At 43.2% G+C, this 72,089-nt stretch overlaps 1 protein-coding gene across 1 annotated transcript; it reads left to right on the top strand.

Moving 5' to 3' along the window:
- The first annotated feature begins 35,251 nt into the window (after positions 1–35,251).
- On the top strand, positions 35,252–62,282 carry RAB38 (RAB38, member RAS oncogene family). The gene is made up of 3 exons (XM_084617217.1): positions 35,252–35,512; positions 48,880–49,160; positions 60,440–62,282. Exons 1-3 carry the CDS (start codon positions 35,308–35,310, stop codon positions 60,590–60,592), a joined length of 639 nt encoding a protein of 212 aa, XP_084473343.1. The 5' UTR covers positions 35,252–35,307; the 3' UTR covers positions 60,593–62,282.
- Positions 62,283–72,089: the final 9,807 nt, after the last annotated feature.

Genomic DNA, 72,089 nt, shown 5'->3' with positions numbered 1-72,089 from the left:
CTCCTCCACCACCCCTCCCGGGCTACCTTGGCAGTTATCCCCCTATTTGTGTGATGAATGAATAAAGAATGCATGAGTGTGAAGCAACAATGACTTTATTGCCTCTGCAAGCGGTGATCAAAGGGAGGAGGGGAGGGTGGTTAGCTTACAGGGAAGTAGAGTGAACCAAGGGGCAGAAGGTTTCATCAAGGAGAAACAACCAGAACTTTCACACCGTAGCCTGGCCATTCATGAAAATGGTTTTCAAAGCTTCTCTGATGAGTACCATGCCCTCCTGTGCTCTTCTAACCGCCCTGGTGTCTGGCTGCGCGTAACCAGCAGCCAGACGATTTTCCTCCAGCTCCCACCGCACCATAAATGTCTCCCCCTTACTCTCACAGATATTGTGGAGCACACAGCAAGCAGTAATAACAGTGGGAATATTGGTTTCGCTGAGGTCTAAGCGAGTCAGTAAACTGCGCCAGCGTGCTTTTAAATGTCCAAATGCACATCCTACCACCATTCTGCACTTGCTCAGCCTGTAGTTGAACAGCTCCTGACTTCTGTCCAGGCTGCCTGTGTATGGCTTCATGAGCCATGGCATTAAGGGGTAGGCTGGGTCCCCAAGGATACATATAGGCATTTCAATGTCCCCAACACTTATTTTCTGGTCTGGGAATAAAGTCCCTTCCTGCAGCTTTTGAAACAGACCAGAGTTCCTGAAGATGCGAACGTCATGTACCTCTCCCGACCATCCCACGTGGATGTTGGTGAAACGTCCCTTGTGATCCACCAGTGCTTGCAGCACTATTGAAAAGTACCCCTTGCGGTTTATGTACTCGCTGGCTTGGTGCTTTGGTGCTCAGATAGGGAGATGGGTTCCGTCTATGGCCCCACCACAGTTAGGGAATCCCATTGCAGCAAAGCCATCCACTATGACCTGCACATTTCCCGGGGTCACTACCCTTGATATCAGCAGATCTTTGATTGCATTGGCTACTTGCATCAGAGCAGCCCCCACAGTAGATTTGCCCACTCCAAATTGATTCCCGACTGACCGGTAGCTATCTGGCGTTGCAAGCTTCCACAAGGCTATTGCCACTCACTTCTCAACTGTAAGCGCTGCTCTCATCTTGGTATTCTTGCGCCTCAGGGCAGGGGAAAGCAAGTCACAAAGTTCCATGAAAGTGCCCTTACGCATGCAAAAGTTTCGCAGCCACTAGGAATCATCCTAGACCTGCAACACTATGCGGTCCCACCAGTCTGTGCTTATTTCCCGAGCCCAGAATTGGCATTCCACCACATGAACCTGCCCCATTCACACCATGATGCCCAAATTACCAGGGCCTTTGCTTTGAGAGAAGTCTGTGTCCATGTCCTCATCACTCTCGTCACCGTGCTGATGTCACCTACTGGCCCGGTTTTGCTTTGCCAGGTTCTGGTGCTGCATATACTGCTGGATAATGCATATGGTGTTTAATGTGCTCCTAATTCCCAAAGTGATCTGAGTGGACTCCAGTCTTGCCATGGTATGGTGGCTGCACAGAAAAAAGGCACGGAATGATTGTCTGCCGTTGCTTTGACAAAGGGAGGGGTGAATGATGACATGGCTTACAGGGTTGTCTTACAGGGAATTAAAATCTACAAAGGGAGTGACTTTGCAAGAAACAGAATGGCCCCCTCAAGGATAGAATTCAAAACCTCAAGGATAGAACTCAAAACTGGGTTTAGCAGGCCGTTGATTTCACAGAGGGAGGGAGGAAAAAATGAATACAAAACAAATCTGGTCTATTTCTTGTTTTGATTCACTTCATCTATCTTTATACATCTTGCTGGCAGCAGACTGTGCAGTATGACCACTAGCCATCGTCATCTCCTGGGTGCTCGGCAGAAGATGGTGCAGTATGACTGCTGGCCATCGTCTTCTGCTGGCTGCAGATTGAAAGACAGTGCACTGCTGGTAGGATTGAATCATGATGAGACAAAACTTAAAAGGGAAATGACCTGGCTGAGTCACTCCCATGTTTGCCCAGGTGTCCCTGACCTCATCGAGGTCAGTTAAAAGAGCACCCTGGACTACATTGACGATGGCTACCAGTCAAACTGCACTGTCTGCTGCCAAAAGGCCATAAACTGTTGTTGTGTAGCAATGTAGTACCACATCTGCCAGCACCCAGGCGACTATAGTGACGGTTAGCTGAGCGGGCTCCATGCTTGCTGTGGTATGGCGTCTGCACAGAAAACTCAAGAAAAAAGGCACAAAATGATTGTCTGCCCTTGCTTTCATGGAGGGAGGGAGGGAAGGGGGGGCCTGATGATATGTATCCAGAACCACCCACGACAATGTTTTAGCCCCATCAGCACTGGGATTTCTACCCAGAATTCAAATGGGCGGCGGAGACTGCGGGAACTGTGGGATAGCTACCCACAGTGCACCGCTCCGGAAGTCGATGGTTGCCTCAGTACTGTGGACACACTCCGCCAACTACATGCACTTAGAGCACGTGTGTGGGGACACACACAATCGACTGTATAAAAACACTTTCTACAAAACCGACTTCTATAAATTCAACCTAATTTCGCAGTGTAGACATACCCTCATCAGACTTCATTTAACAGATGCCATGGAGTTGAAGGCCAGAAGGGACTATGAGATCATGCAGTCTGACAACCTGTATAGCACAGGCTCTGAATTGTTACCCAGATTTTCCTATATTGACTTTAGTTAAACTAAAGCATTTCATTTCTAAGAAAATGAAACCTCATTTTCTTCTGGACCTTGTTGCTGCTAATTAGTAACAATTGCCATGGTGGCTGTTTTTATAATGGGGATACTAGTCCCATTATTATTGATTTATTATTTATTTGTATTTTAAACACTCCTCGGACAAATATGCCCTGATTGTTTTGGAGGAACCAATTTGAGGCTATTACCTTTGCCTGCACAAAGAAGCCAAAGACTGAAAGAGCAGGAGGACAGTCACCCTTTTCCCTACTAAGGCTACCTCAATCTGTGTTTCTCAAATGTGGCCACCGAGAACTTTTTGTGCAGCCATAGCTTCCTGGGCAGTGATTGGGGCGGGAGGGGGTGCAGCATGGTCCCTCTCCCAGGGCTGTCAGCAGGGGTTGGACCCTGTCCCCCTCTGGAACCACAGATGCCGGAGAGGCAGGCAGCTGGTGTGAGTCCCCCTCCTTCCCTGGAGTGGTGGCCCAAGCAACAGAAGGCTGTCATTCAAACATTTTGATTTTTAGTGTGGCTACAATAAGCAATGTGGCCTTGTCCTTCCCTCCTCCCCCACCCCACCCGGGCTACCTTGTCCGTTATCTCATATATATTTTTTTTAATTAATAAAGAAAGAATGCATGGTTTCAAAACAATAGTTACTTTATTTTGAAGGGGGAAGGGTGGTTGGCTTACATAGAATTAAAATCAACAAAGGGGGCGGGGGTTTACACCAAGGAGAAACACACACAACTGTCACACTGAAGCCTGGCCAGTCATGAAACTGGTTTTCAATGCCTCTCTGTTGCGCAGCGCACCTTGCTGCGCTCTTCTAATCGCCCTGGTGTCTGGCTGCTCAAAATCGGATGCCAGGCAATTTGCCTCAACCTCCCACCCCACCATAAATGTCTCCCCCTTACTCTCACAGATATTATGGAGCACACAGCAAGCAGTAGTAACAATGGGAATGTTGGTAGTCAGCAAACAGCACCAGCGAGCTTTTAAACATCCAAAGGCACATTCTACCACCATTCTGCACTTGCTCAGCCTATAGCTGAACTGCTCCTTACTACTGTCCAGGCTTCATGAGCCATGGGAGCAAGGGGTAGGTGTGACCATGTGGTGCTGCTGGCTGGGAGAGCAGACTGAGGCAGAAGCCTCCTGCTCTCATGATATTCCAGGCAGGACTGAATCTCCATGAGATGAAACTTGAAGAAGAGAATGACCTGGAGTCTCTGGCTCTCACTTGGAGCTCTAAGAGGAGGATAGCCCTGTCTGTCCAGGTGCCTCTGATCAACCTCACCGAGGTCTGCCAGGAGCACCCAGGAGATGTATAACGGCTATCAGTCCTACTGCACCATCTGTCATGAAGGCAAGGAGCTGTTGCTGTGTAGCAATGCAGTACCATGTCTGCCAGCAGCACCCAGGAGACGTATGGTGATGGTGAGCTGAGCGGGTAACCCAGGAAAAAAGGCGCGAACGATTGTCTGCCCGTTGCTTTCACGGAGGGAGGGAGGAAGCAGGGGCCTGACGACATGTACCCAAAACCACCGGCAACAATGTTTTTGCCCCATCAGGCATTGGGAGCTTAACCCAGAATTCCAATGGACAGCGGAGACTGTGGGAACTGTGGGATAGCTACCCACAGTGCACTGCTCTGTAAGTTGATGCTAGCCACCGTAGTGAGAACACACTCCACCGACTTAATGCACTTAGTGTGGACATATGGAAGCAACTGTATAAAATCGGTTTCTAAAAATCGACTTCTATAAAATTGACCGAATTTCGTAGTGTAGACAAGGCCTAAGAAATCAAAAGAAACAACAAAAAAGACAAGAACATGCAAAGCACCTTATTTTTTTCTATTCTGTTTAGGTCCACTAAAGAATAGAGACAACTGTGTATTATGTTATTATTGAGTCTGCAAAAAACCCTCCATAAATAAATTACAATGATTTGGACATGGATATGTGCAAATTTGTTTCTTTTTCCTTAAGTTAATTAAGTATTTTAGGAAAAATGGTCAGAGCGGCCAACAGCAACAGTTGGTGGCCGCACTCTGAGGCCACCAAAAATGTTGTTGTGAGACCCCTCTAGAGCTAGCAGTGTGATTTCCCTGCTCATGTACACAACCTCATGCTAGCTCTTGTTCAGCTAGCACCAGTATAAATAGCACAGGCACCCAAACCGTGGCCCCGCCCCCCTCATATCTGCCTTTCTCCCTGATCCCCCACCCCAGGATTGCCCCTTTACCCCCAAGCCACTGTCCTCATGCTGCCCCTTCTCCACCGAGGCCCTGCCCTCGCACCGCCCCTTTCCTCCAAGACCCCTCTCCCCACTCGCTCCTCTCCGCTCCCTTCCCCCATGTCGCTCACCCTTCCAGCCAGTAAAAAGTGATGGAGCCATGACCCCCTGGAACTCTTGTTCCAGTGCCCTGCCAGTAGGTCTGTACTTGGCATGGCTCAGCCATGCCTCTACTGCTGCTAGCCTTGCTCCCACGGCTTCACCGCTATTTATCCTCACCCTAGCTTGATGAGAGCTGGTGGTAGGATGTGTATGCGAGCAGAGAAAATCAATCCCCAGCTTGTAGTGTTGACATAGCCTTGGCAGGGAGGAGTGTAACTGCCCTCCTTCTCATTCTGTCCTTGGCTTCTCTGTGCAAGCAAAGGTGTAGGTGTTTTGTGTGTGGACAGCGCTTCACAAAGAACTGGATGGAACCATCACATTTTGCTCTAAATGTGCCCAAAGACCCAGATATGATTTGGGCCCCATTGTGCCAGGTGCTGTACATTCTGAGACACCATCACGGTGTACTGGGACCTATGGTGAGATCACAAAACTGTCTTTGCACAGGACAGCGAGTGGACAAGTGCCACTAACGTAGACAGTGTGTACAATTTTCAACGCCTCCTAAGTGACTTAGGAGCTTGAGTCCCAACTTCAAAAGTGACCTATGCATGTCAGGGCCTAAGTCTTACTGAAAGTCAATGGGACTTAGGCTCCTAAATCACTCAGACGCTTTTGGAAATTTTCTCCTGGATTTAAACTGGTGACGGAAGAGAGAGCTCTGTATTGGTTTTCTTTAAACTGCTTTTGATTACCTGGATTACAGTAAGCGACTGCACACAATGATGAAAAAGGAATTGGAGGCTTTGTACCATAATAATAATAATACATCATCTCTATTTTACTGGCTGTTCTGAGTAGCAAAATTTTAACTAAAAAGACTCACACCCTTTTTGGGTGTGGCCCAAGGAATCTTGGGTGATCAGGAGAAACGCCAGGGAATTCAATTCCAGCAGGCTTAGCATTCATTGCTGGTTGCCATGGTTTCTATAGATGACTGTGCTCTGGGAAAAGAAAATAATCACCGCATGTTATGGCAGCTGGGAAGTTATTAGCCATGTAAGGAATTAGGTTGGAGGTTTTTCCTCCCCAGAATGGGCAAATCCAGTACATTGACAGAACAGTGTCTTGTACTCAATTGATTCTGAGTGGGCATGTGGGCAGGAAGAATGTTTGCCCAGAGCTTTCCAGGTAGGTCAGGCTGAAATGGGTACATGCATGTGTACAGGACACAGAAACCTCCCCTGCACTAATGGAAAAGACATTCACATCAACATCTACCAGTTCTTCTTTCCTAATCATTTCATTCAGGTCAATTGGCTTGATCTTGCAGATGCAGTTTAGCATGAGACACACATTCTAAATTAATCTCTCCTTCACAGCAGGATAACTTAACCCTGTGCTAACCAGCTAGCTGTAGCTGTTAGCACCTCAAGATGTATATGCATATGTTTATATTTTCAGAAAACTACCCAGGACAATATATGCCAATCCCTCAGTTAACTCATTAAGTACTTTCTTACTGAGGCTGCTTTTAAAGGATTGACCAGAAAAGCCCTCACTGATGTCATGTTGGAGATGTGATAAGTAATAAATTCAAGCAATATCATGAGTGAAAAAGCAAGCGAGGAAGTGGTCCTTGCACCTGTGAGAATGTCGTTAACTAGATTTTTTTTAACCCGTCGTGGATTCTTGCTAATGCCCAACGATTCTGATACTCTGCATGTAATAAGAGAAAGTCTTCCAAAGGATCCAGTTATCCCTATTAAAATGTTAGTTAATAAAAAATGGATGGGTAGTTCGTGTCACCAAAGGAATTGCACATGGATTTCCGTCTAAATCTTCTATAATAATATGGCTGCTGAGGTTGTGTCTTTGTAAATTAATTACAATTCTTCCTCCTTTTCCCAAGCCCTGTATTAACCTTGAGATTATATGCACATGTTTAAATTTCAAGCAGGATAATAACTGCAGGAAACTGCATCCAGTAGTGTGTGTGTGTGTGGGGGGAACAATTACAATAAATTGGCTAGAAGGCTAAATCAGAAATATTAAACTCAGACAGAGGATAAAATACAAGAAATGTGACACTTGTTTTCATAGAACATATTTATTTATTTGGTGTGCACTCACCTTGGGGAAAGAAGCAGGAAAAGATGATTAATTCCTTGTAGCTGCTATAGGCTGACTTTTCAGGCTTATCATTAGCAGGGTGGTTTTTTTTTTTATTTAATAAGGAAACTGAACACACACATACAAAACCTCCAGTGGAATCAGTACAAAAAAAGAAGATCTTTAACAGGCAACCTTCTATCTTAAGAGATCACCTCAAACTATCCCCAAATGTGCTGAGTACATACATTTCTGCTCGCTTTGTATTCAGCAACCAATTGTATGTTTGGGCCCTTGAGAGGTCACTTAAGACACGTTTCACATTCACTTTCAATTTAGCTTATCTCCCTGTCTAATCCCCACTGCCCACCCCCAGAAAAGGAAAAATCATGGAACTAACATGACATTTGCCAGCCTTCATCCATAAATATGTTATATCTACAGCTGTTTGAAAAAACTTTGAGGGAACCAATTTCCATCCAAGAATGTAGTTCTGTCCTAATTGAAAGGCTTTGCAAACTAGTATTAAGCTAATCAAAAGTACATTTTGGAGAAAACATGGGAAAAGAAGTTCAGATAATGTCAAAACATTTCACCATTTTTTGGAATGAAACATTTCTATTTTTTTTGTCTTGAAATTTTCATTTAGAATGTTTTCTTGTTTTGTATGACGTAGTCTAGACTATCAGTCAAAATCAAATCTAAATATTTTCAAGTTTGTCGAACCAAACGGTTTCAGCTGAGCCACTTTTATTTTCTTGTTTGGAATTTTCTTTTGCAGAGCATTCTGACATTTCCAGGCTTCATTCTGATTTGGAATGAAGTCAGAGTTCAAAATCTAAATATTCTATGTGCAATGGAGTTTCCATTCGCCGCACAGTTCGAGTTATGTTCCAGCATCTGCCCTGCATCCGACTTGTCGTGACACCCTCTTCAGGGACTCCGGAGCCATAAGCCATTGTGTTTCCTCTCTTCCTCAACAAGAGAGAGATTTGTTGGCCCTTAAACTGTGTGACAGCTCCCTGCCACATCAGTCTGTCTGCCTAACCAGCAAACTCTTTGAGACTCTGCCAATCCAAACCTTGCCTTGCGGGTAACATTCAGTGACCCCCAATTCCCAAGTTCCTCAGACATGTCTCTCTATCGAGAACAGTACTTTCTCTGGACACTCACAAAAATTATGAAGTCTGCTGTCACAAAGAGACAGTACACACACTAGCCTATTAGGCCAACTGAGGACACACAACCTTAATACACAGCACTGAGATGGTTCACAGTAAAACTAAGACTACATTTATTAACAAAGAACAGAATAAATGGACACAAATCAGATGTCAAGAATTATAACATTCATAAACCAGTCGGAGAACACTTCAATCTCTCTGGTCACGCAATCACAGACATGAAGGTCGCTATCTTAAAACAAAAAAACTTCAAATCCAGACTCCAGCGAGAAACTGCTGAATTGGAATTCATTTGCAAATTGGATACTATTAATTTAGGCTTAAATAGAGACTGGGAGTGGCTAAGTCATTATGCAAGGTAGCCTATTTCCTCTTGTTTTTTCCTACCCCCCCGCCCCCAGATGTTCTGGTTTAACTTGGATTTAAACTTGGAGAGTGGTCAGTTTGGATGAGCTATTACCAGCAGGAGAGTGAGTTTGTATGGGGGTTGGGGGGATGTGAGAAAACCTGGATTTGTGCTGGAAATGGCCCACCTTGATTATCATGCACATTGTAGGGAGAATGGTCACTTTGGATGAGCTATTACCAGCAGGATAGTGAGTTTGTGTGTGTGGTTTTTGGGAGGGGGGGTGAGGGGGTGAGAGAACCTGGATTTGTGCAGGAAATGGCCCAACTTGATTATCATGCACATTGTGTAAAGAGTTGTCACTTTGGATGGGCTATCACCAGCAGGAGAGTGAATTTGTGTGTGGGGGGGTGGAGGGTGAGAAAACCTGGATTTGTGTTGGAAATGGCCCAACCTGATGATCACTTTAGATAAGCTGTTACCAGCAGGACAGTGGGTTGGGAGGAGGTATTGTTTCATATTCTCTGTGTATATATAAAGTCTGCTGCAGTTTCCACGGTATGCATCCGATGAAGTGAGCTGTAGCTCACGAAAGCTCATGCTCAAATAAATTGGTTAGTCTCTAAGGTGCCACAAGTACTCCTTTTCTTTAAACAAGAAAAAGAGACAGTTAGGGTTACAAACAAAACCAAAATAACACGCTACCTAGTGCCTAAAAATTAGCTTTAGCAAGCTACAACTTTCGCCTAAGCAGTTTTCTCACTTAGATCAAGCCCCTGAAGCCAGAGGATCTACTGATCACAGAATCAGAGAGTCCTGACCCCTTTGTCCTCTAAGTCATGGATAGCCAAGGGATCCCTCCCCTTCTTTTTATAGTCCAGAAAACCTTTGAAATGTATTCCTCTGAAGTGTATCCCCAAATAAAATTTTTCTTCCCTGCTGTTTGTCTCTTCCAGTGGACTTCCCATCCCTCTCTTGACTTGTATCTAAATGGAGCTTTCATTGTTTTAGTTCCACAATGCTTAATTTTCATTAAAGACACAGGGAGACAGCTACCTTTGCTCCTAGCTGGGAGAAAATCTGTTTCTCCCTTTGTTTGGTCACAGGCTGTAAAGCATAATAGCAGTGAGTATCCATAATTCCTCCCTTAGTATTAATACAGACCTTTCACAATGATATTAATCACCAGTGTGACACCATCTTTCATAAAAGACCTTACTTGGTACACTTGCATACTACAATACTATTGTATACAATCAGTTGATTCAACAGCTTATTCTTTGGGGTTCAGACCCCCTGTTTTCCCAATGGGGGTGTCTGGACCCTGATTGTTGCACTTGTCTATTTAGATTGTAAGCTCTTTGGGGCCAGGACTGTTTGTTACTCTATGTCTGAACACTACCTAGCAGAATGAGGCTCTGTTCTTGCATGGGCTTTGAGGGCACTGCTGTAATAAACATTATAAACAACAAATAATAATAATATGGAGGAAGTGCAGGTCCAAGGTTTCATATACAAACTCCCAGCTTGTCAATGGTGACCATCACTCTATAACTCCTGCCCGCTCGCTGGCTCTTAAATTACCAGCATCATAGAATAACAAATCTATACCTAAAAGCAGTTTAAACAATTTCAAAAATATTAACAAGCTGTGCATGCCCCTAACGCATAACTTCTATTCTTTTACTCTTGTATCCTTCATTCTTCCCACCCTGCTCCCTTTCTTCATTCTTCCTTGCGATGCCTCAACTAGCTTAGTGCCAAATTGTGAACGTCAGTACACAATACACATAAATCCTGTTGTGGGCATTGGTACCTGAATATCTGAGGGCTGAACTGGCTCCTTACATTGTAAGTCCCTAGGGACATGGACTCTGGGAAGCTAGATGCTCTGTTGGTGTAAATTGGTGGAGCTTCACTGACTTCAATTAAGCTTTGCCAAGTAACTCTAGCTGAGGATCCGGAGCTCCCTTTTAGTTGCTCGTAGAGGATCATGAATACTTGTAGCACTGTGGAGAGCATAGTCAATTGAGGATTAAAGGGCCACTTAGGTCATTTTACCTGCTGAAAGATGTTATACTTTGTATATTTCTGGGTTTCAGAATGTGTAAAATGCTGCCAGATTCCATACTCCTTTGGCTAGACTACATAAGCAACTTTGTGATACAGAAGTCCTTCAGATTCCAAATATAGGCTCTCCACTAGGCAAAGCAGTTTCTGCAAAAAGGAAAGGCTTAAATACGAGGCTGGAGAAATGGGGAGATGGATGAATAAGGTAAATTCACAGAATTAATGAGTTCCATTCAGGCAAAAAAAAGGTTCTAATGAGAGCTGTGAGATACAAAGCTTGCGCAGTCTTTGTCATGCCTGTGCTGCCTCTCAGAGGAAAAAGTGTGAAGGGGCCTCTGTGACAGTCCTTTACTCGGGCAAAAATCCCATTGATTTTAATAGGAATGTTTGCCCAAGTGAAGAATGTAGGGTTTGAACCTTCTAGAGATAAGATGGTTATTCTCTTGGGACCATGTTCTGTGCTGGAGATGCATAAGCTGTACACATCAGGGCTAGAATCTGGACCACGGTAGCAGCATGATCTACCACGTTGATTCATGGCCTGTTCCAATGCCCACTGAAGTCCATGGAGGTCTTCAATCAGAATCATATAGAACCTGTGTTCTTCAGGTTAGCCAGGGAGAGCATCAGGGCTGGAACCACCTTTTCTTATATATGTATACAGTACCTAGCACAATCGGGTCCTGAACCTGAAAGGGGTCTCGGGGCTCTAGTGTAGTATGAATAAAACCTATAGTAATTGGGTTCAGTATGCAACAGATTACACTTGTTATCATACACCAAGCTGGAGTTCCCAGCAAGGTACCATAGTCACGTCTTCCATGCCAGTGGAATGTCATGAGAATTAATTTTTAATGTACCGGAGGAAGGATTATTATTATTTTTTAACAATAGGCACTTAGAAATGTTTCTAAATTAAGTTGTATTGAATCACTGCATTTTCCACAGGGGAAAAAATATAAAAGCCCTCATCTCTGCAGGTATAAAGCAATCCCTTTCTTTCTTGACCTTTCCCTTGCAAGAAGCAATAATAATCTTTTCAATAGCTCCTATAAATGGTAATCTAATGCACTCTGTGTCCCATAAAGGTAATAGATATACAGTTCAATATGTTTCTGCTGCTTTGTAAGTAGTGGCAAGGGAGGGGTTGCTGTCTATTTTAAAAAGTCTCTAGACTGGGTCATCACTCATGCTGCGCCTCTGTCAAGGTTCCTTCCCCACTCTGAACTCTAGGGTACAGATGTGGGAACCTGCATGAAAACCTCCTAAGCTTACTTTTACCAGCTTAGGTTAAAACTTCCCCAAGATACAAACTATTTTACCCTTTGCCCTTCGACTTCCACTGCCACCACCAAACATTTATCTGGGTTTATTTTTATTAGGAAAGCATTATTTGGAAACGTCTTTCCCCCCAAAAATCCTCCCAACCCTTGCACCCCACTTCCTGGGGAAGGTTTGGTAAAAATCCTCACCAATTTGCATAGGTGACCACAGACCCAAACCCTTGGATCTTAGAACAATTAAAAAAGCATTCAGTTCTTGAAAAGAAACATTTCAATAGAAGAAACAGTAAAAAGAATCACCTCTATTAAATCAGGGTGGTAAATACCTTACAGGGTAATTAGATTCAAAACATAGAGAATCCCTCTAGGCAAAACCTTAAGTTACAAAAAAGACACACAGACAGGAATATTCATTCTATTCAGCACAACTATTTTCTCAGCCATTTAAAGAAATAATAATCTAACGCATATCTAGCTAGATTACTTACTAAGTTCTAAGACTCCATTCCTGTTCTGTCCCCGGCAAAAGCATCACACAGACAGACACAGACCCTTTGTTTTTCTCCCTCCTCCCAGCTTTTGAAAGTATCTTGTCTCCTCATTGGTCATTTTGGTCAGGTGCCAGTGAGGTTACCTTTAGCTTCTTAACCCTTTACAGGTGAAAGGATTTTTCCTCTGGCCAGGAGGGATTTTAAAGGTGATAACCCTTCCCTTTATATTTATGACAGTCTCTCTTGCATATTCTGATTTTACATCTAAATATTAGCAATCTGCTTTCTTATCAGGAGAGAATGAAGGCATAGTAACCACTTGGAGCGAGTGGTGGGTGATGGATCCAACTAGGCCTTTGAACAGTGAGTAATACTGGAAAGCTTCTGCTGCACTCTGGGCTGGAGCTGGGTGAAATTTTCCAAATTTTGATTTTCCATTAAAAAAAGAAGTGGGGTTTTTTTTCTTAGAAAACTTTTACCATTTTTTGTCCATCATTACACTGGGTCAGATTACCCTTCCTCACAATGTGTAGAACCGTATCCCCGAAGTAATGCCATTGACTTCAGTGGGATGACTTGTATAGTAACGCATTGATCCTTGTGAATTAAGAGTGGCAGAACCTGGGTTTCTGGCACTGAATTTACTTGCAAATTGCCAGCAATGTTTGTCTTTGCACAACTTCTGTTGATATTTGTAGGTGGCTATTGTCACAATTAAGCCTCTTTAATGTAATCAAGAAGAAAACATCTTTTTAAAAGCAGAAGCTTCCATGATGGAGATTTATGTTTTCTAGCTTCTGGCAGGATTTGTCAGGAGAAGCACTGGCAATGATTCATGAATCCTTCACAAGGACTTTGAAGAGGAATGCAGTGATGTACACAGCGGTATTATCTTTATTTTTGCTATTGTTTTCTTTGCATTAATGTCTTCCTTTAAACTTGAACATCTCATATCCATAGGCTACATCACTCCCTCCTGCTGGAAAGCGTCTGACAGGACTCACAGCAAGGAAACCTCCACCAGGACCTCATTTGCAGAGATCTTCCCTGACTAGTCTGTCACTGATGTGGTAGGGCTTGCATGCCCTACTCTATCCAAAATAGATTATGGAGCCTATCTGGAGCTCCATGGAAGGCATTGGATTCACATGGATCACCTGGGATCTGCTGGGCTTTCCACAGCTTACCACTGCAGCCTGTTAGAGGGCTTTCCCTTCAGCCTCTCCCCTGGTTCTTGTCACACAGACAGAAAGCAGAAGACCAGAAGTCCGAAGTGCAGGCAAAGCAATGTTTATTGGGGTTAGTTTCCAGCAAGCGTGTCCATAACTCTGATGCTGCAAAGCCTCGTTTCCCAGTGTCTGTCCCCACCTCCTCCTCAGGCATAATTATACCTGAAGTTCATGCCCTCAGTCCCACCCCTTCCTATTTATAGTCATGTTCCATTTTGGGGAGTCGTGAGTCTAGGGTCTTCATCCCACCTCTTTTGTATCCCAAGGGAGGGGTGAGGCTGTGCTACGGTCAGGGGCAGGCATTTCTTTAGCCTTTTAGTGTTTTACCTTCCCCACAAACCCCCCTTTCCTCTCCCGACTGGTTGCTTGACCTTGCCTTGAGATAGGGGTTGAGGCAGTCTTCAAGTTGTGCACGTATATTATACTCCCACCATGCCCAGTAACACATTAACTACTCTTATCTGTTCCATTATACGAACAAACCCATCTGGCTAGACAGAAACAACTTACCCAGTGTTTTTGTCCTTTGTTTACACATATTAGTAAGGATTCCTTTGTTCACATATATTAGTACGAATGTAAAAAAAAAAAAAAAATCAAACTGGCAAGCAAGACCCAAAATTCTATCTCAGGCAAAAATACAGGCCTGAATCCTACATTGTCACTACCACTCCTAACACTGCCATTTCTACTTGTAAAAAAAAAAAAAAAAAAAAAAATTCATTAGCAATCAAGAGGATGTTGTTACCGTCCTCAGGAGTTTACCAGTGCTCCTTGCTGGGATTGCTGATGTTCTGATTCATTGTCCTTTATGTTCTCAAGCTTTCCTCTATCCCTTCAGGTAATGTGTAACATTCCCAAAAGCACCTAGGAGCAAAACTTAGGCTTATAAATCATGTAGGTGTTTTTGAAAATTTTACCAAATATAACTGGGCTCCATGGAGAGGAGATTGCTATTCCTTAAGCTTTGGTTATCTGTGGTTTGACTGTTAGTGCTAGTTAACGGCATGGGTTTAGGCAAGTACAATATGAATTATTCTGCTTTTGTCTTCTCTTTTGCTCCATGGCTCCAGAGAGGCTCTGGCAATGGGCGTCAAGAGTTATAGATAAGAGAACCTCCAGCAGGTACTGAAGAGGTGAGATTGTGTGTTTGCATCACTGCCATCTACGGCAGGGAATCAGATCTGTTCAAGAATTTATAAATGTCTCACCCTCTAATGTGAATACTTCTGCCTCCAGGAATTTTTTATGCCAGTAACTTCAACCAACACGAGTTTAGTCAAGATTGGACTTGCCCCTAAGTTCAGTTTATCATTTGGAGGGTGTAAAGGTTTGGACTCACCGGGCAGCACCTCCTGCTGGTAGTCATTATAAATTAGCTCATCCAGCCATCAGAGCGCCCTCTGCAGGCCGGTGATCCCCCTTAACGCCAGCCCCCATGTCCCTCCCAGGACCCGGTGCCCCTTTCTCTGTGGTGCTGCCCCTGTGGCAGTACCCCCACACTCTCAGGTTCTGGGTCTCCCCACCAAGGGGAACCCCCACCCTCTAACCCCACCTCACCTCAGTCTGGGTTCCTACCAGTCCCCACTTAGCTCCTTGTATTGGGGGCAGACTGCAGTGTATACGCCACTCATTGCAGGCAAGGGGGTTTTGGACCTGCTACCTCCACCTACCCCTGGGCTGCCCCTCTGCAACCCTGCACCTATTTTGCCCATAGTCAGGCCCTGCAGCCTGAGGCTTTCCAGGCCGGAGCTCCCAGCTCCTCTGGCCCTTCCCCAGCCCTGCTCCAATCTAGGTGTCCTGCCCAGCACCTTACAGCCAGACCCTTCTCCCTCTGCAGGCAGAGAGAGACTGACTAGGCTCCTGGCTCACAGCCTCTTATAGGGGCCAGCTGGGCCTGATTGAGCTGGCCACAGCTGCGGCTGCTCCCTTAATCAGCCTGGGGTTTTCCCCACAGCCCCAGCCCTCTCCCAGGGCCAGCCTCAGCCCTGTCAGGGCCGGAGCGGGTAACCACCCCACTACAGAGGGGGACAGAGAATAGGGGAAGTTCTGTGAAAGCCCGCTGATAAACCACCAGGGACAACAGAATTCAGCTCAGTAGTTTGTACCTAAGCGTATGGCCTCACGCAGTCATATATCTTCAGGCCACTCCAGAATGCTGTGAAATTGATCCTGGAAAGTAATTACTAAATTCTTTAGGTAAATGGCAAAGTCTACAAGAGTTTAGTAATAGGTTTTCACCAACTTTGGCCAGCAATGATGTTCAAGAGTTAGACACGATTAAGAGTTTAATTATTCCTATGTGGAGGGTCTGGGGACTTGTCCATTAATTGTCAGTCTTGAGGACATTTGGCCCTTAATACCATGGCCTGTTGGTGGAGCGCTTCCCTTTAACATCCAATGAATGTTCCATCACTTCTACTTGAAGCCTATAGCACTGAGTAAAGCCAGAGCTAGCAACGTACCTTAGGAAATTGATCTATGTCCACTTTTCTGCTGGGCCACAAAGGACAATGCATTCCCTCACTGTATGCTGGGCAGCAATTTCATGTTTCCTTGGAGGGATTGTTTCTCATGCATCAGGTTGGATGCACTGCACCAGTGTAAACCTGATGTCACCAACTTGTCACGGTTTACATTGGTGCACATCTACACTGGAGGTTTATTTTAACCAGTGCAGCTACATCAGACCATGGCCTGAGAAAAGGCCTGAAAAGTTATTTTCCTCCTCCCAACTCTCCCTGCCTCTGCTCCTAAGCAGGGATCTTCTTTTCTCTGGAGGAGGTAGCAGCAGTTGGATCTCCCACAAAGCCCTGATATACGAGTTGCTCATGATTTCTCACATTGACTGTTGACAATCTTACAAATCCTGCTTCTGGCCTGATATGGAGAAGTGCTAGAATGGGAAGCGCAGATTCTGAAACAGCAGAGGGACAGGTTAGACTTCTGCACAGACAGCTGCAGCTGGTTCCATCGAAACCATCTCTGCATGTGGCATTTGTCAAAGGGGGTGGCCCACACAGACATATGGCCCAGCATGTACTGATTTACTGAGCCCACATGTTGCCACCCACAGAGCAAAGAAGGTGAGCGAGATAATAACTTTTATTGGACCAACTTCTGTTGGTGAAAGAGACAAGCTTGCGAGCTTAAACAGAGTTCTTCTTCAGGTCTGGGAAACATACTCTGAGCATCACAGCTAAATACAGTGTCGAACAGATTGTTTAGCATAAGCATACCCACAGAGCCATCAGTCATATGGATTACGCCCCACATCCTCCTAACAAACAGTTGGAGCTACAAAGGAAGGCCAAGAAATTCCATTATGCAGTGAAGGAAAATTCTTTCTTCCTCCCCCACAGGTTTGGTACTTTTGCACCCCAGTACCTGTGAGCGAGAGTACCCCAATTAAGCCTCTCATTCTGGATGACTGTGTTTCTTTCTATTCAAAATAAAAATGATCTGATATTGGAGAAAAGTATTACTACGACTTGGCTGTCAATGGGAACTACCCTTACACACATTGCATCAGTAATATGATGTATGCAACTCATTGCCCATGTCCTGTAAGTTTCCAAGCTTATCTTCTGAAGTTCCAAGTGGCCTCAAATCCCACTGGCTCTGAAAGGAGCTGAGAGTACTTTGCATCTTCCATGAATGGATCATAGGACCAAGACCCCTGATCAGTTTTCTTGTGATGGCTGTTATAAGACAGGCTATTAATATACAGTACAGCTCCTTGCGGGGCTTCACTGTGCAGACAATCCCTTGTGTGGTGAGACAATAGCAGGAGGGCACATGTAACCCTTCTGCCAGGCTAAGTTGATAGCAGCAAGGGCCGGGTTCAGTACACAGGGGTTCCCTCTCATCAAAGCAAATGCAAAACTGGCTTGAGCCCCCACCCAGTGACCTGGGAAAATCTTACACACCCCCTGGGCGCCTCAAAGAGGCAATACTTCCCCTCTCGCAAGCGCAGAGTCTCGGTGTAGCAGACAATCTTTAATAACATGAGGTAAACGACATCAGCATTAAATTGGGGAAACACCACAACTAGTGTTCATTAACCAAACCATGAGCAAAGACCCACCCCAGTAAATTGGGCCACATCCTTTCCCTCGGGTTCTTGAGTCCCAGAACCCAAACGTCTCTTGAGTCCAGCAATCCACAAATCACCCAAAGTCCAAAAAGTCCAGCCCAGGAGTTCAAAAGTTCATCTGCAGAGTGTTACTCCCCCAGTCTGGCTAAAAATGTGCCTGTGCATGGGGGGGAAAGAGGTAAGGGGCACCTTACGTGAAGCTGACTGCCCCACAGGGCTCCACTCCGCCGTCTCACGAATGGCTCTGCTCCGCTCTGCACAGCTTGGCTCAGCTCACCGTCTCACGAACGGCTCCGCTCCGAACGGCTCCACTCTGCACAGCTCCGCTCACCGTCTCACAAACGCTCCACCGTCTCACGAATGGCTCCGCTCCGAATGGCTCCGCACTGCACAGCTCGCCGTCTCATGAACGCTCCGCCAGCCTAGCCACGAACAGCACCACTGCACTCTAGATCTTCCGGCTCCCCAGTACTTGACACAGTGCTCAGTGATTTCAGCTCATAGTAGTGGGAGCCTTAATGCTGGTGCACCATAAGGCCAAAGTGAATTCAGCGCAGTACCTGTAGCAAGACTCTTAACAGACCCCAAATTAGCTTTGACATTCCACCGTGGAGAGAGACAGAGATGCAATTGGTGTTTCAGGCCCACACCACCAGGTACTAATACCTGCCTCAAGCCTCTCTCAATTCACAGAGTTTTGCCTAGCGAGTGCTGCTTAATGATGGTGAGTCCCTCCATCATAACAAAAGGCCAAGTACAGTTCCAAGCACAGTTCCCATAATCAGGGTAATAACAATTTATTCTTCCTGCCCCAATAACAGAGACCCTGGGGATCCCACAACAGCCAAAGTGACCATTTGGGCAGCTATGGCCTAATTCTAGGCAGGGTGGGTGTGCCTATGCAAATGATATCGGCCCCTGAAGTTCTTTTCCACAACTTGCCACACCTCACCACCAGATGTCAGGGAGGAGCTCATCCTGACTCTGCTTACACATAAATGAAGCAAAGAAGATTGTATCTGACAGAGCTGTATAAATATATTGTACAATTTCCTGTAGAAGTGAGCAACCAGTCTAATTCCTAAAGCAAATGACCCAAATCATTTTGCTGGATGTTCCTTAAACAGAGTCGATTGCTGCAGGTCTTTTCCTGTTGGGCAGAAGAATAACCCTAGGTTTTCAAAGCCATGTCTGAAGAATGGAGCATATAAACTGTACTCCCTTTTAATATTGTGATGGGGGAGAGGAGGAGTTTTGTTTGTTTTTAGTTTCTTCACTTTGGTGGCCAAATTCTCAACTTGTGAACATCAGTGTAGTTCCATCAAAGTCCAGGAAGTTGTGCCCGTACACGCTAGCTGAGGATCTGCTCCTTTACATTTACATTTGTTTGCAAGTGATGGTACTGCAGGACTGACAACTCTAGAGGCTGATGTTTTCCACGTAACATGAATGGTGGCGGTACAATCTTTACCAGTGAGCCTCCAGTGTTTTCTAGAGGGGCCCCTCTCTAGGGGTGAGAGGATTCTTCAATCCACATGCCCAATCTGGCTGTGGTCTCTCTGATGAGATATGTGTGCTAATTGTGGTGGTGGGTCATGATTTGGGCACTGATCCATCAGAAGCTTTGCCAGCTGATTTCAGACATATCTATCTGGAGGGCAGCTGCAGCTTACATCTGTGTCTAATAGTAACTCTGAAGCCTTGGCGGGGGCTAAAATGAAGACACTGTTTGTTAGATGTCTGGTCCAAATTTTTGCTTGTAGCTTCATATTAGTGAGGCTGAAACTAGCTTGATTGGTTCACTAGACTCACTTCAGCAATTACACTTGCATCCAGCTAATTGAATCTGCCTTCATCTGAATCTGTACTTTTCAGAATAACTGTGTACTGTGTGATAGTTAGTGCTTTACTAGCCCCAGGGACAAGACATTTCATTCTTCTCACAGTCATATTGCATTCTTGTTATTAGATTTATCCATGACAGATGTCCTTCCCTTTATTACTTTTCACTTGGACCACTTCCATGCTTTGCTAGGTGTGCATTAAAATGCACTAGCTCTAAATTACAGTGCAGCGCACCTTCAACTTTCTTTCCATTTACAAGTGGATCAGATCTGGGGTTTACACTGGCCCAAATCCTGATAAGTGGATCCAAGGAAGGAAGAGAAAAGGAAATCATTGTAATGTCTCTTTCCCTCTTTGGAGACATTCATACTACAGCGATGGGCAATGATACAGGAACCTCCGTTGATAGGTGTGCTGCACAGTGCTCAGCATCTCTCAGAATTTGGCCCATTTTAACCACGTTTGACCATTCACGTCTAATTATCTTTCTAATAGGATGTAAGCTCTCAATCATTTGCTGTTTGTAGTAGGTCTCTTAGATAGGTTAGCTGCAGGTTATTAGATATTGTTCTGTGTTTTAAACACATTACATGTGTGTGAGGGAGCAGTGTGTGTGTGTGAGTGAGAGCGGAGGGAGGATTGGGGCCTTTGGGTAGCAAGACAAATACTAATTAAAGAAGACTGATAACAACATTAGCTTGACCTCTGTATCGTGCTACACTGTGCTGCATAGCACTGGAAATTTAGGATTGTTTATGTAGTGTAGGCAGAACTGGTAGCGGTACCTGTACTTAAGGTTGCCCGACAGTTCCCATTATATGACCCTGTTATCAGTTGCTTATAGTTTTGCCAAACTTTATCAATTTGGGTTATAATTTGGGTGTCTGCCTCAGACAAAATTATTTTAATAAGTTTCAGCTAAAACAATTCAGCCATTTCAGAGAACAAATGTTAAAATGCTGGTGACCTTTTCCTTGAGATGCGCAAGCACACCCAAGCATTGGAGCTGGAGCCTGACATTTGACAAGGGTGTGACCTTTATGTCAAGCATGTACCTTTTGCCAAACCACCCACATTTGACAGTGTTCTAAGCCTTTGAAAAATCTCATTTACAGTTTACCAAGTCTTGTGATTTCACTAGAATCAGTCTCCCTATTATATTAAATAAAGCCTGGGGCCACACACTGAATGAGGAGGAACAAAAGGAAGACTGAATACTCATTCACTGAATGAGGCATGAGTCTTGCGGAAAAAAATAGAATATGAGCATGCATTTAAAGACTGTGTCATAACACGTGACACAAGCTTTGGAGTGCTTGACTTCGCAATCTCAAATTTTTTCAGAGGACTTGTCTGTTTTTAGGACATAAATCAGTTTGGCTTGTTGTACTGTTTCTATAACAAATGAGTTTTGGATGTAACGGCTTGCTAGGCCTGTCTACCCTATCCAGCTCATGGGAATGCCATAGAATCATAGAATCAAATGACTAGAAGGGACCTCAAGAGGTCATATAGTCCAGTCCCCTCCACTCATGGAAGGACTAAGTATTATCTAGACCATCCCTGACCGGTGTTTGTCTAACTCGATCTTAAAAATCTCCAGTGATGGAGATTCCACAGCCTCCCTGGGCAATTTATTCCAGTGCTTAACCAGCCTGATAGTTAGGAATTTTTTCTAATGTCTAACCCAAACCTCCCTTGCTGCAATGTAAGCCCATTGCTTCTTGTCCTATCCTCAGAGGTTAAGAAGAACAATTTTTTTCCCTCCTCCTTGTAACTTTAAAACTGTTATTATGTGCTCTCTTAGTCTTCTCTTTTCCAGACTAAACAAACCCAATTTTTTCAATCTTCCCTCATAGATCATGTTTTCTAGACCTTTAATCATTTTTGTTACTTTTCTCTGGAGTCTCTCCAATTTGTCCACATCTTTCCTGAAATGTGGGGCCCAGAACTGGACACAATACTCCAGTTGAGGCCTAATCAGTGTGAAGTAAAGCGGAAGAATTACTTCTCGTGTCTTGCTTACAACACTCCTGCTAATTCATCCCAGAATGATGTTTGCTTTTTTTGCAACAGTGTTACACTGTTCACTTATATTTAACTTGAGGTCCACAATGACCCTCCAGATCCCTTTCCGCAGTACTCCTTCCTAGGCAGTCATTTCCCATTCATTATGCCCTACCAGCATGACTGTGAACCACTGATAACTACTGTCTGAGAATGGTTTTCCAACCTGTTATGCACCCATCTTATACCAACTCCATCTAGGTTGCATTTCCCTAGTTGTTTATGAGAAGGTTATGGGAGACAGTATCAAAAGCTTTACTAAAGTCAAGATAGACCACATGTACTACTTCCCCCCTATCCACAAGGCTTCTTATCCTGTCAAAGAAAGCTATCATGTTAGTTTGACACAACTTGTTCTTGACAAATCCATGCTGACTGTTACTTATCACTGTATTATCTTCTAGATGTTTGCAAATTGATTGCTTATTTTATTTATTTGCTCTATTATCTTTCCGGGTACAGAAGTTACACTGACTGGTCTGTAATTTCCCAGGTTGTCCTTATTTCGCTTTGTATAGATGGGAACTATATTTGCCCTTTTCCAGTCTTCTGGAATCTCTTCCATCGTCCATGACTTTTCAAAGATAATCACAAATGGCTCAGATATCTCCTCAGTCAGCTCCTTGAGTATTCTAGGATGTATCTCATCAGGCCCTGGTGACTTGAAGACATCTAACTTGTCTAAGCAATTTTTAACTTGTTCTTTCCCTATTTTAGCCTCTGATCCTACCTCATTTTCACTGGCAGTCACTATGTTAGACATTCAATCACTGCCAACCTTCTTGGTGAAAACCGAAACAAAGAAGTCATTAAGCACCTCTGCAATTTCCACATTTTCTGTAATTGTTTCCCCCCCCTCATTGAGTAATAGGCCTACGCTGTCCTTGGTCTTCCTCTTGCTTCTAATGTATGTGTAGAATGCTTTCTTGTTACCCTTTATGTCTCTAGATAGTTTGAGCTTGTTTTGTGCCTGGGCGTTTTTAATTTTGTCCCTACATACTTCTGCTATTTGTTTATATTCATCATTTGTAATTTGACCTAGTTTCCACTTTTTGTAGGACTCTTTTTTGATTTTTAGATCATTGAAGATCTCCTGGTTAAGCCAGGGTGGTCTCTTGCCATCTTTCCTATCTTTCCTATGCAATGGGATAGTTTGATTTTGCACCCTTAATACTGTCTCTTTGAAAAACTGCCAACTGTCTTCAATTGTTTTTTCCCTTAGACTTGGTTCCCATGGGATCTTACCTATCAACTCCCTGAGTTTGCTAAAGTCTGCCTTCTTTAAATCCATTGTCTTTATTTTGCTGTTTTCCCTCCTACCTTCCTTAAAATCATGAACTCTACCATGTTGCAGCCTGTTGGCCTACTAGGAACAGGTATGAGTGGTTCCATGCTAGTCTGCTTGCCCTCCATTTTCTTGTGAGCCTGGATTGCTTCAGTTGGAACTCAGAGTTGTCCTTTGCCTAGATAATGTTAGTTCATGGCACTGTATTTCATAATATTTGGTGTGCTGCCTTTGGGTTTCCCAATACAGGCCATCCCTATCCACCACCTGGAGAACTCGCCTCTACACTGTTGTATCCCAGCATGAGGGATGGTCACTCAGCTGCATTAAGTGAAACAAACATCAGACAGCTGTAGGCAGTAGAGATGGAAGTTCTTCAAAAAATGTCTGGTGTAAAGTGCGAAGATTTTAGGACAAATGACAAAGTTAGAAAAAGAGTAGGATGTGAAATCAGGGTATAGGACTGGCTACATACAAAAAGATTTCAATGGTGAGGACACTGCAGAAGACAAACAGATGATAGAATGGCAAAGAAAATAATGAAGACACTACCTAGGTCATCAGAGCTAGAAGAGGACCACTGACTAGATGGCAGGACATCGTACACAAAGACATGACAAGGCTGGGCTTAAAGAAGGAACAAGCTGTGGTCGGGAATGAAGGATGATGCTGTACTGCTCCCAGTTTCTGTAAAGTAATGCAAAGTAATGCACACTGGAAAACATAATCCCAACTATACATATAAAATGATGGGGTCTAAATTAGCTGTTACCACTCAAGAAAGAGATCTTGGAGTCATTGTCGATAGCTCTCTGAAAACATTCACTCAGTGTGCAGCGGCAGTCAAAAATGTGAACAGAATGTTGGGAATCATTAAGAAAGGGATAGATAATAAGACAGAAAATTTCATATTGCCTCTATATAAATCCATGGTATGTACACATCTTGAATACTGCATGCAGATGTGGTTTTGAGATGTGAACATCTCAAAAAAGATATATTGGAATTGAAAAAGGTTCAGAAAAGGGCAACAAAAATTATTAGGGGTATGGAATGGTTGCCATATGAGGAGAGCTTAATAAGACTGGACTTTTCATCTTGGAAAAGAGACGACTAAGGGGGGATATGATAGAGGTCTATACAATTATGACTGGTGTGGAGAAAGTAAATAAGGAAGTGTTATTTATTCCTTTTCATTACACAAGAACTAGGGGTCACCAAATGAAATTAATAGGCAGAAGATTTAAAACAAAGAAAAGGAAGTATTTTTTCACACAATGCACAGTCAACCTGTGGAACTCCTTGTCAGAGGATATTGTGAAGGCCAAGACTATAACAGGGATCAAAAAAGAACTAGATAAGTTAATGGAGGATAGTTCCATCAATGGCTATTATCCAGGATGGACAGGGATGCTGTCCCTATCCTCTGTTTGCCAGTAGCTGGGAATGGGTGACAGGGGATGAAACAATGGGAGCTGCGGAGGTAGTGCCTACAGGCAGGGGCAGCACGCAGACCCCCCGGCCCCTCCTCCTAGGAGCTGCAGGGACATGCTGGCTACTTCTGGGGAGCCCCCTCCGAGGTAAGTGCCACCCCTCCACACCCTCTGCCCCAGCCCTGAGCCCCGTCCCACATCCAAACTACTGCTGCTGCAGTGCGGGGGGTGGGGGGCGGGGAACAGAACATGGTGGCCCGAGACTGCCCCAGTAGCAGCCAGTGCGCTGGCCCAGAGGCTGCCTGAGTTGCTCGGGCAGCCCCGGAGCCAGCTGCACCAGCCACTGCAGAAATCACGGAGGTCACGGAAAGTCATGGAATCTGTGATCTCCGTGACAGACATGCAGCCTTAGTCATCACTCACTATAAATTGTGAAGATCTGTGGTCCTGCTTCTCCATTCTTACATAAGGAATACAAAAATGTTGGTATATAAATGGCCATCACTAGGGATCTGAGTTAACCCCTCACTGAGAAGAACGGGGCACCTCAGAGCTTTGTGCAGACTCACTGAACATCTCTGCATCACTTACAATCAGTTCATATTCTTGAGGTTTTCTTTGCAACCATGAGAGCTAGAAAGAAAGCTGAGATGCTGGAGGAAAAAAGACAGTAGCTTTGGAGAAGTTCTGGTAGGGCATATTGGTGCATATGAGCAGTTTCCAGTCCTTTCATAACACCCCTTTACTGGCATGTACGTTGTTGACTCACTATTGATTGATTAATTGATTGGCTTTTCTATGGCAATCATCACCATATTATCTGACCAGTGACTAAACTGTAGCTTCTTAATTCTACCCATTTCATTTCAGAAAAGCCAACTGCATGAAATTCTTTCAAGAGCAATTGAGTGTTGTGATAATTTAGAAAAAAGGACCATGCCCTTCAGACATGGAACAACCTATGAATTTCATAAATAATTCAGCATTCGGAAAAGAGGAGATATTTAATGCTGATATAATCTTGTATTCAGAAAAAAAAAAAGCATGATTTTAACTTAAGGGTAGTGTCTTGCTGATGTACTGCTCTAACTCATGTAGAAAGTAAAGTGGATCATGGTCCTTAATACAAGTGTTTGCTTTATGGCATGATACGAGTAGCTAAGTGAGGTCCTCTCATCAAAATGAGTTTTTGTGTCAGGGAGCTATTAATTCTTGTTTTTGAAATAGGATTATTAATGCACGAATGGATTTTAAAATTTGGAATCTATTTCCACCTGATTTTTGGCTCTGTGTGGGCAGATCCCCTGCACATAGTCCCACTGATGTCAATTAGTTCCATGCAGGGGCAGGATTTTGACCCACAAGCTGTTCACTGCAGGATCAGGACCCAAGCTACTGTGTTAAGTCACTTTAAGTCCTTCTCTATACTGTGACTTACCTGTGCTAGAAAAATGTTCCCAAGCATTGTGGGTAGGGGTGTTTCTGAAAAACTGTCTATAGCCTGTTTTAGTAACAGAGTTAGAACATAATTCAGGGGAGGAAACCCATGCAAGCCACACCTCTGATAACATAATTTCAACCATCATATGGACTGGAATTTCAATGTCTTCGAACCAATGCATGTTGAAATTATAACCTAAGTCAGAATAATAACCTTTGACACTTGACCACAGGAACAAATTAATAGCTTCTCTGGATTGCGCAAGAGATTGTTTGCATATTAATGCAAATGTCTTTTCTGATAAAATGTTTGTCTGCAAGTTAATTATAACTTAGACATATAATAATTTAATCAATGGAGCTCTATAGCTGTGTTTGGTAAGTCAACAGGCATTCCATTACAGGTGTGTTTGATGAGTCAACAGTCAATTCACCCCAAGGAATGTCTTCATCAGAAGAACTTTAGAAATAGATAGAGATCCAAACTGATGAAATCTTTCTTGTCTTAAGGAGAAAATTCGAAGGAAATGTACAGCTTTCCCTAAAACAGCATATTTCTTGGTAAAAAGATGTTTCTGTTATGTGTTAGCACCCCCATAAGAGAGTCAGTGAATGTGGCATGACAAATGAAGGAGATGATTTGTTAATGAAAGGTGAACTGTCTCTCTCTTATTTAGCAAGCTACAGATATCAAGACACAGCATAAGAAATAATCTGTGATCTCAGAGTTTGGCAGAAGCCTAGGCTTAAAATTTCTTTTCTATAATTCATATTCCTTTTAAAGAGAAAAATCTAGAGTACAAAATAGTCCTGTGTCATTTGAGTTTTATGTAAATCTTTTTTATTTTACTTCCTTCTCTGTTCTATATAATGCAAATTTGGTTGTATACTGTCTGACTGAGTTAGCACAGTCCATTCCGTCTAAGACATGTGAAGCAATCAATCAGAAACTGCACTGATGGATGTTGTATAAAAACCTAGATAGTTAAGTGCTTATGAATTAAGTACATGCATTTCTCATAGTCCCAATCAGCCTCTTTGACTAAAGCTATGGAAACCCAACTACCTTTGCATAAAGCCATTGCAACACCCAGGAAAATATTATTTACTTGTATTGCAGTAGTAACCAAAGACCTCACTGAGGTTTGAGGCCCTACTGTGTTAAATGCTGTACAAAGCTGTGACGAAATCCTGGGCCCCAATTACTACTGACTTCAATGAGATCAGAACTTCACCCATGGTCCCTGGCCCAAAGACTACGATCCCTGGCACTGATGTCGGAGCTGTAGTGACAGAGATCCTAAAAAACACTACTGTAGACAGGGTTACACGTCTGCCCTCAAGCTACTACCGCTAATTTGTTGCAGTTTTCTGTTATTGTTATTTATAGAATGCCTGGCATGTACGGAGCACCTACCAGGCCACTAAAAGTGATAAATTCCCGCCACAAGGATTTTATACCTAAAATAGACGTAGCATAGCAAGAGATGACAATAAATATGCGTGGAGAATGGGGGATGCAAGTACTTGGATTACAAAGGTAAAATAATATGAGAAACTATTATTGTCACATATGCACGTTGTCATTTTAAAAATTATTTGCATTGACATTAAAATAATTAGTCTATATGTATTTGTTAGAGGATACACAGATTATTAAAGGATGAACATTAAAGTACCAAATAATTTGACATTTTGTTTACAGTATGCTTATTCCCTGGCTCTCATAGAAATAGACTGATGGACTAGTTAAGATGTATAGAATAAGGTCACCCACCACCAATAGAGAGAAAAGATTGCCTTGTGGCTAGCTGGGAAGTAGGAGATCTGGACTATGGCCTCCAGTCAAGTACCTGGCCTCCAAGGGAATGTGTACACAACAAAGAAAAACTCAAGGCTGGCCTGTACCAGCTGACTCAGGCTTGTGGGGTTTGGCCTACGGGGCTGTTTCATTGCCATGTAGACATCCAGGCTTTCGGCTGCAGCATGAGCTCTGGGACCCTCCACCCCACAGGGTCCTAGAGTCTGGGTGCCAGCCCGAAAGCCTACACAGCAATGAAACAGCCTGCAGCCTGAGCCCCGTGACCCCGAGACAGCTGGCATGGGACAGCTGGGGGTTTTTCTTTGTTGGGCAGACATACCCCAAGGCACTTAAGCAAATGTTTAACTTTAAATATGCAAATTGTCCCACTGAAGTCTATGGGGGTACTTGCATGCTTAAAATTGGGCACATGCTTATGTAGATTTCTGAACAGGGGCCTATATCTCTACCCCCATCATCAACTTTCTGGGTGACCCTGGGTAAGTTTATATTTAACTCATTGCCACATGATGGTAATCTCTTCATCAATATCAGTATCTTCATCAATGATTTAGATAATGGCATAGAGAGTACACTTATAACATTTGCAGACAATACCAAGCTGGGAGGGGTTGCAAGTGCTTTGGAGAATATGATTAAAATTCAAAATGATCTGGTCTGAAGTAAATAGGATTAAATTCAATAACGACAAATACAAAGTACTCCATTTAGGAAGGAACAATCAGGTGCACACATACAAAATGGGAACTGACTGCCTAGGAAGGAGTACTGCAGAAAAGGTCACAGTTGATGAAAAGCTGAATATGAGTCAACAGTGTAACACTGTTGCAAAAAAGCAAACATCATTCTGGGATGTATTAGCAGGAGTTGTAAGCAAGACACAAGAAGTAATTCTTCTGCTCTACTCCATGCTGATTAGGCCTCAGCTGGAGCATTGTGTCCAGTTCTGGGTGCCATTTCAGGAAAGATGTGGACAAATTGGAGAAAATCCAGAGAAGAGCAACAAAAATGATTAAACGTCTAGAACAGCAGTTCTCAAACTGTGGGTTGGGACCCTAAAGTGGGTTGCAACCCCATTTTAAGGGGTTTCCAGGGCTGGCATTAGATTTGGTGGGGCCCAGGGATGGAGCCGCAGTGCCCAGGGCTGAAGCTGAAGTCCTACCCCAACTGTCTGGGGCTGAAGTCAAAACCTGAAGGCTTCAGCCCCGGGCAAGGGGGAGGGGGGCTCAGGTTACAGGCCCCCTGCCCAGGGCTGAAGTCCTTTGGCTTTGGTCCCCCCCAACTTGGGGCAGTGGGGCTTGGACAGGCTCAGGCTTCTATATGACCCTCCTGGGGTCATATAGTAATTTTCATTGTCAGAAAGGGGTTGCGGTGCAATGAAGTTTGAGAACCCCTGATCTAGAAAACAGGACCTATGAGGGAAGATTGAAAAAATTGGGTTTCTTTTGTTTGGAGAAGAGAAGACTGAGAGGGGACATGATAACAGTTTTCAAGTACAGTAACTTCTCCCTTAACATTGTAGTTATGTTCCTGAAAAATGTGACTTTAAGTGAAACGAAGTTTAAGCAAATCCAATTTCCCCATAAGAATTAATGTAAATGGGGGGTGGGGGGGTTTCCCCAGGGAAATTTTTTTCACTAGACAGACTATATTATATATATAAATATACACACAGTATAAGTTTTAAACAAACAATTTAATACTGTACACAGCAATGATGATTGCGAAGCTTGGTTGAGATGGTGAAGTCAGAGGGTGGAAGAAGGTGGGATATTTCCCAGGGAATGCCTTACTGCTAAATGATGAACTAGCAGTCGGATGAGCCCACATGGGTTAACACATTGTTGTTAATGTAGCCTCACACTCTACAAGGCAGCACAAATGGAGGGAGGGGAGACAGCATGGCAGACAGAGACAGAGACACACACCCTATGTGAGAGAGAGACATGCGCATTGCCCCTTTAAGTATGCTGATCCCACTCTATGTACATTGCCTTTTTAAGTAGATCAGCAAGTTGAGACAGCAGCTGCTGCCAGCAAGCTCCCTCCCTCCTGAACCCAGTCGTGTCCCCTCCCTGCTCTATGGAGATGGGGTAAGCGGGGGGCAGGATCAGGGGGGAGGGGGACACCCTGACATTAGCCTCCCTTTTCCCTCTCTCCCCTGCATAGCAAGTGGGAGAATCTGGAGAGCGGCTCCAAGGCAGAAGGCAGAAGGCAGGAGCAGCACATGGCAGTGGTGGGAGGGACAGCTGAACTGCCAGCAATTGATAGCCTGCTGGCCAGCTGCCACACAGGGAACTTAGGGGAGCGGGGAGCTGATAGGGGGCTGCTGGTCCACCCTAGTTCCAAGCCCCCACCAGCTCGCTCCAACAGATGCTCTTCTTGCAAGCAGCGGACAAAGCAGGCGGCTGCCAAACAACTTTATAAGGGAGCACTGCACAACTTTAAACAAGCATGTTCCCTAAGTGATCAGCAACCTAACAATGAAACAACGTTAACCAGGACGACTTTAAGTGAGGAGTTACTGTACTTAAAAGGTACAAGGAGGAAGGAGAAAAAAAAATCTCTTTAACCTCTGAGGATATGACAAGAAGCAATGGGCTTAAATTGCAGCAAGAGCAATTTAGGTTGGACATTAGAAAAATCTTCCTAACTCTCAGGGTGGTTAAGCACTGGCATAAATTGCCGAGGGAAGTTGTGGAATCTCCATCATTGGGGATTTTTAAAAGCAGGTTAGACAAACACCTGTCAGAGGTCCCTTGGCCCATGCCGCTTCCCGGAGCCCCCATTGGCCTGGAGCGGTGAATCGCGGCCAGTGAGAACCTGCGGATGCAGCAGGTAAACAAACCAGTTCGGTGCGCCAGGGCTTTCCCTGAACAAGCGGTGGACTGGCTTTGAGAACCACTAATCTAGATAATCTAGATAATATTTTGGTTGTGCCAAAAGTAAAGGGGACTGGATTAGAAGATCTCTTAAAGTCCCTTCCAGTCCTAAGATTCTATAATTTTTGAGTCTATTATTTTAAGAGGTCTCTGATGGCAAGAGTTTAGCAAGATTCAAAGAGAGATTGGACATTTTTATGACTAACAGGAATATCCAGCATTACAATAGCTAATTAACAAGAATTTTGAAAGGGATATAAAATCTCATGCTTCAGGGTTTAAGCCAAACTCTAACTATTAGGAATTGGGATGAGACATTAATAAGTGGCAAATTATCCTACACCTACCTACTGTGGAGTTTCTTGCACCTTTGGCCATTAGTATTGGCCACCTTCAGAGATAAGATACTGGACTAGATGGATGTTGGGTCTACTCCAATATGTCAATTCCTATATTTCCTATGTTCCTAACCACTCTTTGCGTCAGTTTTCTCATCTGTGAAATAGGGTCACTAATACATCCTTTCTCACAGGTGTGTAGTGAGCAGTTGGAGATCCTTGGTGGGTAAATGATGTATAAATGCAATTTATTTGTGTTCTAGAGATATGCAGGAATGAGTCACATGTTGTATACCCAAAGGTAACAATGTAAATTCAATGTGTGGTTTGACAACACAGGATCCGGCCAGAGTTAACAACTGTTTGGATGGAGTTTGTTGACTTTTCCCCTAAATTGTTGTCATTTCAGTCTGGCTGGCTACGGTCAACATAGCAGCTATTTAGACTCTGGGTGTGTCCAAAACATGGTGGAGAGGTGTGAGCCCAGCACATGAAGGCATATCCAAGCAAGCTCTGATTGAGATAGCTCACAAAAAATAGCAATGAAGCCAAGGCAGCACAGGGACATCCCCAGGCGGGCTTGTAAAGCTAATGCCATGTTCCTGGCTGCTATGTCTTCACTGCTGTTTTTAGCGAGCTAGCCCAATTAAAGAGAGTTATGCCACACCCCTGCCCCACGTGCTCAATCACACCTCCAATATACAGTATAGGCATACCCTGTCAGTAAGGCGAAGCAGATTACCCAGTCCCTTCCCATTTTGTCATGGACATATTAAGTAAAAGTCACAGACAGGTCATGGGCAATAAAGAAAAATTCACAGAAGCCCATGACCTGTTCCTGACTTTTATTAAAAATATCCACGATAAAATGGGAAGGGACTGGGCAGCTGCGGGGTGTCAGGGAGCTCTATGCCCCCCATCACCAGTGGGGGCTCAGAGATCCAGGGTCCTCCCTGCCACCAGTGGTGGAAGGAAGCTGCAGGCTCCCCCATCCCCTTCCCAGAGGTAGAGAGCTGCAGGAATCCCCCTGCCACCACCGCAGTGGGGAGCTGAAGGGGTCCCCCTGCTGCCACGGAGTGAGCTGGGAGCTGCGGGGTCCCCTTCTGCCTGCATGGTGTCAGGAGAGCTGCGGGGGTCACCCTGTCCTGCTGAGGCAGCAGGGAGCTGCAGGGATCCCCCTGCCACTGCTGCGGTGGAGAGCTGCCGAAGTCCCCCTGCCCCACAGCGGTGGCAGGGAGCTGCCGGGGTCCCCCTGCCCCACGGCGGCAGCAGGGTACTGAGGGGGTCCCCCTGCCCTGTGGTGGCAGTGGGGTGCTGTGGGAGTCCCCCTATCCCATGGTGGCTGGGAAGCTCCGGGGGTCCCCCTGTCGGCATGGCTGGAGGGAGCTGTGGGGATCCCCCCTTGCCTGCAGCAGCAGCTGGGACTGTGGAGTAGCCCTGCTGCCCATGGCGGCTGAGAGCTTGGGGGCCCACTGCCTCAGATGGCAGGGGTACATCACAGCTCCCTGCTACTGCGGGAGGCAGTGAGACCCTTCAGCTCCCAGTGGCCAGGGCTGAAGTCACAGAGGTCCTTGGAAGTCACAGATTCTGTGCCTTCTGCAACCTCCATGACAAAACCGTAGCCTATCAGTGTCATCATTCCACATAGAAGGGCTCCAAACAAGAGCTGATTGAAATTTTTTGAAAGAAAGGGTTTATTTTGTCTTTAAAATAAAAGAATTTCAAGAAAAAACTATTGACTTTTTTTAAATTTTCCATTTTCACAAAACTTTTTGCAAAACTTTTTAATTACATTTCATAGAATCATAGAATCATAGAATATCAGGGTTGGAAGGGACCCCAGAAGGTCATCTAGTCCAACCCCCTGCTCAAAGCAGGACCAATTCCCAGTTAAATCATCCCAGCCAGGGCTTTGTCAAGCCTGACCTTAAAAACCTCTAAGGAAGGAATTTGTACAGAAGTTTTTATAAAAAACCATATTGAAATGGTTATTGGAATGTTTTGTTTACTGAAAACCTGTATCTTAATAAATGAAAGAAATCACTAATCATTTAAATAAATAATCATTGGATAAAAACTTCTATGAAAAAATGTAAAAAAATTGAAATGGATGGATTAGTTTCAAACTTGGCAAAATGGAAATAACTTCAATTTTTTTTCCATTTAAATATTTATAAATATTCTCTATCAATCTGCTTCCTATTTAAGTGTTCTTACATCCATTACCATATTTAAAAATCATCAGTGATGGAAAATCCAAGACCATTGACAAGTTGTTCCAATCATTAATTACTCTCATCATTAAAAATGTACATCTTATTTCCAGTCTGAGTTTGTCTAGCTTCAACTTTCAGCCATTGGATTGTGTTCTACCTTTCTCTGCTAGACTGAAGACCCCATTATTAAATAGTTTCTCTCCATATAGGTACTTATAGACTGCAATATTAATTTTATATCATTCTAGTTTTTGAATCAAAATGTTGTGCGGTACCAAGTCAAATGCCTTACAGAAGTCTAAGTATATTACATCAACACTATTACCTTTATCAATGAATCTTGTAATCTCATCAAAAAATATATCAAGTTACTTCAACAAGATGTATTTTCCATAAGACCATGTTGATTTGCATTAATTACATTACCCTCCTTTAATTCTTTGTTAATTGAGTCACATATCAGATGCTCCATTATCTTGCTTGGGATCCATGTCAGGCTGACAGGCTTATAATTACCCGGGTCATCCCATTTACCCTTTTTAAATATTGGTACAACATTAGCTTTCTTGTAGTCTTCTGGAACTTTCCAAGTGCTCACAGACTTATTGAAAATCAGTATTAACAATGAATTCCTCAGCAGCTCTTATAAAACTCTTAGATGTAAGTTATCTGGACCTGCTTATTTAAAAATGTCTGACTTTAGTAGTTTCTGTTTAACATCCTCCAGAGATACTAGTGGAATGGAAAGAGTGTTATCATCACCATATAATAAGACTATATCATCTGTTTTTCTCCTAATACAGAACAAAAATATTTACAGAACACTTCTGAATTTTCTGCATTATTATTGATAATTCTACCCTTTTCATCTACTAATGGACTAGGATTCTTTTTGTTCTTAATATATTTAAAACACTCTTTCCTATTGTCCTTAACACTGCTGGGCATAGAGTTCTTCTTGTGTCCCTTGGCTTCCCTTATCAATTTTCTACAATTCCTAACTTCTGATTTACATTCATTACCATGATAGCTCTCAAAATGAAAGCCTAGGTCCCCTAGCCTAGGCAAATGGGACCACTCACACTGTATAAAGTTAAGCATACATATATGTTTTTGCAGGGTTGGGGCTTTTGATTTTGGCAAACAGAGCAATGACCACCCACGTCCATATTCTGCAATACTGTTCTCTTTCTCATGAGTGCAGTTTATCAGCATTCCAGGAAAATTCTGCTGGAACTGGTGTGCATCATGTTTCATTTTAGATTCCAGTTCTATGAGCAGGAAGATAAACACTAAATCAGTTGTGTGCTGCATTCAGCAGCTATGAGCTTGTCCACCCTTAAACGGTATACAATTTTAACTATTCCAATATAGTTAAAATGGTACAAATCTTCTAATGTGGATGCAGTGATATTGATATAAAGATGCTTTATATTGGTGTAACTATTCCTATATGGGAAAGGGAATAAGTCACCTTTGTACTGGAATAACTTCATCCACACAAAGGCTTTTACTGATATAACAATTATGCTAAAAAAACCCTCGATCCCTAACCATAGGTATATCGGTAAAACTTTTAAGTGTACACCAGGTCTTTGCTAAGCTGTGATGATCTGAAAGGCTATTTCTTTTTCTTCTACTTCTTCTTTTTTAATGCCTGGTATGTTGCGTGCTTGTTGAAACACACAGAGGGGAAAATATCCATTATTAAAGGACGAGTGTTCTTAAAAACTGCCTTAAATCTAATTCACACATGAGGGACTCTCTGTGCAACAAGCAGTGAAACTTGGCCAGGGTTGTCTATTGCATTATCTTCCATGCAAACCCTTTAGTCCCCGCACTATTACTTATCCCACAGACACACCTCACACTAAACTCTGCCAAAAAAAAACCAACAAACTTTGTTGGGAGACTTTTCCTGCTTGATTTGCTCTCATGTTTCTTTCATCCTCTAGCTGGGCTGGCTGCTGGATCTGGGCGTTGCTGCTTCTGTGATAGGGGAGAGAGCCTCCACCTCCTTTCACTTCTTCCCTCCCTGGCTCCTCACTCCTACTCTCCCCCTCAGCCTGGCAGGATCCCACCAGCAGAGCATGCAATCAGGGAGCAGCAGCAGCAGGGAAGATGCAGAAGTCTAGTCAGAAAGAGCATCTCTACAAGCTACTGGTGATTGGGGACCTCGGTGTAGGCAAAACCAGCATCATCAAGCGCTACGTACACCAGAACTTCTCTCCCCACTACCGGGCCACCATTGGGGTGGACTTTGCCTTGAAGGTGCTCAACTGGGATGCTGAGACGGTGGTGCGGCTGCAGCTCTGGGATATTGCTGGTTAGTACAGAGGGGAAGGGAAGTGATAGAGGGAGGGGTCCCGTTCCCTTTCCCCCATATCTGTCTAGTGATGCACTAAGTATTAACCCAAAACAGCATCAAGCCTTGAACTGGGAACTACAGATGCTTTACAAATGATGGAGGAGACCTAGGAGAGAACACCTCAGGTTAGATCAAAACTTCAGAGCTCCCCCAAGGGTGGGGGAGGGAGGGTACACCCTCCCCTTGGGGATTCAGTGCTAAGGCAGTTCTGTCTAGTCTCACTCATCTTCTACCTGCACACTGTGACAGGGGCACACTGATGGAGTCTCTCATCACTTTTATGATTTTTTCCCCCTTTCATTCAAATTGTTCTCATCCACCTTGCCTGACAACCCTAAGTGGTTTGGGGGTTTGTGTTTTTTTGTTTGTTTGTTTGTTTTTTCTTTTTTTGGTGGGAGTGGGGAAAAATGGTCTCCTCGTTGTGCATTTTCTGGAGGAAGAAAAGGCTCATCAGGATTGTTAATGTGATTTTTGTAGTTATTAACCAAGGAAAAGCTATTGTTGGGTTATTTTAGCAAACTTCTTCCATTTTTTCCTTTCTGTCCCCCCCCCTCCCCATGGGTACAATCTAATAGAGTTATTCACACTCTTTTTTTAAAAAAATCCCTATTTGTATTTGAGGAATAATCTCACTTGTCAATAACTGGTTTACTAATATTTCCTAGACATTTTACGGTAATATACAGGAAAATTTGGTAAATTCCTCTGCATCATGAGAAAAATAATAAAAAAAAGAACAACATCCTATCATGCCCGTTTTATTTCCATTTTTAAAACAGAATAATTCCACATCATTGCAATAGATATTTGGGGAAAGATTTTTTTTTTGCATTGTTTTATATTTTGCTTCTAATTAAAATGATGAGTTTTCATTTTCACAGTCTCTCTTTATAACCATTAATTGGGGTTCAGTGTGCAAAATGTAAATATGTCTCAACAGCGTATTTAGTATGATGCCAGTACCAATTTTTATTTAGTCTATATAAGAGAGGTACCTTAAATACTACTACTATAACTCAGAATTTTTATACTACTATAGCACAAAGGAAGGCCTTTTTCATTCAAATGAATTAAGAAGTTACCTTTACAAGTAAGGAACTGCAGAGAAAATTTTATCTGCTCTACTTACATTCTGACTTCTGACCTGTATTTTAGGTTTATTGACTTACCCTAGAATTACACCTACTGAGGCCAGTGAAATAAGAAACTTCTTAGCATTCTTTTTGAATAAAGGGATTTGATACACTTGTGTATTTGGCATAGACAGACGAGCTAGCTCATATCTGAGCTCTGAATTTGGCACTGTACTATCAAAACTACTAACACCACCAAGAAAATGGTCTATGCACAATATTAAAACTATTTAAATCCTTAAAAACAGATGCAGCATCTCTAATGAGACATGCACTCACAGTTTTTAAAAACTTCTTTTTCCTGCCTTGTCCCAGAGACTATATTAAACTGCTAATCATGTGCTATTGGATCATATGATGTAGCTTTCAGTCAGGCAGCAGTAGGTTTGAAAGCAATTACACCAAGCAGTAGTATTCAATGACTAGCACAATCTCTGAGTGATCACACATGACAGAGAGAATTACAGTACTGTGTTTGTGTGCATTGATCAAGTGACTTCCTAAACTTAAACTGGATTGCTAAACTCCAAGAATCCCAATGAAGGTCAGTACAGTGCTCAATAACAAACAGAAGTTACCATCTGAGTTCTCAAAAAGAAAAGGAGGACTTGTGGCACCTTAGAGACTAACCAATTTATTTGAGCATGAGCTTTCGTGAGTTCTAGTGTCTGGCTTCCAAGGAGTTTTAATTGTTGACCAATGTAAAATAGAAAATAACTTCTGTAAGCAACACTTTAAATTCAAATCAGCACAATTCTGGTTTTAAAGCTACCATGAGTAAGGCAGCTGGATGGTGTGAAAAACAAGTTGCTTAAAATCAGAGGGAAATAAATTTGATTGCGACAGGCAATGAACAGAAGCAGGGGTTTGTTTTGTTTCTTTTACTCTGACTGTCAAGAGCTACTGCGAGCAAAATACAAATATCCGAAGTATAAGAGGGGACAAGTGAAATTCCAGAGCTGTTCTGGGTCTCATTTTGGAAAATATCTTTATAAGGTAATGCTTAGCTTTGCAGAGGAAGCGATGCCCTTTATCCTACAAAACAAATGGATCGGCTTGGCTTTGTATTAGGGCCACATTAAAAGCAGATGATCCTGCAGATTTATCAGTCTGAGTTCTTATATGTTCCCCACTTCAATGGTCACTGAATAAGAACATAAGAACATAAGAACAGCCATGCTGGGTCAGACCAAAGGTCCATCCAGCCCAGTATCCTGTCTACTGACAGTGGCCAATGCCAGGTGCCCCAGAGGGAGTGAACCTAACAGGTAATGATCAAGTGATCTCTCTCCTGCCATCCATCTCCACCCTCTGACAAACGGAGGCTAGGGACACCATTCCTTACTCATCCTGGCTAACAGCCATTAATGGACTTAACCTCCATGAATTTATCCAGTTCTCTTTATAGACCTTCACAGCCTCCTCAGGCAAGGAGTTCCACAGGTTGACTGTGCGCTGAGTGAAGAAGAACTTCCTTTTATTTGTTTTAAACTTGCTACCCATTAATTTTATTTGGTGGCCCCTAGTTCTTATATTATGGGAACAAGTAAATAACTTTTGCTTTTTCACTTTCTCCACACCACTCATGATTTTATATACCTCTATCATATCCCGCCTCAGTCTCCTCTTTTCCAAGCTGAAAAGTCCTAGCCTCTTTAATCTCTCCTCATATGGGACCCATTCCAAACCCTTAATCATTTTAGTCGCCCTTTTCTGAACCTTTTCTAATGTCAGTGTATCTTTTTTTTGAGATGAAGGAACCACATATGTATGTAGTATTCAAGACGTGGGCTTACCATGGATTTATATAAGGGCAATAAGATAGTCTCTGTCTTATTCTCTATCCCTTTTTTAATGAATCCTAACATCCTGTTTGCTTCTTTGGCGGCCGCTGCGCACTGCACTGTACTACCAAACGTAGAGCTTACTTGCATGAATAGATCAATTGTCCATTTCAGTGGAGCTACACATGGTAGTAAATCGCAGGGGTGAGCCCATAATTTGCTCCGCAGTAAAAGTAGCATGGGGCTTGATTCTGAGTGGTGCTGAGCATTGGCAAGTGCTATTATAGCACCGCCAGAGATTAGAGCCCCTTGTGACTGCATTATTTCTAGAATGAATTAATACTTTCCAGCTAGGAGTTTGCACACAGTATAGCTCACTGAGACATAGACGTAAGAGATGGAACAGACAAAACTAGCTCATTCAGTGCCATCCCCTGCCACTGCAGTATTATCCCCCACAGTATATTTTCTTATTATTCTTTTTGCAGCAGAAAAAAGGCACAATGAGATCTAATGACTGGAAGCTGAAATGTATTAAATTTTGACTAGAAATAAAGCACAAATTTTAAACAGGGAGGGTCATTAACTATTAGATCAATTTAACAAGGGATGAGGTGGATTCTCCGTCACTTGACATCTTTAAGTTAAGACTGATGCCTTTCCCAAAAATAAGTTCTTGCAAAGTTATGGGCTTGATGCAGGAATTACTGGGTGAAGCTGTACAGCCTGTTTTCTACAGGAGCTCAGACTAAATGAGCATAATGGTCCATTTTGGCCTTAAAAAAATCTATGAATTTAATGTTTTAATCAAGGCAAGTTCTAAAAATTCCAAGCAACTGTGCTTCCAGCACATACAGGGGGAGGCTATTCCACAAACCAATACTCCAGGAAGTTTTTCCTAATACACAGCCTACCTTTCCCCTATCTTAACCTCGCCCTATTACTTGTAGTTATATTTCAGAGTATGTCCCTACATAACTACTCTTGCAACTTGGATTTCACACCCTTCAGATAGTTGTAGTCTGTTATCCAATCCTCCTTTAGTTATTGATTAGCGAAAAGATAGATAATTAGCTCTGTTAATCTTTCAGTCCCTGCATCCCCCTTATCTTTTTGTTGTTCTTTTCTGAGCTCCCTCCAATTTGTCAGTATACTTTTGGAAGATGGTGCCTAAACCTTAAACCAAAAATACCAGGCATAGTTTGAATCAGAGCCTTGGAGACAGACACTATTATCTACTTGGTTTGCAGTGGTGTGCTTGGCAAATACAGTCCAGAACTGTTTTGAAGCCACAATGTATTATACTGCAAACTTGTGTCTAATTTGCTGTTCACTATCACTCCCTAGGTCTCTTTCAGAATTATGGCTTCCAGGTTTTCTTGTCCCACTGAGCACATGCATGTTGGATTATTTCTTTCTCCCATATATTGGCTTGCATTTTCCTAGCTTGGATCAACTCCTGTTACTTTTTGCCCATGTCTGCCCCTCATATTGAAGACAGCAGCATAGTATTAAAAATGGGTTTGTTTCCCATCCGTGCCATTTTCACCTTCAGAGACAGATGCATTTGCACAGATACTATTCAAATGTTTAAAAAGCTGTGAAGTCTATAACAACGTTAGGATCTCTCATGAGCAAACGAGCCTTTCATTAATGCTGAGCACATTACGTCCTCAGTAGATCGTGCCCTTAGTGGGATGCCAAACATTTTGGGTCATATGCACAAAGAAGATAGTCACAGTGATTTCACAGCTAAGCTCCCTTGAAATTACAGCTCTGCAGTCATAAAGAAAAAGCCCCATGTCCTTAAATGTGCTTCTTTTTTCACAGAGACTGTCTGTGGTTTTAGAGTGATCTGTCATCATCTGTGAGCCTGGGCCAGCACACTATACTTGCAGCCTGATTTCCAAGCTGCCCAAGCCTCAGTTGATGGCAGAGACTAAATCCACTGCATGACAGTTTAGGGTCCAGTCCTGCCCCCACTGAAGCCAATGGCAAAATTCCCACTGATTTAAACGGTGAAGGGTCTTCCCCATAACCAGAGAAAGGCCATTTTGAGGTGGAAAGTGGAAACAAGTCCCAGACTGAAAGCTATTCACTGGGATGGGAGTGGGGATGGAGGGGGCATGGAGGTGTCAGAGCTCCCTGAAGAAAGAAAGCTCTTGACCCTGTCCATTCTCCCAGCAAAGGTTGGAGGTTACTTAAACCATGGGAACAGAAGAATACATTTAATCTCCTGTAGCTCTTGGTGGGCAGGCAGATGGATCTGGGCCTGGTTTTGGACTGGATTTTTTGTTTTGATTTATACTTGAAAGTGGAGGTGGAAGGAGATGTCCTGCCCTCTCCCTCCCAGTCACCAGAGAATATGGGCAAAAAAGGGAGTTTGGGCTCAACTATTTTTAAGCTGTGGGTGGAATTCTCACATCACCCTAGAGTCCATGGGAGGGGATTCCTATTTCCCTTCATCACTAACCATTTTATTTTCAAGGGGAGATGAGTCTTCAGATCAGTGGGACCCTTTTGCCTCTCACAAGGTGACAGGAACTGAGCCAGGAAAGCCTGATACATTCAGTCAGTGGCCCTTTAAAATTCTCTCCCTAGCCCACTGACTTTCCAGTAGCTTGTTCACTGGGGGAGGCCCAATACCCAAATTTACAAGTGAACTTTCAAAGGCTTTGAAAATGTGGCCACTGTTGTAGTGTATAAGAATTGGATACTACCCAACTCCTGAACACAGAGAGCTCACAAACAATTTAAAGGGGTGATACCCGGTTCCTACACACTACAACTGCATCCCCCCCCCCCCCCAGTATTCTAATGTAAGGGATGGGCATTTCTCAGGCTGAATGAATGTCCATGACCTAGCATGAGACTTCTCAGTGAAGTGATTTGAAAATTTACCATAACACGGACAAAACAACATATTAGTCCCTAATCTTGTTTTCGCAAATGGCTGAACCATTTTTGCTGAAACTTGACAAGAAAATTCAGCCTGATGCAGACACCTTGTATATGGAATTTTAGCCCAAACTGTTAAAGTTTGGCAAAAACATAGACAATTGAAAACAGGGTCTTAGCATGGAAACTGTCAGGAAACCTTAACTGTAGGCAGCACTACTAGCTCTGCCTGTAATGTATTTCCAAGTTGCTCTTGGGAAGGGATTTGGGAGAGTAGTTTTAGGGCTCAGTTAAAGAAGGGTATTTCATGTGAAAGAGCTTTGTGGGAAGAGCGGATGAATGGGTGCTTAAGGCCGGCATCATTGACGGAGTAAAAAGGGTCATGGGGTGATGTTATAAGAGGCAAGAATGGACAAATAAGGAGGAGCAGAATTGTGATAGGCTCCGAAGGGGACGATGAAAAGCTTTATACCTGATATGAAGGAAGCCAGAAAGTAGAAGGTTGCCATAATCAACACAGGAGATCATGGCCTGAATGAGCTGTGTGGGCTGAAGAAAAGGGTTAGATTTTAGAAATGCTATGGCGGAAGAAGCAGCGGTGTTTCTATATGGCCTGGAATTGTGGTGGGGAGATAGTGGGAGGAGTCAAAGATGACTCTCAGCTCCCAGGCCTGGTTGAGAAGCAGGATAGTGGCACCAGTGACGGAGAATGGGGTGAGTGGAGGTGGCTTTGGAGGAAAGATCAGTTCAGCTGTGACTGAGCTTTTAACCTTCCACAATCTCCTAGCCATGGAAATTCTCTGAAAAAGTATTTATCCTGCAGACAAAGATGAACCCAAACCTGTCTGTTGCAGGGCAGTCTGCATATTGTTGTCTGACAGATTCCTTGCAAGACTGCACAGCACAGGGGACATAAATATCACAGGCTAGAATGTGCAACCCTACCTTGCACTGGTGACCACTCACTCCCACTGGTGACTATTGCTGGGAGTAAATGCTCAACAGCGTGAGTCAGGGGTGCCCAGTCTAGGCCTACACATGTATCTTAGGTACCAAAGAGACAAACATCTCTGGGGACATACACGTCATTCAGGTTACAGGATCTCTATTGAGAAGCTCTCAGGAGTTACAACCAAGCGAACTATGGTCATTTTTGAGAATATACCACACTATCCCCTAGACATCCTTAGCGTTCCCATATATGAGCACATCCTATTTCCACACTGCCTCACTGGTGTGAAGTTCTACTTTAATGCCATCCTTCACTGACCCACTGGGCAGGTCTACACTGCACCTGGGAGCAAACCTTCCCTCCCAGTGTATCCTCTATCCCCCCTGTTCCTCATACAGATGAGGCAGCTGGATAAGGAGAGAGGGAAGTGAGGTAGTTTGGGCTGCAGTTTCATTAATATGTGGACAACAGTCAGTTTTACGTCTACTCCTACACCACCACCACCACCAAAACTGGGTGGTGTAGTGGCCCTGATTTCCAAGGGCTTTTGATATAGGGGCTTGAATGAGGGTGAGCCAACTGAAGCTCAAATCACGTAATATGGGAGTGCTGACAACTGGCTTCAGGGAAATAGCTGCCCTTCAGTATCTGACTTCCTCTTCTCTTCCAGGTGCAATGGAAAAGGGTGTTAGTGACTTATAAAGCACTGTGTGTTTGGGTACTATCTCCATGGGCAGCGGGTATCACAGGCTGGGGAAGGCTGTGCCTTCCCAAATAGCCAGGCGTGGCCCTACCCATGCTCTGCTCCCAGGCCCCCTCCTGCTTCCCTCTCTGGCTCTTTCTAGTTCCCCTTACCATGGCTCCATCTCGGGCTGGGGCTGAGGCTGCATGCGCCACCTTCCCTCCCTGCTCTCCGGGGCTGGGGGGCTGGATCCCTGCCGCTTGCCCTCCCAGCACTCCAGGGCTGAGGGGGTTGTAGCTGTGCCACCCATCCTCCCAGCGCTCCAGGGCTGGGAGGAGCTGGGGCCTCACCATCTGTCCTCCTGGCGCTCTGGGGCTGGGGGCGCTAGCTTCAGGCAGGGGCTGGCAGCCATGGGGGGCGGGGGCTCTAGGCTCGGGTGAAAGGGGCAGGGCCTCTGGCAGAAGGGGGCGGGGTTGGGGGCTAGCCTCCTTGAGCCGGCGGTATACACTCCGCCCATGACTGTCTCCCCAAGAAGTCACCTCTCTCTTCAGGATCTTCTGTTGCAGCCAAAATCAACTATACCATTTGACATAGATTTAAATGTCTGGGAGCGGTTGGCAAGGTGTCTTCAGTGGAGGGCTCTCAATCCTGGAATTAATTTCCTCTACTGCTGGTAGCTCACGTGATGGCCTTAAGGGCACGGTGCAAAGCCTGCCTGACTCTTCCATAGACTCTAGCCAGATAGGCAGTAGAATTGTGGAGCAGAGAGGATTTGTTTTAACTTTTGGTTTATATTTTTCAGACTCTGAGCAGATACAGACACAGTTTTTAAAGTATGACTGTGGTCAGCTACATGTTGATGGTTGCAGTATAAATTATGATGTGTTGCTAGTGAGATTATATAGGGTGCATTTTTATAAATCAATAAAGCCCAGATTTTGGTGCCCTTTATCTTTACTTGTGTCAAATGATACCTTACTCCTCACTAGTGGTTCCACTGAGACCAATGGTACCATTTGTGGAGTAAGGTTGTATTCTGATCCTGATTGCTCAGGTTGTAGATGACCTTACTCCAGTACCAGGAGCTCATTGGGGCTCACTTGTAGAGTAAAATACATGAGTGAAGATAGTCTGAATCTGGCCATAAATAAATAAATTGTGTGATCTGGAAAGAGATGCACTGTTGTACCCATGAGCCAAACAAAACAACTATTCCTTAAATTTCTGCTGCTTCTGATGACAAGTTACACCCCAGCCACTTTCTGCCCATCCCTGTAAAGGAGGAAACCGAAGATCCTGTGACAATCAGGAGATAATCCTGGTGTCTTGATCAACACTCCCTCTTGCAGTAAAAGAGGTTCTAATGTTCAAGGCTGTGTTTGAGATACTGTTGAGTGCATAATGACTGGTCTGTTTGCTAACCCAGTAACTGTACTGTCTGTGTTTAACTCCCTGCTTGTAAAGCCAGGTTCTGCTACCCACACTCACAATGAATGGGACTGTATTCTACGAGTAATCCCACAGATTGGGATTAGGTATATCTGCAGAGTAAGGTACTAGTTGGTGTAGGTCAAAATCCTTGGAGTAAAGGAATTTGGCTGGCACTCTAGCTATAACAGCACTTCAAAGCACCATACAAACATTAATTCAAGGGATCATTTTTCCTTAATGAGGATCACATCTTAATACACACGTGTAGCTTGTGGGGCACCTCCTTTCCCATTCACAATTATACAAAAATTTTAGGCAACCTTGACTGAAATTTCTTCCCCTTCTCATTTGCTCAGCTTTCACACACTAGGTTACCATGACATTGTCCTTCCACTAGTTCTGCAATCAGAGAGTTTCCCGGGAATTTCTAACGTTAAAAAACAAGCAGAAAATAAGACTTTGAGACAAAACCGAAAACCTCCCAGGCTTTCTTTATCTTGCAGAAAAAAACATCCTAAGTCCAGATTTTTTTGTCCCACCCTCCCTTCTTTGCAGGACAACTTTTTAGTCTTCCATTTCTGACCCTTGCTCCGTTCGCTAGTTGGAGGCGCTCTGCCAGCGTCGATTCTTTGTCCCGTCAGGTTAGTGAGGCTGGTGGAATGAGAGAGGAATGCCACACACAAGGCTGTGCCAGAGGAGAGGAAAGGCTCCTCTTTGCAAACGGCGTAGTGGGCACTGACTGAGCTAGTCAGGGAAGGGCCATAGTGGTGAGCGGCCCAATGCAAGGACTGGAGAGGATCATTGTGAAGGGCACGGTAAACGCCCCAATGTTAAAGATCAATGAGACCTTATTTACCCTTTGATGCATCAATGGACATTCATTCACTTTGGCGAGCGTGGTCCAGTTTGCGTTATTAGCTTTTCCCTGGTAAACGAGTCAAGGTTCTGCAGTATATTTTGCAAAAGTAATTTAGTAACGCGGGGCCTCCCTCCCTGCAGCACCTTGCTGTGAAATCCTCACTGGAAGGTGGAAAGAGGCCAGCACTGGGGGTGAGTAAGATCTGTGGATTTGCAAGGTCCTACTGGGACTGCACGTATGTTATTTATATACTGCACTGATCAGGGCTAAACAGGCTCAGCCCAGAGTAAGAGGTGGGGGGTAGCTGCACTGCCCTAGGAGGAGACCTAGGAAGGAACTGTGCCATGGAGGCACAGCCCCTCCCTGTCCCCCTTGCTTGGGGAAGAAGGAAGTTACCGCCCCCCTGTGCTCCCAGCTAATTACGCTGGCTGGTGACTGCAGGGAGCAGGGTGGAACCAGGGGTCCTCTAAATCATTCTCCTCTGTCTCATCCTGCTAACTTAGCGCCAAGGGGCATTATCTGGCATGCACTCCCCTCATGGCCAGAACTGCAGTCTGAGAAGTCTTTACTCAACTAAGTAGAGACCATAGAAGGCAGGGAGACTACTTCCATGTGAAGGAAAGCAAGGACTGGCCCTTGGAGAGCAAGAGACCAGGAGCCTGGTGTATTGGTGCAGTCTATTCCCAGCTCTGCCATTGACTTGCAGTGTGATCATTAGCAAGTTGCTGAAGGTAGCTGGGCCTCAGTATACCCATCTGTAAAATGGATACAATCATTACTCCCATCAGAATGACTCTGTGAGGCACAAGTTTGCTGATCTAGTTTTTATTTCATGCTTATCACCAATGTCAACCCCTTGAGAGCCTTCCACGAAAAGCAGGAAGTGTTACTGAGCCATGACACACGAACATTATTTATATCTGTTGCTGTTGTCGATCCTAGGCTATTGGACAGAAATGAACATTTGTCTGGAAAAAAATCTTCCCCACAAGTAGATTATTGAATAACACATGACTTAGCCACTCATCTGATTAGCCCATTGAGAGAGATCATAAGACACTGTTATAAAACATGGCCATAATAATAGTTCAACATGACCGTATGTTTTCCAGCAATGACATGTCCCAGTCCTGTTTCATCAATGCAGAGCAGTGTTTGTTTCAGGTATATGAAACCAAGACTAATTTAGAAAAGACGGAAGTTCACTCTTGGCTTCTGTATCATGTGGATGACTATCTCCTTGTTAGTCTGAATGTTAACCTCGAAAACAAAAGCTAAATATCACAGCTCTGGGGGACGGTCTGCGTAATACACATTCTCAGCATTCCATGTGCCAGACATGGAAGACAGAATGGAAAGGCAATGGGGCCTAATGATGAGAGTACGTGTTCCAGGAGCCAGGACTCCTGGGTTCTATTTCCAACTCTATGATTCAGGTTCAGGGTATGTCTCCACTGCAGCTGGGGGTGTCATTTCCAGCCCAGGTAGAAGAAACCATTTAACCCTTGATTGCTCTAGTGTGCTAAAAACAGTGCCGGTGCAGAAGCATGGCTGGTAGGCACTGAAGTACAATCCTGTCCGAGATATTTGGTGCGTATTTGGGTGGTGAGGCTGAGCCGCTGCCCCTACGCCGTGTCTCTCCTGCTATTTTTAGTGTGCTAGCTCGATCAACGCTAGTGTGTGTGCACCTACGTGAGCTGGAAATCACACCTTCCACTGCAGCGTTGCCGTACTCTGCACCTAACCTCACTGTGTGACCTCACCAAATCCCTTCGTGCAAAAAGTCTGCCTTGTCTTATGTAGGAACAAAGGGCCAGGGAGGCTCCGTGCCCTCCCATGCCACCCTCAGATGCATGCAACAGGAGCAGGGCAGATTAGATTGAGCATTCCTCTGTGTGCTAGGCAGGGCTCTGGTGTGACGAAGCAGGACTTTTTTGTAATGTTTTTATGAAACCTACTTGTGCCTCAGTTTCCCCCCCCATACATTCCTATCCGGGGTGGGGTAGTAGCATGCCCTGAAAACAAACTTCATTCTGCCAGGAGAGGTGGGGGGTGGGGGGTGTCACTTAGCTGTCTGAGTGGAGTGAATGTGTCATTAAAAAAAAGGCTGGCTGAGGCCAACCCATAGTAATGGGAAATCTGAGAAGACAATGCGAACAACTAACCAGTGACCCAGAGGGAGGAAGATTTCTTCACCTTTCATCAGGGAAGCTACATACAGATCCCAGCTCTAGAACAAAGGACTGGGTGGAATGAGGCAGGATAAATGTGAGCTCTGGAAGAAGCTTGGGCTCTCTGACTTTGGAAGTGACTAAGGTCTGGTCTACTCTAGAAAATGGTCAGCTTTACTGTCACTCAGGGGTGTGAAAAATCCACTCCTCCTGAGCAGTATAGTTGAGCCAGCCTAATCCCCAGTGTAGACAGTGCTAGGTCTATGGAAGAATTCTAGTGACTGCCTCTTGATGAGGTGGATTACCAACTAGAGAACTTCAGAGTCTGCAAATGGAATTTACCACATCTTGGATGGTGAATTGCTATAAGCTGACCAGAATGGACTATACTTGAATCCTTATTTCTCTCTGCTAACCTAAGCACTTGCAATGCTGTGCTCCACCTGACTAACAAACCCTACTCTGTTTTGAGTTTGGGGTGTCACTGTAAATACTACCTGGGGTGCAGGCGAAGAAGGTACAAGTCTCAGTCCAGCTGAGAGTCTCTCTCAGCTGGACTCACTGGACAGAGCTCACAGTGTGAACAAGGAATCCGGGAGCCCAGTATCTCAGTCTAGGAGGCAGTGAGGTTGCATGGTCTACCCTGAAGGATGAGTGAATCCCCTTGGTTCTTCCAAGAGACGGTCTAAAAGCATAGCACAGGTACTGTGGACCCACGGCACTTGGCTATTATAACAGTAGCACTCCAGAGCTCCAAATGCATGTTAGCAAGCAATTTGGCAGCATGGCCAGGCATTAGTCTTGCACATATGCTCCTATTGTCATGAGGTGCAAATTGCATATTGCTCTTTCTTGGAACAGTAATCAGGGACTTTACTGTGGAGCATGTTGCTCCCGGGGCCCACGTGAACCATGCAGCCCTTTGCTTAACCATAGCTGCTCTACGCCACACAGTGCATTTTATAATTGCAAACCTAGAATTTTGCCCTTAGCTTCTCTAGTACTTTTGTTTTCCCATCTGTAAAATGGGGATAACCTTTATATGCCTTGTGAGATGTATTAATATCTGTAAAGCCTGCTAAGATCCTTGGTATTTTTCCATAGACCTGGAAACCTACTGGCTTAATAGGATTCTAGCACTACTAATATTTAAGCTTATGATAAAGTTATTACATTTCCTTAGACTCTAGCCCTATTAAATGCTTTCTGCTCTCTACACTCACTGGCATTTTCACACAAATGAGGCTATCAATGTGTATGATTGTTTAGATGAATTGTAGCTTTCCAGATTTACAGCATTAAACTCCAGGCTAGATAATGTTCTGCCAGATAACACACGGGCATGTGAACTGTTGCCTCAGTCTGGAAATGATGATTCAAATGATTTTTTTCCTGTCACATCTTCATCATCACAGGTCAGGAAAGATTTGGAAACATGACAAGGGTCTATTACAGAGAAGCCATGGGAGCGTTTATTGTCTTTGACGTTACAAGACCAGCGACATTTGAAGCGGTGACAAAATGGAAAGAAGATTTGGACTCTAAATTGATTCTCCCAAATGGCAAACCCGTGGCGACAGTTCTCTTAGCAAACAAATGTGACCAGGGAAAAGATGTGCTTATGAACAACGGTCTCAAGATGGAACAGTTCTGCAAGGAAAATGGGTTTGTGGGATGGTTTGAAACATCAGCTAAGGTAATTACATTTCTTTTTTAATAAACCAAATGTGTGAGAAGCATTCTCCGAATGCAGAGACATTAACTACTAAAATGGGTTACTCAGTTGCAATGTGTACCTTGCAGAGCTCTTATCTCTGCTGAATTAATGAAGGGTCAACGGAAGCGCTTTTAAAAAACAATAAAACCTTTTAAAGAGAATGTATATCTCTATTGAACCTTTCATCTCAAAGGATCTCAAAGCACTTTAGAAGCTCTGAAATGCAGCCACTGCTAAGGTGTGTATCTGATGCACAGCATGCTGCACAACCGTGTGAGGAAGGCAGCACATTGGCAATGGACACCAGAGCTCCTCTTAGGAAAGATGCCATGAGCTCGTTCATTCCCACGCAGAGAAGAGACAGCCTTTCTGTAAACTATAGAGACTAACAAATTTATTTAAGGGAGCTGTAGCTCACGAAAGCTTATGCTCAAATACATTTATTGGTCTCTAAGGTGCCACAAGTACTCCTTTTCTTTTTGCGAATACAGACTAACACGGCTGTTACTCTGAAATCTGTAAACTATGGCACTTCTAATATGCCCATCGTTGTAAGTATTCAGTCAGAAAGATCTGAGCTGTCGGGTCCCCACATATCGAGTTTGGTCTTGTGGTAAAGGCATGAACTATTTGAAAGGCATGAAGCACTATCCGAGTCTTGGGCTGTTGTTAGCACTGCTATTTACTGAGCTATCTGTGTATTCAAAAGTACTCCATAGTCTTTATCTTGTTAATAAGTAGATCATAAAACTAGGTCCAGTCGGCTGCTTCAAGGCAGTGGCTCTCAACCTTTCCAGACTCCTGTACTCCTTTCAGGAGTGTGATTTCTCTTGTGTGCCCCCAAGTTTCATGTTACTTAAAAACTATTTCCTTACAAAATCAGACATATAAATAAAAAAGTGTCGCAGCACACTATTAATGAAAAATTGCTTCCTTTCTCATTTGTACCATGTAATTATAAAATAAATCAATTGGAATATAAATATTGTACTTACATTTCAATGTATAGTATTTAGAGCAGTATAAATAAGTCAATGTCTGTACGAAATTTTAGTTGTACTGACTTTGCCAGTGCTTTTTATGCAGCCTGTAAAACTAGGCAAATATCTAGATGAGCTGATGTATCCCCTGGAAGACCTCTGTGTACCCCCAGAGGTATCTGTGCCGCTGGTTGAGAACCACTGCTTTAAGGAAATCAGTTTGGCCAAAGTTAGAAGTATTTTTCCAGTGCTAAAATTTCTTGCATACTTAGGGCTAGATACTCAGCTGGTGTAAGTTTGTGTAGCTCCATTGAAGTAAATGGAGCTCTGCTAGCTTACCCTAGCTGAGGATCTGGCCATTGGAGTCCACTGTTTCACTCCTGCTGGTGGTTCAATAGCATCTAGTTTTTTATGGTATTTTGACACATCCGCTTCCAGGCTAGAATGGAAACCAAGAGAATAAAAACATGAAAAAGAAGCGTTATTTAAGCGTTAACAATAAAAATGGTTTGGGTTAGATTCAAGAGATGGGTAAAGATGTCTTACACAGGCTTCTGCACAATAACAATGGCAAAAGGAGAGAGGCTACACAACACATCACATGCATTCAAAAAACAAAGACAAAAGAGACATTAGGAAACAGCAGCTGAACAAGGGGAGGTGGGGGAGTTAGGGTGTTTAACTCAAGGCGGTAGGGTTAAATCAGTGGAGTCACACCAGTATGTAACTGGTGTAAGTGAGATCAGAATTGATTCCCAATTTGGTCTTAGTTCTGAACTAAAAGCCATGGTGTAACTTTTTTTTAAAACGGTATGATTACAATTACTTTAAAACCAGGAAAGGCTCTAGTCTTTTTCAGCCTGGGGCAAATTAAATCATTGAATTCAGGAGTAGGGGAAATAAAAAGCCACCTACATTTTACATCGAGAATAGAAACTCTTTTCTGAAGTAGAATACTACTGACTGAGAATCCATCATACAGCAGCTCGCAGTTCAAACAGGTAATGACTCTTTTTTGCTCAATTCTGGTGTAATTAGCTCTCCAGAGGTTTTTTTGGAAACATGCTTGGAATTGTTATAGCTTTCAAAGCAGAGAGAATATGATTCATACCTTTAGGAAAAAGAAAGGTGATTATTTATAAAAATGCCCCCTTTAGTTCTGGATATATTGCAGAAGGCTATGTGTTATATACATACCGATCATTTTTCAGGCTGCCAGGGGATTAAAACTTCCATTTGAAACTGTTGGAGAATTATACCATAGGATATTGTTGTATCGTTCCTTAGTGCTATTTTTTTCTTAGCTTAATGATCTTAAAAACAAAACATTTGGGGACACAGAATGTACTCATATTGTTTTGGTTCTTTGATATTTTTAAACGAAATATTTAATCCATTCCAGTCTTCAGGGCACTGAAAGGACTTGGGGATTCACTCTGACAGGTTGCCTTGCTGTGTAAGAACACAGTGCAAAACAGTCATAATTTATACTTATTGCTACATTCTCACTTGAGGACCTGGTTGCTCTTTGATGTATGCTTACCTCTCAATATTTTATTTAGTTGTGTAGATTTCAGTCTAACTCCGCCCCTGATTTTTTAGGTAATCCTGTCATAAATTTAAGCTACAATGTCATCGCAGTTGCAAAAGATGCATTGGCCAAAGCAGCAAGACTTCTCCTTCCTACCACACACCATTTAAATAGCCCTCATGTGACCAATAAAGCTGAAAACTTCCTCTGTGCTTTGCTATCAGACAGAGATCCATGACTTTCAGCACACACATACACATCACCTCTATTGCCTGTTCAAATAGAGGAGCTTTAAACTGTGCCTGCCAGGGCAATAATTTCAGCCTCATTGTCCCTTCCCAATGAAAACGGACGTGATTTGTATGTGGAAACAAGACAGGTCAGGCAAAACTAGATATACTTTTAAGTCTTGGCTTGGAAATCACTTGAAAATGTGTTGCAAGTTGCTAAAGTTTTGTGTGTGCTGTTTTGCACAGAACTGCTCTAATTCTAGTTTGATTACCTCCTCTGCCGCACCACCACACATATATACATAATATCTGGCTGGTATTACTAATGTATGCAGGAGAAAGGAAATTAATTTTTGTCCAAAGATATCCAGTGAGTCTGTCAGTCTGTTCCAGTGTTCGGTGGGGATACTGTAGGCAAAAATGGTTTCGAAGCCATGTCTTCACTCCCTGTGTTCTGGAGCCATACAGGACTGGCATGTGAAAAGGCTGAAAAAGAAAAGGAGTACTTGTGGCACCTTAGAGACTAACAAATTTATTTGAGCATAAGCTTTCGTGAGCTACAGCTCACTTCATCAAATGCATTCAGTGGAAAATACAGTGGGGAGATTTATATACATAGAGAACATGAAACAATGGGTGTTACCATACACACTGTAAGGAGAGTGATCAAGTAAGGTGAGCTATTACCAGTAGGAGAGCAGGGGGGAAGACACCTTTTGTAGTGATTATCAATGTGGGCCATTTCCAGCAGTTGACAAGAATGTCTGAGGAACAGTGTGTGTGTGTGTGTGGGGGGGGGAATAAACATGGGGAAATAGTTTTACTTTGTGTAATGACCCATCCACTCCCAGTCTTTATTCAAACCTAAGTTAATTGTATCCAGTTTGCAAATTAATTCCAATTCAGCAGTCTCTCGTTGGAGTCTGTTTTTGAAGTTTTTTTGTTGAAGAATTGCCACTTTTAGGTCTGTAATTGAGTGACCAAGGAGATTGAAGTGTTCTCCGACTGGTTTTTGAACGTTATAATTCTTGACGTCTGATTTGTGTCCATTTATTCTTTTATGGAGAGACTGTCCAGTTTGCTCAATGTACATTGCAGAGGGGCATTGCTGGCACATGATGGCATATATCATATTGGTAGATGTGCAGGTGAACGAGCCTCTGGTAGTGTGGCTGATGTGATTAGGCCCTATGATGGTGTCCCCTGAATAGATATGTGGATATAGTTGGAACGGGCTTTGTTGCAAGGATAGGTTCCTGGGTTAGTGGTTCTGTTGTGTGGTGTGTGGTTGCTGGTGAGTATTTGCTGCTACCCAATATCCATAAACCTGGAAATCCTGGACGCCCCATCATCTCAGGCATTGGCACCATGACAGCAGGATTGTCTGGCTATGTAGACTCCCTCCTCAGGCCCTACACTACCAGCACTCCCAGCTATCTTCGAGACACCTGTGACTTCCTGAGGAAACTATAATCCATCGGTGATCTTCCTGAAAACGCCATCCTGGCCACTATGGATGTAGAAGCCCTCTACACCAACATTCCACACAAAGATGGACTACAAGCCATCAGGAGCAGTATCCCCGATAATGTCACGGCAAACCTGGTGGCTGAACTTTGTGACTTTGTCCTCACCCATAACTATTTCACATTTGGGGACAATATATACCTTCAAATCAGTGGCACTGCTATGGGTACCCGCATGGCCCCACAGTATGCCAACATTTTTATGGCTGACTTAGAACAACGCTTCCACAGTTCTCGTCCCCTAATGCCCCTACTCTACTTGCGCTACATTGATGATATCTTCATCATCTGGACCCATGGAAAAGAAGCCCTTGAGGAATTCCACCATGATTTCAACAATTTCCATCCCACCATCAACCTCAGCCTGGACCAGTCCACACAAGAGATCCACTTCCTGGACACTACGGTGCTAATAAGCGATGGTCACATAAACACCACCCTCTACCGGAAACTTACTGACCGCTATGCCTAAATACATGCCTCCAGCGTTCATCCAGACTACACCACACGATCCATTGTCTACAGCCAAGCTCTACGATACAACCGCATTTGCTCCAACCCCTCAGACAGAGACAAACACCTACAAGATCTCTATCAAGAGTTCTTACAACTACAATACCCACCTGCTGAAGGGAAAAAACAGATTGACAGATCCAGAAGAGTACCCAGAAGTTACCTACTACAGGACAGGCCCAACAAAGAAAATAACAGAACGCCACTAGCCATCACCTTCAGCCCCCAACTCAAACCTCTCCAACGCATCATCAAGGATATACAACCTATCCTGAAGGATGACCCATCACTCTCACAGATCTTGGGAGTCAGGCCAGTCCTTGCCTACAGACAGCCCCCCAACCTTAAGCAAATACTCACCAGCAACCACACACCACACAACAGAACCACTAACCCATCATTGCAACAAAGCCCGTTAGCAACTGTATCCACATATCTATTCAGGGGACACCATCATAGGGCCTAATCACATCAGCCACGCTATCAGAGGCTTGTTCACCTGCACATCTACCAATGTGATATATGTCATCATGTGCCAGCAATGCCCCTCTGCAATGTACATTGAGCAAACTGGACAGTCTCTCCGTAAAAGAATAAATGGACACAAATCAGACGTCAAGAATTATAACGTTCAAAAACCAGTCGGAGAACACTTCAATCTCTTTGGTCACTCGATTACAGACCTAAAAGTGGCAATTCTTCAACAAAAAAAACTTCAAAAACAGACTCCAACGAGAGACTGCTGAATTGGAATTAATTTGCAAACTGGATACAATTAACTTAGGTTTGAATAAAGACTGAGAGTGGATGGGTCATTATACAAAGTAAAACTATTTTCCCATATTTATTCCCCCCCCACACACACACACTGTTCCTCACACATTCTTGTCAACTGCTGGAAATGGCCCACCTTGATTATCACTACAAAAGGTATTTTCCCCCCTGCTCTCCTGCTGGTAATAGCTCACCTTACCTGATCACTCTCGTTACAGTGTGTATGCTAACACCCATTGTTTCATGTTCTCTATGTATATAAATCTCCCCACTGTATTTTCCACTGAATGCATTTGATGAAGTGAGCTGTAGCTCATGAAAGCTTATGCTCAAATAGATTGGTTAGTCTCTAAGGTGCCACAAGTACTCCTTTTCTTTTTTCAAATAAATTTGTTAGTCTCTGAGGTGCCACAAGTACTCCTGTTCTTTTTGCGGATACAGACTAACACGGCTGCTACTCTGAAACCTGAAAATGCTTCGAAAGCCATTGCCTGTATAACTCGCAATAGATGAGCATCTGTGTGGGTCCGTGCCCCCATCTAGTGTCTGGAGGTTTATGCATCTGCTACTGCTTGCAGTTAGAGGGAGGTATTTTCCTCTCTGTTTTTTTTCGCTCAAGCAATAGAGGCTTGTACTCTTACCTCTGAAAGTCCAAAGGCCAGACCCAAGTGGGGTCAACTACACCTGCATGTGTCTGACTCTCATTTATAGATCCCTGCCGATTTCAGAAGCAACACCTTTGCAGTCATAGAAAGATGCAACTTGACAATAGAAATCTAGGAGTAATTTTGCACCGGGGGCAACCTGGGCGATAAATCCAAGCTCTCCACATTGCAAAGAATAAGATGTTTCATTGGAAGTGTGAAAGGCTCATAAAACTAACAACGGTCCTTTTTCATTAGTAAAGAAATAAAAGCCAGTCTAGTCCAAGGGGATTTATTTCAGATATTAAAACTGAATGCTCTCGATGTTAATGGTTTGCATTTGTGTTCAAATGAGACAACAGATAAGGGGTGGAAGCCAGTCAGAAATACTAAGTAGCACACTGAGACTGTGCAGTGCTTGGAGACCCTTTCAATAAAGTGTTTATTTTCTCATTTGTTTAATGTTACATTTCTAGACAGTGACATTATTTCCCATAGCAATTGGCTAAAAAGTTGAAACTCATGTAAAAACCACGGAAAGCAGCACACAAATAGAGGAGCTATTCCTTCCTTTATGGATATATAGTTAAAGGTGTACTGCAAAGCAAATTCAAATTTGGTATATGCCCTTTACTGCTCCCTTCTGCTGTTCAATGGTGGTTCCAAATTTTTTTTCCTCCTTGTTATTTGTAACATTAGAAATAAAGACTATCAAGTGCTAATCTTTACTGTTATATTCTTTCCTGGCAAAGTAGAGAAGAATGGAATATGTAGGGTGCTAGCCTGGGACTTGGAAAACCTGTGGTCAGTTCCGTTCTGCCAATGAGTTCTTGTGTGAACCTTAGACTGTAGACAAGTCATTTAAGTTCCCTGTGATGAGTAGCTCACCTGGTCAATGGAGATAATAGTACTTCCATAGCTCACTGGGGGGGTTGTGAGATTAAACACATTAAAGATTGTGAGGTGCCAGCTGCTATGGTGATGGGGCCATAGAAGTATCTTAGAGAGCTAGAACTTCCGTCATCTTTGGACGTCCATAAAGCTGACTTCAGAGGAGGCTAAAATAGGAGCGGCAGCAATCCCAACTGGAGAGTAGCATCCCCCACAGTGGAGCCAGGTCCGTGATGATCTGAAGTGGCACTATCCCAGAGATGGGTTCTGTGTTGCGCCCTTTAGAATGAAGGGAAGAGCCTACTCAGCATGCAAATTAAGGTGAATAAAACATAAGGAAAAGCCGAGGGTGGACTGAGTGTTTCGATAGTTCTTTGTTTGAATTGCATTCAGCAGTGGGATTCCTGTGGCCTGTATTGTACAGAACAAAGGCACTCAGTAAGGGAATGGTAAAGGAGGAGAATGGAAAGACACCATTTCAGTCTGTCAGTTGCTCCTCCTATGTTTTTTGTCTATTTTAGAAGTCAATCAATGTTATTTCTTATTATACTGTGAGCTGTTTCAGTACCAGCACTACTGGCATGTTTGATTATTCTAACCTATCCATCACCACCATCTTACTGTGTGTTCTCTCTGTTACTTATCTTTTCTTTTGCTTCCTTGAACACACCTTCCCCTGATTTTTCAGAACATCCAACCCTCTAAAATCCATGAACCTCTGAGTGCCCGTGTTGGGATAGCAGATCATCTTCTTTTGTCTCCAGCTGCTTTGCAGTCTAGTGGGCTATTGATTTCGTTGAGGAGCACATTGGGGCTGGGGGTGGAAATCAATATTTCATTAGGCAGACCAGAGCAACAGCAGTAATACAGCAGAGATCAATCTACGGCCCTAAGATGCGGGCCAGACACCATGAGATTAGGGTCACAACAAAAGGTGATATAAACATAAGGTAGCAAGTGGTTAAGGAACTGAACTGGGACTTGGGAGCACTGGAGTCACTTCCTGGCATTGCTACAGACTTCCTGTGTGACCTTGGGCATGTCACTTAACCTCCCTGTGCCTCAGTTCTCACCTGTACAATGGGGATAGGTAATACCTCCCTACTTCACAGATGTGACATGAGGATAAATTCATTAATGTTTATGAAATGCTCAGATAGGGCCACCGATACACTTGTGGGTTACTTAAAGAGAGTGGCTTAAAAGATATTTTGTGGTAACCAAAATGTTAATAAAGATGTTTAGAAAATTATATTTAAAAAATTAAATGATAAAAACCAAAGACTCATTCTCTTCATAAGGCCACCAAATGTAATAGCAGGGTATTTATTTATGCCTTGCTTGAATTCAGAGATACAAAAGACCAAAGGCTGTATGGGGGCAGATGGTGTGTGAATGGAATGTTTGAAATAAAATTAGACACATATTGTTATAATGAAACCTCTCTAAAATATACACCACCTGTCTGGAGCATATGTACAAGCTATAAAATAAGGGACCACCACCTATATAATACCAAGATTTGCAGGTTTGTTTATCCTCCAGCTTAGGGTCTGTTCCACGAAGTCCATGGGAGTTTTTCCAAAGACATCGATGTCTGAGACGCTAGGTACGTACTCTGGGCAGCTAGTTCCTCCCACTGCTTCATCACTGTGGTGACACTCTATTTTTAGCATGCTAGCTCAATGGGAGCTAGTGTAAGTATGTCTCCTCGAGCCGGGAGTCACCCCCCCTCTGCAGCTCAAAGTGTAGACATGTGTTCCTAATTGATTTAACCTAAGGTGAAATAACTGATTTAAACTGAAACTCATGTCCATGTGTAACCCACACACCTTCTGTGTGTGGTGTTGTGTCCCATCTAGTGGCACTGAGACCACTTAGAGAGAGAGAGAAAAAAAGTCTGCTCTGCAGCCATAGCTAAGAGCCAGTTGGCTTTTAGCTCATGCACTAAGCTCCAGAGGTCACAGGTTCAATCCTGCCCATCAGCAACTGGGGTCTGTCAGCGTTACACATGCAGCCTGTTATACCAATCTATCAAATTGGGTTTAAAATAAAACCTTGAGTTACCACAGTGGAACGCTACATGTAGACAAGCCTGTGTGTCACCTCTGTAAAGCCAGTGTAAGTGATGGTTCAATCAGTCCCCCACTCATCCAGAAACATACTCACTAAGCATTTCTGTCCAATAGGCAGCACAGGAATGTGGTCATCCTCAAAGAACTGTCAAATATTAATTACTTAACCCTCACTTCATGCCTGTGGTGGCAAAAAGCAAGTCTTCGCCTGTTTTTACAGAATGGGAAACTGAGGTAGGGAGGTTACTCCCTTTAAATAATTTGCCTAAGGCCACAGAAGGAATCCATGAAAGGTTGAGACCACAGACAGATTCTGTTGACCTTGTGTACTCATAGTGGAGATGCATCTTATTCCAGCAAAAGAGTTCTTTGCTATGTCAGCAAAAGGCCTTTTTTGCCAGTCTAACGGCATCTATACCAGGACTTTTGCCAGGATATTTGTCACCTGGGGTATGATTTTTTCCCCCCACACTCCTAACTGATGGAGCTATGCTGGCAAAATATTTAAGTGAAGGCCAGGCCTGGCTCGTATAGTTCTATGGTTTAAATTGCAGTTCACACCTCCCTCTTGCTCATTTCCAGTGTTTCCTTCCCTTCTATCATCCCCTTAGGAAGCTTATTTCAAGCCTCTAACAATGAGGCCTTTTGTTTACTGTTTTTAAATATTACTAGAGTTTAGGTAATTTTCAGATAGTTGACGAAGTATTCCTTAGAACTCCGCCCTGCCTCTCCAGAAGGGAGGCAGCATGGGGGATAGATGGAATGTTAGTCACTTTATTAAGGACATCAAATACAATGTGGCAGAAGTGTAAGTCTGTGTGTGTGTGTGTGAGAGAGAGAGAGACATTCTATTTCATCTTCTTTTTTCTAACCAGCGCTTTGAGATCTTTTTCTTGTTGGCTATGTCTTCTAATTAAATTTCACAGTGCCCTGAAAATGACTTGTTGCATGGCTGAGGAATTTGGGAGTCTGGTGTCAGAAAATCAGAGATGCACTGTAGTTCTGAGGTTGCAGCTGGTGCATATTGATTCCCAGTTCCATACTGGCTGTTAGATTTGTAAACGTCTTGTGTTATGATTTGTTTGTTTACAATCAAGGGATATTATTTAGAGGTCAACATTTAAATATTTAAGCACAGTCGTGTGTATGTGTGTGTGTGAGAGAGAGAGAGAGAGAGGGAAATCCTTTAAAACCCAGGAACCAATTAAAAGACTGATCTGCTCCCTAGATTTCAGCTCTTTATTATAGTACAAAGGGATGAGACCTGGTTCCATTGCCTCTATGGAGTGTTGCCATTGGCTACAAGGGGAGCAGGAGAACTGAAGAAGTGAAGGCAAATGTATAAAGATATGCCGGGCTTCTGAGCCTAACTCCTTGGGATGGGGATCTCTATCTCTGAAGCTGGACTAAAAGTGATATTGCTTTCTGGGAATTAAATAGGTGCTAACTCTGTATCTATAACAAACAAAACAATGAACCCAAATATTTCACTAGAGCTTACTTGTATTAGCAGAAACTCAGTTCTGTATCTGTGTAGTCAGAGATCTTGTTCATCACATATCGTTTTGTGCATCAGGCAGAAAAATCAACTGAAAAAATGTACAAGATTTTAAAACACAAAAGCTACAGAGGGCAGTAATGACTGCTGAGTACTCAACACTTTTGAAAATCAGGCTACTTATGCAGGTGCAAAAATATGGCTATTTACCCATTTTTGAAACTCCCTTCTAGTGTCAGAGTAACAGCCGTGTTAGTCTGTATCCGCAAAAAAAAAAGGAGGACTTTTGGCACCTTAGATACTAACAAATTTATTTGAGCATGAGCTTTCATGAGCTATACAAATGACCAGTGGTTTTCGTAGGCTAAATGGTATTGCTGTGTGTTATTCAATAGATATTTGAATGACAGTGTATATAATGACTAATTAATGTAATCTGTACAAAATATTATTAAATCCTGTCAGTTTTTAAAGTCTGCTTTTATAGGAAAGTAAACGCTAGATTTTGTCCAGAATTGACCTTAGAATATAGAAGATATGCAACATGGAGTGTCTACTGTTTGGCTAATTAATGTCTCTCTCTCTTTCACCTGCAGGAAAACATAAATATAGACGAAGCTTCCAGATGCCTGGTGAAACACATAATTGCTAGTGAGAGCGATCTAATGCAGCCCATTGAACCAGATATTATAAAACCACACCTGAATTCTTCTAATATTGTCAGTTGCTCAGCTTGCTTTAAATCCTAAGGGACTCCCAGACTATTCCTGGATACTAGAGCTGAGCAAATAGTTAACGATGAATAATTTATCCAAAACACCTGTTTTTCTGCTCACAGAATATCCATGAGCAGACTGCAATTTTTTCAAATGTATATGTTATTTAAAATTATTCAATGATTTTTTGACTCTTTGGCTTGACTGTGAATAGTTCACTTTAATAGTAACCATACAAATTGTCTTGGTTTGTTATGATTGGTCAGATAAGTCACATGGTGGTGTTCCTAATCCCTGATTAAATGAGTGAGCAAGAAATGCTCAGGCAAGTGATTTTAAAATTTGGTTAGGACATTGTGCTTAGCACAATGGGGTCCCAATTTCACCTGAGCCAGTGAGACACTACTGTAATATGAATAAGAATAATTCAACTGAATGCCAAGGTGGAGGTGAATGGGTCGGACACACAGAGGCCTGTGCTTAGGTCTTGTATGGGGCAAAACAAAGTGTCCTTAAATTATGAACGAATATTGAGTCAACAGGTCTTACATTTTGGTCTGTGACCGAGCCATCTCTTATTACTCTATATGAACTGCAGAATAGATCCAGGGCTGTGACCAATGACAGCTTGCTGGTAATTTGGTTTAAAGCCTCAGATTGTAAATATATTTCTGTCACAGTATTTTAGAGTAAGAAACAAGGCGACAGTCACAGCTTTTTAAAACAAAATAGTGCCAGTCTTGCTTGTACCTGTGCTGTCTGTATGTAGGGACAGGCGTCGTGCACATCAAAGTGCTGAAGTCAAATCCAACCTCCGACACAGGCTCCTGCTGTGGCCTGGGTCCAGTCACTTAAACTTTCTTCCTCAGCTTCCCCATCTGTCAAATAGAGTTAATAGAATTTGCCTACCTCACAGGGCTTTTGCGCAGGTTATCGTCTGCATAGCGCTTTGGAGATGAAAACAGCTGTATAAGTGCTAAGCATTATTAGTGTGAAGCATGATGGCTACTACCCTATTGCATAACTACATGGCTCTCTGATGTCTTAGATTGTAGATAAAACTAGGGCTTGTTTTCACTGCAACAGCTGGCTCGAGTTACTTCACTGCAGCTCTTCTAGCTTGAGCGACAATGGCCACACCACGAAATAACAAGCTACACGCTGATTGGATTAGCAGCTGATGAGTTGTGCTACCTCAAGCTGTGGCCTGTGGCTGCATCCCCACTGCATTACTAGCTTGAGCATCAACAGCACTCAAGCTTCAACCTACATCTGATAGGCCAGCTAGCTTGAGCTTAAAGCACTGCTACACAACAGCTAGAGGTTTCTGTATGTGAACAGGAGTCAGGTAATCATCACTCAAGTTATACCTTGAGTTAATGCAGTGAAGACAAGCCCCCTAGACACTCAGGTCCAGACTCCCTGGGACTAGGGTGCCTAAATACTTTGAGCCTCAGTGCTTTAGGTATGGAACTAGATGTCTCAATGGGACAGGAGACGCCTGATGTCTTGCATTTCCAGAAACTAATATTTATGAGATTGTTGAGCTAAACTGTGTTGTAACTTGGTCTTGAAGGTATCAGTGTGCCCTAGCTGTCCTCATCTTCACTTGTCCACAGCAGATTCCAATCAGTGTTCCTGCAACAGAAATGTAACCTCCTCCCAGAAGTGCCTGTGGGAGAGCTTTGCCTGACTAAAGAGTTAGACATAATATTTCCTTGTTAAAAAGAAACAAAAATAAAACATTGAAAAACTAGTTTCTTTGCTGTAACTTACTGTATTAATGTCTGGTAAACTCTCCACCTCCCATCCTTAGTTCTACTGTGTGCTTTTTGATCAATCAAAGATTGAGGCCTGACTTTCTATTTAGGACAGATACAGGTCCATTACCTCACCTATCAGGGCCGAATTCTGCCCTGACTCTCTATAGATTGCATGTAAGTCAGTGCTGTGGTCGTAAGTAGTTTCTCTTTGTTATGCTGAATAAAACACTGCAGTGCAGTGAAGAATCAGGCCCCTTTAAGGTCTGTAAGGATAAAATCATTCCAGATTTTCTTGTCAGCAAGTTAAGGAAGTATGGGCTGGATGAATGCACTATAAGGTGGGTAGAAAGCTGGCTAGATTGTCGGGCTCAACGGGTAGTGATCAATGGCTCCATGTCTAGTTGGCAGCCAGTATCAAGTGGAGAGCCCCAAGGGTCGGTCCTGGGGCCGGTTTTGTTCAATATCTTCATAAATGATCTGGAGGATGGTGTGGATTGCACTCTCAGCAAATTTGCAGATGATACTAAACTGGGAGGAGTGGTAGATACACTGGAGGGGAGGGATAGGATACAGAAGGACCTAGACAAATTGGAGGATTGGGCCAAAAGAAAGCTGATGAGGTTCAATAAGGATAAGTGCAGGGTCCTGCACTTAGGACGGAAGAACCCAATGCACAGCTACAGACTAGGGACCAAATGGCTAGGCAGCAGTTCTGCAGAAAAGGACCTAGGGGTGACAGTGGACGAGAAGCTGAATATGAGTCAGCAGTGTGCCCTTGTTGCCAAGAAGGCCAATGGCATTTTGGGATGTATAAGTAGGGGCATAGCGAGCAGATCGAGGGACGTGATCGTTCCCCTCTATTTGACATTGGTGAGGCCTCATCTGGAGTACTGTGTCCAGTTTTGGGCCCCACACTACAAGAAGGATGTGGACAAATTGGAGAGAGTCCAGCGAAGGGCAACAAAAATGATTAGGGGTCTGGAACACATGACTTATGAGGAGAGGCTGAGGGAGCTGGGATTGTTTAGCCTGCAGAAGAGAAGAATGAGGGGGGATTTGATAGCTGCTTTCAACTACCTGAAAGGGGGTTCCAAAGAGGATGGCTCTAGACTGTTCTCAATGGTAGCAGATGACAGAACGAGGAGTAATGGTCTCAAGTTGCAGTTGGGGAGGTTTAGATTGGATATTAGGAAAAACTTTTTCACTAAGAGGGTGGTGAAACACTGGAATGTGTTACCTAGGGAGGTGGTAGAATCTCCTTCCTTAGAGGTTTTTAAGGTCAGGCTTGACAAAGCCCTGGCTGGGATGATTTAACTGGGAATTGGTCCTGCTTTGAGCAGGGGGTTGGACTAGATGACCTTCTGGGGTCCCTTCCAACCCTGATATTCTATGATTCTATGATTTTTTTCTGATGGCTGTGCACTGTTTTTATTTTACTTAGATGATGAGTAACTGCTAGGACACTTGCAATAAAACAAGAAATGCGCAAATACCACCAGGGTAAACAGAGATGCCGCATGCTGAAAAGATGTAAGCACTCCAGAGAGAATGCTCTGTAATTTATCATGAATGTGATCACGTTGTGACTAGATCATTTCAGGATTGAGTATGAAATTTAGTTTATTGTTTAAATCACTGACTTAATGGGATTTCCTTGTGTGTTACTGATACATTTGGTATTATCTTGTCCTCTCTAGTATTGGGGAGTGAGCTTTTGAATTCCATGGGCACTGTGAGGCAAAAAGGCTTTCACTCTGGACTTCTGGCATGCCCTTGCCCTGCCATAAGAAATTATGGGTGGGCATGATTCTCCCCTGCCTTGCACATTGTGTAGTTATTGGCATCTGTGCAAAGCGTGGTTAAAATGATAACAGATTAGAATATGCCACTTGCACCACACGGTTAGCTTTTTACAGTATCTTTGCACAAGTACAAACGAGCATACAAGTTGCTAGACACTGGCGAATCAGGCTTGAAATCTCTTGAAAAAGAGACATTTCTCTTTATTCAGAATTTTGGGACCATTTTGATGTTTTAGTGCCAGACTTTGCAAGTTTCCCCCTGCCAAAAGTGGTATTGTTATTTTGCATTTTTATGTTGCTTTATATCTTTAGAGTTCTGTATAACCGCGATCTAACTGATTCCTACACACGCATGGAGAAGCACTTAAGTATCATTAACACCACTTTTCAGAGGAGGAAATGTACACACCGAGGGGCAAATTTGGCTCTCTTACACCTGTCTGACTCCAGTGAATTGGTGGGGTAAACTCCCATGGGAGCATCAGGCATTTGGCCCCTCTTAAAATCAGGCTTCATTCTTCTTATGCATTATGATTGCAGAGAACAAAGTTGTCCTTAGCTTTTGCCAGTCAGAAATCAGCTTATTCCCAACAATACATGGTTTGCCCATCACATCCTTCATGTACATACCCTCAATTGACTGGACAGCTGATATTTTGTTTCTGGAGCCCGTTGCTTTTGGTTTAAATCTACATATAATTAGACCTCTTTTTTTGTCCGTAGCTTGGTTGCCCACAGGTTTTTAAAGAAACTTGTCCATCTGAATTAAATGGAAATGGCAAATATATTTTAATGCAGCGAAATGCAATTTATGTCAATTGCTGGGAAACAGTTAATACAAATACATTTAGTGCACCTGCATTTAAGTATATGACAGAAGGTTCTTCTGGTAATAATAATAAAAACCATTTCTGGCAGGACACAAAGTATGTATGTTCTCTAAAATTAATCAAACAAAATAAATGTACATGAATCCTTGTATAACCATATGCAAATTCAGCTACTCTGATGCTACACATCTCTGCTTCATGATTTTATTTTTAGAATTGTTTCCTTTTGACTGTTCACTTGTTTTAACACACTAGATATAAAACCTGTCCCTTAATCTTTTAAGCTAAGTGTTTGGCATTAATAAAAGTATTATATCGTTGAGAAAGAAGCTTTTCCTTCCCCTTTCCCCTCCCTCCTGCCCCCAATTAATCTTTTCCATTTTAAAGAGGCAGTTTAAGTCCCAGATTTCTGAAATGGCCTCAATTCAGCTTCTGATTTTACAGGCATATTTTTGCATCCACAAATAAATGCACCTGCAGTTTCGTGAGCCTATCTGAATGGAGCATGCAGTCATGGAACTCAGATGGGTAACACACTGCCTGTACTTGCAAATCAGGTAGCTCTTAACTGGCCCCGTCCCTAACCGTGAATGCAACATTGTGCTTGCAGCACTATTGCCCATCCCAACCATACAAAAAATGAGTCAACCAATGAGCTGACTCTCTCCAAATATGAGATTGGCTAAAAAATCATGAGTTTTTTAAAAAATAATAATAAATTTGAGGGCCTTTGGGTTTTGAATCCTTTAGGTTTTATATTTTCAAGCTTTTTGCAGTCATAAGGGCTAGATATTTTATTTTAAAAAAAATATGAAAACTGAGATTCCCGCATTACATGACTCCAGAAGCTGGGACTTTAAGAAAAACAGTAAATATTGTGAGACTTGTGATAAAACCACAACATGTGGCAACACTGCTGCACGATTAGAGTGAGTCTCAAAATCAGGCTTTAAAGCCATCAAATAATTTGGGAATATTAACCTGAGGAAAGCAACAAACAATTAATTTGCAAGTGCAGCACATAAAGCACCTAAGGACTGGGCTGAAGTCCATACTCTTTATATGTTTTGAATATAGGAATATCAGTTTACAAAGATAAGGAGCTAATCCTAGCAGAGCTACACAGCCTACTACCCAGTGTCAAAGCTAATCTGATGAACATGCCCTGGTAGACTTGTCTGCAGTTCAACAGCGACAGAAAGTTATTTCCCAACAGTTGTGTGTTTCCCTATAGGAGATGAGCTGGGGTGTGGGGGGCGGAGGGAGGTGTCTCCCTCCAATTCTCAGAGGGCTGGTTTTCACACCAACAAAAAAACTGTGATCACTGTTTGCACCCTGGTTGGCCATGAATTAAATGGACATGGAATATGAGCTACATTCCCCCTAGACATGGAACCTCAATTATAGGCTCACAGGAAGGTTGCTGTGCGTGGGGTAGGGTGTACTTTAGCTTGTCTTCAGAAAGCTGGAGGATCTAGATCTTTCAAGCCAGGATATTTCTCAAGCGTTACATTTGCATTTTTTTTTAAAAAAAAACACCTTCCTGATTAACTTGGGCATGTCTTCTTTGGGCTTGCACTAGCATCACAAATTTTAATGACCACAGGGAGGCATTTCTTTGGGAATGAGGCCTCAACCATGGATTGCACACCAAGAAGACAGATGGGTCCAGTGAGTATGTACAAAAGAGAAGCTAGAATTACAAAAGTCCTCAAGTATCAGGCAAACCTAAAGGCTAGGGAGGAAGTGTCACTAGTAGTATATAAGTACTGTCAGGATGGGAAGAAGTCTGTAGGAGTTCCAAGAAGACCAACATGAGGAGCAATACCTGAGGGGGAAAAAGAGCTATCAGCTTGTAATCTTAAAATGTTTTTCCCATGGAGTTTTCTCTTACTGGAAGGCTGCTCCAAAGCGCTCTCAGGTAATTCACTGGGTTGAGCAACTAGCTCAATATACAGTATCTATGAACTATTGCTTGTCGTTAAGCAGCATTGTGGCAACCTCGAATGTCAACTCGGGAAACAATGGAAGACTTTGAAACCTCTGGAAACATAATCTACAATGACAGGGTGCCTTAAAAATACAGCAGAAGGGCAATACAGTAGTGCTGGGTTTAAATGACTTCCAATGCTACATCTACACTACGAGTTCCAGGTGTGAGTCCGAAGTTGTGTACCCATACTTGCTCTAGCTCTCATTGATCTAGTGTGAATATAAATAGCAGTGTAGCAGCAACAGCAGAGGCATGATTTAGCTGTGCAGAGTACGTACTTGCCAGACTCTGGCAGGTTTGGGCTTGGCACGGCTAGCCTATTCTACCAGTGCCGCTGCCCGGGGCTACTCTGCTATTTATATTAGCACTCGTCCTTGTCAAGCTAGCATGAGTTCGTGTACATGAGCTTTAGCTAGTAATGTAGATGTAGCCTTAAAAAGATGCTGTCACGGTTCCTCCCCCACTCTGAACTCTAGGGTACAGATGTGGGGACCTGCATGAAAAACCTCCTAAGCTTATCTTTACCAGCTTAGGTCAAAACTTCCCCAAGGTACAAAATATTACCCCCGTCGTCCTTGGATTGGCCGCTACCATCACCAAACTAATACTGGTTACTGGGGAAGAGCTGTTTGGACGCGTCCTTCCCCCCAAAATACTTCCCAAAACCTTGCACCCCACTTCCTGGACAAGGTTTGGTAAAAAGCCTCACCAATTTGCCTACGTGGCTACAGACCCAGACCCTTGGATCTTAAGAACAATGAACAATCCTCCCAACACTTGCACCCCCCCTTTCCTGGGAAATGTTGGATAAAAAGCCTCACCAATTTGCATAGGTGACCACAGACCCAAACCCTTGGATCTGAAAACAATGAAAAAGCATTCAGTGTTTTACAAGAAGACTTTTAATAAAAAATAGAAGTAAATAGAAATAAAGAAATCCCCCCTGTAAAATCAGGATGGTAGATATCTTACAGGGTAATTAGATTCAAAAACATAGAGAACCCCTCTAGGCAAAACCTTAAGTTACAAAAAAGATACACAGACAGAAATAGTTATTCTATTCAGCACAATTCTTTTCTCAGCCATTTAAAGAAATCATAATCTAACACATACCTAGCTAGATTACTTACTAAAAGTTCTAAGACTCCATTCCTGTTCTGTCCCCGGCCAAGACGACTACAGACAGACACACAGACCCTTTGTTTCTCTCCCTCCTCCCAGCTTTTGAAAGTATCTTGTCTCCTCATTGGTCATTTTGGTCAGGTGCCAGCGAGGTTACCTTTAGCTTCTTAACCCTTTACAGGTGAGAGGAGCTTTCCCCTGGCCAGGAGGGATTTCAAAGGGGTTTACCCTTCCCTTTATATTTATGACAGATGCTGTAGCTCAAACTCAAATTTTCTGAGCTAGATGGGGGAATCACTGGGTGAAATCCTCTGGCCTATGTTGTGTAGTAGGTCAGACGAAATAATCACGATAGTTCTGGCTTTATAATATATGAATCATCCTGGGCATAAAGAACTACATTTTACCCCATTTCCATGGGGACTTTGTTCACTGTTAGCTATCTTGAATAAACCTGCTATTTTGTTAAGGATTTCTCAGAATAGCTTGCAGTTCTGATGAATATATATTTTAGCCTGCCGTCAGGCTTACTTTTTCATCTCCATCTCTCATCCATTCAGTGAAGAAGTTTCATCATCCTTGTTAGCCTTGTGTCTTTTGATCCAGTATGTTTATGGCCTTTGCTACTAGACCTGTCTCCAGTTCACCCTACTCTTCTGCATTAGCCCTTCTGCTCTACAAAGACAATCAACACCATTGTCACACTCGATTTACAAAGCACATAGGAAAGCCTCTTTATGACAGTCCATCATCCAGTCTGCAATAAAAGGCCACTGATGTCAATGCCTATCTAACATAATACACTTAGGGCTTATCTACACAACCCGCCGCATCGGCAGGCAGCGATCAATCTAGCGGGGGTCAATTTATCATGTCTAGTATAGACATGATAAGTCGACCACCGAGCGCTCTCCCATCAACTCTGGAACTCCAGAGAAGCACAAGCTGAGTTGAAGGAAGAGCATCAGCCGTTGACTTACCGCAGTGAAGACACTGCATTAAGTAGATCTAAGTACATCGACTTCAGCTACGCTAGTCACATACCTGAAGTTGTGTATCTTAGATTGACCCCGCATGGTAGTGTAGACAAACCCTAAGAAATGCCCTACCATAAAATACACTAAGAAAGCAGGACAACTAGAAGAAGCTAAAGACATAAGTTTCCCAAAGGCAACTGCTCATTGTAGCTTATCAGTTACATTCAGATAAGGGGGATGTAAGACATCCCTCAGACTGGCTAACACGGTATTCTTATTATGGGATTTAAAGTCTTGCTAGAAATATTGTGTCCATTGCCTACCAGGATAGGGTAGGCTGCGAGGGATGCATGGGACGAAAACACAGGTCACAGCCGGTGGGTATGGGGAAATGTATATGCTCTAAAGAATGCGTATAGTTCTGTTTTTTCTTTTCCTAGCTGACTTTCTTTCATTTTTGCATGACCTACAGCTCAAGCATAAAGGCCCTACTCTGACACAAGAAATATATTGGGGGAAAGTAGGATGTTTAACAGGGCAATCTTTCCAGGCAATTATGTATATAAAAGGTAATAAAAGTACACACTTAAGAGGCCAGTTACATATTATTAAACCCAGAGACGGATACTGAGCTACACATTAACTGTGAAAGGGTACCTTATTTTGTTGTTTGCAGTAAGCTGATTAGGTGTTCATTGCAATGGGATGGCCAGTGAATGCTACATGGTTGTTTAGCTCCTTGCATTTAGGAGCTCCCTATAATGAAGGCACAGAAAGAAGCTGGGGGGTTTTATAATTAAGACAATGGAGTGAACCCTCCCCTCATCTAGCAGTCATCTTGACAGTCATTTTGTAGTATTCTGGGAAATGTAGTTCAGTCCCATTGTTGTAGAAAGGTCTGCCCATTGTTAGGTAAATAAGGAATGGGAGTCTATTTTCATAAAATAAAATAAAAAGAACTCTTTGCAGTGAAGGATTATGGGAAACCTCCTCCTTAAAAAAAAAAAGGACTGAACTGGTTAACAAGGAGGAAGAATAGGTCTGTCTCAGCACTTAGGCACCACAGTGATCCATGGTATTGAAAAACAACAGATAGATAACTTGGGTGATCCTAGATTTTCCTCAGCTGCAATGTATCGAGCACTATTTTAATGCTACATAACTAAAAAGTGTATAATCCACAAGTTATTGGGCTCAATGCAGGGGTAACTGGATGAAATTCAATGGTTCTAGGTTATACCAAAGATTAGACAAGATGATCTAATGGTCCCTTAAAATCTATGACTATATCATAGTAATTGACCATCGACCCAAGACCTCTTGGCCAGTTCAGAAATTATGGTACATAACATGATGGTTGTTCTCAGTAGGATCTTTGCTAAGGTCATTCTGAGGCAAAGCAGACAAAAATTTAGGCCTAAATGACTATGTGAAATGATGCAACTTCTCAAGGTGCCTTTGGAGGGCAGCTACTTAGACATAAGAGGTAAACAGAATCTGTTGTGTTTGGAATGAAGGGGGGATACAAATGAAGAACACACTGAAGTGAATGCCAAGAGGAAGAGAAAAATTAACAGATCAAATGAAATTGTTTTGTTAGGTCAGTTGATTGACAGGCACTGCTTATCCAATTAGAAAACTGATGTGCACACAGCTCACAGAAGCCAGCTATTGCACGTCAGTCTTGGGAGGCTGACATTAGTGTGAGGTTTGTCGTTCATTTGGGATCAGATTGTGCCAGTTAAGCCCCGAGTAGGGGGCAGTGGAGAAGGGCATCATCTCAAGGTGAGTTCCATGTAGCATTGCCACTCCGAGAGGCTTCCTTAAGCTCCTAGGGAGTACAACCCCTGTGCCATGCCCTAGGAGGAGGCAGCATGAATTTCCCTTTGTTTCACAGGCAAAAAACAAATATGTCAATCAATTAGTCTGTTGCCATGCCACCTGGAGACGTGATCTCATCAATACTATACACTAAGCATTGTTGGGTCTGCCCAGTAGTTGGATGGGAGACCACACAAGAAAACCCAGCGTGCTGCAGAAAGTGCTATTGGGCAAGAAGTCGCTGGTACAATTTCCTCTGAGCAGCTTGGTGCTAGGGGACACTGTGCTGATTTAGAAGTTCTGGGGAGAAGAGAAGTCAAGTTTCTTCTGGCAGCCCAGTCCTATCCTAGGGAGAGAGGAAGATTCCTCAACTCTGATGTGGTATGTGAGAGCTGGGTGACAAGGAGGATTGGGGGAGTGATAATTGAGGATCTGGGGTGATTCAGAGAAGGGATTGAAAGATACTGGAGGCAGAGATTGAGGAGTGATTTAAATAGGATCCAGATGGAGAGGAAGGAGGAACATAAAAATACAGAAGAAGGAGAGGTTTCAGAGTAGCAGCCGTGTTAGGCAGTATCTGCAAAAAGAACAGGAATACTTGTGGCACCTTAGAGACTAACAAATTTATTTGAGCATAAGCTTTCATGGGCTACAGCCTACTTCATCAGATGCATAGAATGGAACATATAGTACGAAGATATATATACATGCAGAGAACATGAAAAGGTGGAAGTTGCCATACCAACTCTAAGAGGCTAATTAATTAAGATGAGCTATTATCAGCAGGAGGAAAAAACTTCTGTAGTGATAATCACGATGGCCCATTTCAGACAGTTGACAAGAAGGTGTGAGGATACTTAACATGGGGAAATAGATTCAATGAGTGTAATGACCCAGACACTTCCAGTCTCTATTCAAGCCCAAATTAATGGTATCTAGTTTCAAATTGAACTGGAATTAATTTGCAAACTAGATACCCCATTAACTTGTGCTTGAATAGTGACTGGGAGTGGCTGGGTCATTACACAAATTGAATCTATTTCCCTATGTTATGTATCCTCACGCCTTCTTGTCAACTGTCTGAAATGGACCATCTTGATTATCACTACAAAAGTTTTTTTTTCCCTCCTGCTGATAATGGCTCATCTTAATTAATTAGCCTCTTTGAGTTGGTATGGCAACTTCCACCTTTTCATGTTCTCTGTATGTATATATATAGTCT

This window comes from Lepidochelys olivacea (assembly GCF_965140295.1).
Source record: "Lepidochelys olivacea isolate rLepOli2 genome assembly, chromosome: 1".
Classification (NCBI taxonomy): domain Eukaryota; kingdom Metazoa; phylum Chordata; order Testudines; family Cheloniidae; genus Lepidochelys; species Lepidochelys olivacea.
The sequence above is the reverse complement of the archived record's forward strand: the minus strand, read 5'-3'. Positions and strand labels throughout refer to the sequence as shown.

Excerpts from the sequence above, each read along its gene's own strand:
- RAB38 (XM_084617217.1), top strand. The coding sequence starts at position 35,308 with ATGCAGAAGTCTAGTCAGAAAGAGCATCTCTACAAGCTACTGGTGATT. Across the intron at positions 35,513-48,879 it reads GCAGCTCTGGGATATTGCTG|GTCAGGAAAGATTTGGAAAC; the intron begins GTTAGTACAGAG and ends TCATCATCACAG. Across the intron at positions 49,161-60,439 it reads GGTTTGAAACATCAGCTAAG|GAAAACATAAATATAGACGA; the intron begins GTAATTACATTT and ends TTTCACCTGCAG.